The following is a 70,937-nucleotide window of genomic DNA, read 5'->3' as shown; positions in this document are numbered from 1 at the left end:
AAGTGTTTGCCCAACAACACCTGTACCACTTGAACTTGAAATTTTAAAATTAAATAATAATTTATTAAAATGTAAATACATACATTTAAGTAAAGACATACCTAGCTTCATCATCTCTGGTTTGCGAAACTTAATTATTATACTTTGATAACAGATTCTAATGATTCTTTGCTTAATTATATTGCGTCTGTCAAATAATTTGGAGTAGATCTGTGGATTTACCGTAGTAAAAAAACATTAAATAAGCTAAATTAAAATAAATCACTAAAACAAGCAATTTCATGCAAAATCAACTTATTTAAATAATAGTTTAAAATATTGATCAATAATATCATTGAAATAAATAATACAAAATATAACTTGTTTATAGGTAATAATATTGAATTGTATATTCAATCATGCTGGTGTATACAATAATAGACGGTAGTCAATAAATATTGTTAAATATGCCAATTAATATAATACTTCATTAGTATGAAGTAAGAGAAAATGTTAAACAAGCTAAAAGTCATTCTACTAAGTAGAGAAAAATACGTAAATGCTTTAAATTCACAGATCTGGTTATAATTTTAACGGATGTCTATTGTATATATTATAATAAAATCCTAAATACTGAACGAATATACCACCCCTGCACTGTTGTTTACACCAAAATCTAATAAATAAATATATAATACACATAGATTATTAAATTCAAACGTATATTGATTTAACGCTGCTAAAACATCGAAAATTGTTTTGTTTTTTTTGGCGTCGTTAAACGGTGGATTTAAGCTTATTTTTAAATGTATAACCAATCTCAACAATCATATGAATGTTTTAGGGGAAACGGTAATTGTCAGTTGGCACTAGTTAGCGTTTTAAATTCTAAATGCATTTAGAACGTATAGTGATTGTATATATTTGTTTTTTTAAAGTCTCTTCCATTAGCTTTTTCTTCTACTCAAATAACTATGTACTACACTCATACAATATGGTCTCCTCGTCTAGTTGTACGAATTACTGAGTTTTGTATTTTTGGAAAATAATTTAAAAAATTAAATTTCATTGCTTATAAAAACTACTCCCAAGCCTCATTCAATAAATAATAATATAATATATATAAACGGATACCTATATAAGGCTACATACTATCTAACTACAGTAGTAAGAATTATAGTACGTCAAACTAATAATAATAATAATATACTCATTATAATACTTATATCGCAAACAAATGTTATTAAAAGCGATTTATTATTATTTTAAAATCACACGTTTCACCTCTACGAGTATTATTTTTTTCAATATCTCCGGCAATAATTCTATGTTTGACTTCTCGATGATAAATTCAGAAGAAGATATACTTTTGTATATACATAATATAATATATATAATCTGTTTTTATAAAATATTAGCGTCTTTAAATTTAATGATAGGGTGATGAAATAATACCAACGCGCTTAAAGATTCATTTTATTTTTAATAAAAGGTTTTATGATGAAACTATATTATACGACAAAGAAAAGTCAACTGCTGCTGGTGCTTCAATGACGGGATTTCTAAATAATATTTTGTTGACAACGCACATAGCGAGCACCAAATATTTTCAATCCCACACAGTTTCTTCACGCGTAAAAATAGTTTTCAAAATTCTTTTCGTTTTCTGACTTGAAAAAAAAAATATAACCAAGTGTTGTCGAACAAAGTACAATATTTACACGCAGTTTTAGCCGTTAATGTCGATAATAATATTAACTATTGAGTATAAAATATGTTAAATGTTCGACTAAGCGAATTTGAGCCATATCGATATTATTGGCTCTATTTAATAACAAACTGTGCTAAAGTTTGCATCGCGATCGGTTTAATAAAATAAACCGAAAACAAAATAATATTCTTGTGGTCATGGCGTGGTTGTGACAGAAAACCATCGTAAATGATTGCGCCGAACGCCAATAATACTAGTAAACAGAGTTATAAATATTTCAAAAAAACGTTCGAACAATTAAAAAATAAAATATAGAAAAAAATATTATGGTAAGTAAGTCAAATGCAAAACTATGACGTAAACTTAACATTTTTATGACGACTTGCAAAAAACGCAACACCATTAAAATTATATTGCGTATTATTCGTGACGAACGACCAATACAAATGACTATTGCTGCAACTATATATTCGAAAATCGACGAAAATAAATTAAATATATTAAATTGGTGAATCTGAGGTTTGACGTACGAGGACCAAATAGTAGCTATATCTGATGTTTCACATAATAATTTATATAAGTCAGCCAACAGATGCTAAACAACTTTACAAATACAGTCCGTCATCATAAATGATAATATTACACGGTGCACGCTCTAAATGTTGGCTTGACAAACTAGTATAATATAGTATGTACCTACTTAACTGCAAAACAATATAAGTGAAACTGAGCTTTACATATTTTATTGGTATTTTTTTTCAGAGTAAATTTAAAAAAATTGGTCAGTTATCTCCACGAATCACCTGATGTTAATACACACTATCTATTTTTATTTTCTATATTTTTACATAATTTAAAATATATTATAGAGATGATAAATTAATTTTCTACAGAATATTTCAATGAAAGTAGTGTGAAATGCTCGATAATTCGATGGACAATATGCTTGATTCTATGTCATAGTATTATGCTCATTAATTTCAATTTCATAAAGGTAACCAGTGATTTTGTCTTGGAGGCAAAAAAATAAAAACGCTGTAGATATATTTTTAAATCAAAATTAAAATCAATAAAAAAAAATTAGCTTACATAAAAGTATATTTATAAAATTTGTTTTAACATTATAAGACGCTAACCTATCTTTTTGATAGTTTGGAAAATATTGGTAAATTATATATTTGATTGCATTATTTAACAAATATAGTTGCATATTAAATCTTTTACTATTTTATAGAGAATATTCCTAAAGACAAAAACCTTACTAAAAATCGGGCAGAAACAAAAAACGTGTATCCACTCTCTGAACATATTTATATATGTTAAAACTAGAAAAACACTTACCTACAGAGTCTTATTAATTTAAATATTTTAATACTACAGTCTATATTTGAACAAATAAATAGTTTAGTAACGTTTCTGTTCAAAGTAAATACGAGTTAGTAATTAAAATAGATACATACAAGCTAATATCAAAATGTAGGTTAAAAAATATAAAGGTTGTTAATATTGTGTATAAAAATTGTAGTTTATTGAGTTGTATTAAATTAAAAGAAACTTATAGAAACGCTCTCAGATTGAGGTTTCTTAACTTATATACATATATGATATAATATCATCCTGTTTTATTATGTTACCCATATCATAAAGTTTTCATCGAATTGCACAATAAATCTGACTGGTAATATGGTGGGCCAAACAATTTTAAAAACGCAGCTGAACCTAAAAAAAAATGATTAATAAGGAAACTGCAATATGGGATCAAACGTTTGCAAACATAATAATAGGTAGACTGTTAACGTTTTTCATCACTTAACCAAAATCAATGTTTATTATTCTCTTTTGAATTATAGTTTACTCGAATCAATCAAATTCAAAGCGTGTCGATCGCTGATTTAGAATACTGTAAACACACTGCAGCAGACTAACATAATAATAAATATGGTTTTTCTCTATAATATCAATAATACTTTTGTTAATATGCACTCTCATTTTCTCTCTTTATAAATCTAGTTTTTAAGTATTGACGTTTTATTGCTTTTTTTTGGAATTTATTATCCGTCAAGGCGAACATCGTATACACTATACTATGCACGATAATTGATCGCAATACGTCACACGTTACAATATTTTTCAGTGGTCCATATATATATATATATATTTTACGACGTCCTTAAACGGCTGTTAGACAAATTCGAAACATCAATTCTTTATCCCCGGCAGCGAGACCGTTTCTATTTTCAAACATATTGACTATTTCACTCTCCGCAAAACCATCTACCTACATAAAATATTCAACCCATAAAAAACGATTATAATATTATTTATCTATGATAATATTTTTTTATAACTTATAATCTCGAGTCCCAAAAAAAAAAAACGCAATAAAATTATTGACGCCTGACGTCCAGCGAAGGAATAAAAACTCAATAACTATGTCGAGTTGATCAAATTACATAGTTTATAAATAATATAATAGTGTTTGGGCCGGGCTCAGGATCAATTTAAAAAAAAAAAAAAAAAAAAAAGTCAAACAAAACAACATTCTAAAAAAAAAAAAAAAAAAAAAAAAAAAAAAAAAAATAGTGTTGAGATATTTGGATATTGTTTAATAATGACGAGTATAAAATTGAGATCCGAAAATGTACATCTTCGAGTTACGACGATGGAGCTAATACATATGGCATGTGTGTGTGTGTGTGTGAGGGGGGGGAGGTGACGAAGACAGTGTTGACTATTAAATCAAAATTAATATCACACAATGCATTTACATAATTTAATGACACATCGTACATTCTGAAGTTTCCCTTATTATAAGTGATTACTATAATAGCTAACTACCTATTATATATTCTGTGTATATAAAAGAAAATGCCACGACTGACTTATCAATGTAGAGCCAAAACTATGATAATTAGAGACTTGACATTTTCATTATCATCTCCATACACTAAAAGAAAGCATTTTTAAAAGTTCGTATTTTAAAGATGGGCTCATAGGAGGGATTTTGTCTTGGTGAACGGAAATTAAATATATTTTTGCAAAAACAGTAAATGTTTTCTATTGGTTTAAATGAAATTAAATTTTAAAAAAATATTTAATTAAAATTGAATAGTTCAATAAATAAACAGCCGCCGGTATTTAATAACATTACTTGTATTTATAAATTGTGAAAAGTAAATATTTTCAAAAAGTATTGATTATAAATGTGTATTACTGTTTACAAATACCATGTTTAAATAAACATAAAATCAATAATTTATGAAAATATTCACTTGCCTCAATTTATGAATGTGGGTCAAACTTTATTGGATAATTTAAAAATTAATATTGGTTTAAATGCTACTAGTACACTTAGCGATATGATAGTTTTATTTAATTTAATAAAATATAGAGATTGTAAACAGTAGTATTGTCAAATATTAAAATTAAATATTCATGAACATCATAATTATAATGATTACTTTTCTGATTTGCAACTTTTTAATCCTGATCATATTTTTTATGTAAACACATAAACATAGATCGACAATATTGAGTATTCATTGAGTCGGTTCCACTGTTTTTTATTTAGATCAAAATGATGTCAAGAATAAAGGTTTCGTAATGCCAAATTATAATTCAAGAAACTAATTATATAATTGTAATAATATAATTATTGTATAATTATATAATATATAATATTATAATTGTGTTAATGAGGGTTTGTATTATATATTTAAACTGATGAAAAACGGAAAACGATAAAAAGATATAGATTAATTGTAATCCATGCAAGGTTACCATACAGCTAGTATTATATAAATGAAAAGTATAATGAACAAATAAGCAGATGGAACTTCCGAATAACCCTAAATAATTATAGAAAATCAATCATTTTTGGTATCATCGAGCAACAATTTCTCAATTCAATTTTTTTTCCGGACCTGCAAGTTTGTTTTAGAATATAATATTATTCCATATTATAATGTATTAGCTATATAACCAGACTTCAACCTCGAAAAAATAAACGAACACACAATACGGCGTTATGATCACACTGATATTTGTAATTTATTCACCTAAGGTGGATTGCATATTATTTACTTTCAAATGTGATCCAAACTACTGTCTAAACTTTTCTGATGTGTCTAAAAATACTTTCTGAACATTTTTGTTAAGATTGGTCTTGTAATTTTTGTGCTCATAAGCTGCAAACACACAAACATTTATGTATATTTCAATGACAAATTATTAATTAAATATTATTTTATTTAAAAAAAAAAAAGTCAATAGCAGCTCATGGTGGGTCGTCTAGTCTATAAAAATTGTATTTCTGTATCCGGTGTCAACCTTAAAAATAAACAGAACATTTATTAGATTTTCGTGAGCCAACGCCCAACACTAAATTCATGTGTAAGCCACCCTATAAGCAACCTATATTGGTTGACAAATAATAAGCTTTAATGATACCCTCCAAAGTCCAAGTCTCAGGGAATCTATTTATACCACTTTTAAACAGAAAACAGTCCTGTAGTTTTTGGTACTAAATAGGATAAACAAAGAAACATTCATTTTAGGTTTCTAAACCTAAGTTTAGAACCCCTCTTATCCCCGTTGTTTCCATCCCTTAGTAACTATTAAGTACATAATATTATAGTTACGGTCGTTGATATAAAGATAATCATTTACTAATTTACTTATCCATATATCCATAGTTACTGTACATAGTGACAATCGTTTGTAATATGATTTAATAACGGTTCTATTCAAAATAAATTCATACTAGCCAGTGTTAAAAAATGTCAAAATATGAGAATTTAATACAGATTTATACTAGCTCATATAAAGGAATATACACCAAAACATATAGATTATCAAATTATTTTTAAATTATGCTTGGGATTTTATTGCTCTGTATTCAAATACGACATTTAGCAACATGGAGTTTTTTTACGGTCGAAGAGTGAGTTTTCCTAACTTCTTTATTCACATTCTATAAACAACACATCCATAAATATACAAATGAATGTTTCTTTCTGTGTCCTCCATAAGCTCCATGGGCTCCAAATATACCGGACTATTTTCAATAAAAGTAATATCAATAGATTCTTGAGACTCAGGAAAAGTTACGTTTCTCGACCCATATAGGTCAGTATATAGGTTACAAGCTTACCCATGAATTTTGTTTCAGCTCACGAAAACTGAATATGTTTTTGTTCAAGTATATGGTTAATATTGGTTACAAATAATAAAATAGTTATTTTAATTAGATATATTTGTCTGTATTGTGTTATATTTTGTTATTTAGACTGATGAATCAATTTCATATGAATGTAAAATTGAGTGACACCTATTATAATATGATATCAGAGTAAAAGTACATGGTTAAGGTTTATATAATACTAAAAAAATACACGACCGATGTTGACAAAAAACAATTGAAAATATATCATCTGAAGTAAAACGGAGGCGATGAATAGATGGATGGATTATGATAGATAGTCAACTAATACATACATATTATTAGTTGGGTTGTATGTAAATTACACATTTCCAAATGCACAGTTCTTGACAATTTTACATCAAATGTTGAACAGAAATTAGGATAGCGGGGACAAGTAGTAATGTATATTAGAATATATTAGAAGGGGTAACAGCCATGGGTAACAGCTATTAAACTGTATAAAAGGCAAAGTTTTTGGATGATGCTCAAAAAGAGCAAAAAAGTACTTACAAATATAATTACAAAAATACTAAAAATATTGACGACTCAAAGAAGGCAGATAGGTTTTGCTTTAGATAATAAATTGAGCCACTGAACCGCTTATTTTACTATGACTTGATCGATATCAATATTATTAAAACCGAAAGATATTTTCTGATTGCTATTGGTTATGGGTAAGTAAAATGAGTAACTATTACTTATTTCTAGGCCTAGGATTGATATGCAATACAGAATTGTAAAATATTCATTTTGATTACCAGCAGTTTTATAAATTAATATTTGTTACATCAAAATCAGGAACTAATTGAAACAGAAACTACTCGTTAATTATTATTTATACCGAATTATTATTAAATTGAATATTGCATTATTAACGCAATGATATAATATGTTCTTTCAATTTTTTTTATTGATCAATTCGCCAACAAAGGTCTAATTTATCGTACTAATGATTAACAAAAATAATGTAAAGGCAATTACATCGGTCATCTGACCTAGATAATATTAGATGGTAAATCTTCGATAGTTAAATGGATTAAATAACCCAATAATTATAAATGTTCAATAACAAAATATCATTTAAAATTTAAAATTTAAAAAATGTTCAAAAATTTAACTATGAAAATATTATACTCATAATGTTAAAAATATTCTAAGATTTCGGGAAAAAAGTTGTTCCATTTAGTCGAAGATTATCCAAATCACGGACATATCTGGCAACCTATAAATTTAGACTCAAGGAAAAAAGTAGGTATGTAACTGCTTAGAAATCCCAACCCTACTATTTATTGCCTTCCGCTGCTAGTGGATGTCCAATATCGGTGAACTAAGTTATTTTTGTTTGTCAAGGAGCTGGAAATATGCACCTCAAACACGTGTATTACTAAGTAGGTATGTAGTCTAACCTAGGTATTATATTCTCTTTCGCAGAAAACTGCCATCTCACACACTAAGACGAGGAGGTCTGCTGACGACGACGACGAGGACTCCTGACGACAAAGATGGCGGCCGAAGAAAACGGTCTGCTGTACAACAAGGCCCGGTCGGCGTCCATATGCGCATTCGGCTTCCCACCAGGTAGCACCGAATACCTGTTGGCCTGCGCTAAGGCAGCCGCGTCCACACCTCCACCGCATAGGCACGTAGGAGGCGCGGCCGCCATAGCGGCCGCCGAGGACAACAAGCGCCGTCGGCCGGCTGTACGGTCGCAGAGTGCCCGCACCAGCGGTGGCCGGTCGATCCGCAAAAAGGCGCTGGTGGCCGCGGCCGTTGGAGCCCAGCACGGTCAACATCTCAGTGACAGCAGGTCGAGCGTCCGCAGCGGTTACAGTGACCCGAGGCTGCACGAGTCTTCGAACCAAGGTAACCACGATGAGATGTAATAGTATTTTAATGACTCGACGAATTTTCATTGACGTGCACTATCCTCTGCCTACGATTTCCAACGAGTTCCTATGCCACAAATACTATTCATTCATCTTTTTAAAATGACCATTTACAACGGTATGGCCATCCAACCTACCTTCTTAACGCATAATATATCGAAATGAACCTTCAGCAGTTTCAATTTTCAAACGAGAACCCGCCTCTTTTTTACTGTAAATTATTTAGGTAGTTGATTTTTTTTTTGAAAGTGTTTATTTACCTTTATTCAAAACTCAAATAATTAGATTCTTATAGTTATTCAAGTGTTTATACTAAACTTTAAAAATGGTATCACAAAAATATCACTATAGCCCCCAAATTTTCCATACCCATTACCATGGATTTACGGTCCTTAATACACAAATCAAGTAGCTCGAAATCTACACGTTCAAATTTAGATTTCGGTACAATAATATTTTCAAAAAAAAAAAAAATTATCCACTAAATAATTTCTGAAGAATCTGAAAATATTATGGTCTTTATAAGAATAATAATAATTAATAATAAATAATTCCAAAAATCAGATTTTGAATAACTGCAGCGTTATTGAAGAAAAAGAGGGTGAGTATGCTTGCAAACATGATGAATCACCCTGTATCTTAACATTCCATATGACGATGCAATAGTCGTAAAAACTCTACGAGATTATTTTAACCACCGTCGGGTTGTCGTCGCGCGTTTATAAAATATAATATAATACACGTGTACAATAATATACGTCGTAGAAATAGAATATCGGCCGAGAGACTTTGGCAGAGTCTGTGAAATCGGTAGGTGGAAAAACGATTTTATTCATACTTATATTATAATAATGCCCCTTGTGGGTCGTAAAATATTATACTTCCGCTCACGAGAATAATCCGACGAACTCGCAACTATTAAACACATAATATAGAAGAGCATCATATAATATATAATGTTATACGACCAGAAGCGAAAAACTATCATCAGCACATGAGTAGAAGAAGAAGTCTTGCATATTTTATTGGTTTGATGTGCATTATCGTCGTCGGTGGCAAGAAAAACGTCGACAGGAAAAGTATATGATAATAATATGTCAAAGAAAATACTCGTTTTGTCAAATGCCCGTTTTGTTTGTGAAAACGCCTGTTGCTCCGGCACGTTGAAGCACGCAAATTTATACGGACTTCAGTGGAAAAGTCAGTTCTCGATCGAAACCATCCGATAAGCGCCAGCGGACTTTTTACTCCATTCTACAACACCGCACCCTTCCCTCGTTGACGTTTAAGTTTTTTTGCAGTCCAACAGACGTGAAAAACGTTCGCATATAAATTACTCGGCGTACTCGCAGTCGTCGTTGTTTTAATTTTATATGCATTCGTCCGAAAACACGTAAAAAGACGTTAAGAAAAGTCCCTCCACACGTGTAAATTCCGATTCTCGGATATGCGTTTTTTTTTTCATTTTCTCTCATAGATTCGGACGATTACTCTCGGCGGGTTTTTGGCATGCAAAACGCGATTTTTATTTCCCCGCAATGACAGAGTTTTTAAATTTTTCTCGAGTGACAATAATTATAATAGGTAAGACGTTTTATAGCATCATGTCAGTCGCATAATATATTTATGGAGTATAACACTGCAGCTACGTGTATATACGACGAACGTAAACATCGGGTTCATAAACATCGTTATTATCTTTGTAGCAACGCCAATACGAAGACTGCTACACATAAAACACTATAATGCGTGTAAGAGTTTACGATGTAGCAAATATAGTATGATAAGTAATATAATTATTTTATTTTTAAACTTTTGTATTTTTTCCTTATAATTAGACGATTATTGTTGCATAATGTATACGTGCAAACATAACATTTCGCGAAGAGTTCCATAATATTATAATATTATTATTACCTCGTGTGACCCAAAACAGGAAACTATCGTTCGTCTTGTAAAGACAACTCAGTCTGCGATGTATTAATTAACTACAACTACTGATTCCTTCGAAGGCTTGGTCATATATTATAATATCATTATTGTAATCTGTACTAGTGCCGGTCGTCGGATCTAAGTTTTTGAAAACAGGGGTATATTATTGGAGACCCCATGTAAAAATATTGCTATTTATAAGTCAACTGATACATTAATTACATTTTGGTATTTCATATAAATGAAGATGGATTTAAAAAAAAAAACTACTTGGATTATGGCAAGAAAGGAAACAACTGAGTCTATTACAGTTTAAAATAGATGGGTGTGGGTTATTCCTTAAGGTACTTTTCTTCTTGCCATGACCATGATTCAGTATGTTTAATAATTTATTTATTTATAAAGTTAGTAAATCTGGGATCCCAACCTGAAAAGCCTAAAACCAACTCAAACTTAAGAGCCTAGAACAACTCCCCCCCCCCTCTAAATCTGGCACTGATCTGTACATGTTACGTGTATTCTCGTATATTACAATGCTTATAATGTCTTGAACGATTCATCGAATACCCTTCTATAGACGTTGATGTTTAAAAATCAATAGATGATAATGGCTTAACTAACAATACCTGAAATGAGTCAAAATAAAATGTAAAAATTATATTATAAAAGCATACTAGTCCCGGTTTTTTAAATTCTACTCAATTTTAAAATTATATTTTATATTTTAGTTGCTACCTTGATTATAATACTTTTCCTAATCTACTGCCCTACTACTACTAACCTCACCTAAAAGGAAGGGGTCAATTGATGTGGTATATTATATCAACAAAAATGACTTCACGGGAAAAAGTCGCTTGCTTCTATTAATATGTCGAATTTTGATAACTTTTTTAATTGTAAGATTTTGATGACTTTTTTCAGGTCTGATCAAAGCCAGAGTTTTAATTACTTTAAATATTAATAGTAAAATAGATTTGAAAAATAATAAATATTCTGCACTATTCAAATGCATATTTTATCTTCTATAATTATAATTTTTAAAATCAAGGTTTGATCTAACATGAACTTTCTCTCTCTCTTTTTTAAATAAAAAAAAAATTAACAAAATCCGACTATTCTAAAGGGCATTAGAGTTTTTCCTGTAATACATGTTTTTGTATTAAAAACGCACCGGCTCCGACGTCCTTAATACTACAGCTTTAAAATACGATCACGCGATGAACGCTGAGCAGTAATAGCGATGGTTTTTTTTATAAAATCTCAAATGCCCCTTTATCTTATTATAAGCTCGTACAAAATAACACGTTTAATAATTATTTCTACTGCGATATTCTGAAAAGTTGTTAAATACCAGTTTTGTAAAGTAGGTGCTTGAGTAAAATACAAAAGAATTTATAGTTAGAGTATTCAAATACTTTTTAAGTACCTACTCAAATATGTATTTTAAATACTTTCTCAAAGTATCAATATTTAAAATCAAATACGAATTTTCAAATTCCTTTTCTTTTTCTTTTATAGTTTAATCTTAATCAAGTAAAAATAAATAAAAATAAGGAATTAATATAATATTAATAAAATTAATAATACAACTATACTCAACTAAAAATTTAAATAACTTGACGTAGAAAATGAATCAGCAATTTACCGTTAAACCAAAATATATCGTATAAAATGTTCCATAAAATTACGTAAGGCGTGAAAATGATAAAAAAAAAAAGTCGATTTAGTTATTTATAAAATAAATAGGTACCTAGGTAAAAGAAATTTTTTGTAAAAATCTTTAAACTATTTGAAAGTATAATAAATACAGAGATACATTTTTAAGTTTACTTTTTTTTCTGTGTATTCAAATACTTTATAAAATAAGGATCTGTACCTGTAGTTGAATACTTTTAAAAAGTATCTTTTACAAAAATGTTAAATACAATATCATATTAATAATATTTTCTGGACAGATAATCAGACATCATTCGAGCGCTTTGTAGAACGCATTCCGAAAAAAAACTTATACAAAATCTCTAAACAAAACGAGGTATTTTTTTTTTAAACACAAGCTTTATTCTTTGAAACAGTTCTCTGAGTCTTGATATACATGCACAGTAGGTAGGTGATGTTATATGGCAGTACACTAGCATTGTGCTTCAATAAAACGCAAGTCCTGTTTTCTACGTATACCGTCTATAAATACAAAGAATGAAAGAACACTGTCTTACATAAATTATATAACATTCACGTCACAATCGTTTCTCAAGACGCAACATTATTACGCACATGCACGTCTACGGTATACCTACCTACGCATTGCTGAGGTCCAACACCCGAAATCAGTCATAATGAGTTCAATTCGCTCATATTTTTTCCATATTGTGTTGCAAATTATTTCTACACACATGGAGCGGTTTCGATGAAGAAGTACGACACCTAGTAGTACAATGCATTAATATATTATGTATTTTATAAATTAGTTTTTTGGATTTTTAAATATTATAATATAATACAATTTTAAGTATTTATTTAACGGTAACCCGTGTCTTAAAAAATCTATCGCTATGCTTTATTTTTATCAAAATCGTTGTTCAAGTATTTAAAATATTGTTTGATTTTCATTCATTGCCAAAAACTGCGGAATACTTTTTTTTTAATGAAATAGTGGTATTTCCCCAAACAACGCGATTTACTACTCTGCTGTCGGTTCAAACTTAAAAACCCTAATCGTAAGGCAATCAAAAACTGTTCATTAAATTAAAATATTTCATATTTATAAATCAACGTGTACATAAAAAAAAACCAGCATCGGCTGCGACCGATTACGGATTGAAAACAAAACTAGGTTTAAATAATTTCTAATTTCTATTTGGAAAATCAATGAAGTCAAATGAACGGTTCGTCCTGTATACGTTGTACATAATATTATTATTCAACGCGCCCAGCAATTAACAGAAACACGGCCGCCCGCGGTAGGAGTGGTGATTTACAATGGGAACTTGCCAAAATCGTCGACAACGATTGTTGTTTTTTCGTCGCTGCCGAGCCAAATACGAACGACCGCGCTACTGATGTACCTCTATATACGACAGCTGCGTGTTGTGTATATCATCAGAACCTACGCGATATTATAGATCGTACACTTATCAGAGGGCGGCAACGGAAGCCAAAAGTGGTGGTGCCATGGGCGGAGACGGGGGCAAACTAGGCCCCACCAAATATATTATACTTTGCCACTCTCTCCCCTCCACCAAAAAGCTAAACATTTTGTCGGGTTTAAATGAGTCTATATTATCTTTTGGATTTATTGGGCTGTTTCCTGCTGGCCAATTCTTTTTTTTTTAACGTCGATGATTAAAATATGAGTTGAGACTTATTTGAAAGTGTCAACAATAGTATAACTATTTCCTTCTACTTCAATTGTCAGCAACATTTGGTCAAAACATCATCACATATTTTATACATTGTAACTTTGAACCACATAGTTTAAATAAAAACCGAAAAATCGAAAAGTCTTTGACAAATACAATAACGTCATTATACTATCAAAGGATTGAAATCCTAGGAATATGTTAACTAAATTTTTGTTCACGTTTCATCAAAGTTAACTCAAAGCTTTGTTCTGTCGTTTCCATGTCCACTTTTGTTTTCACCGTCATCAATTCATTTCAATGACGATCAAAATACCGATCCGTATCGATTATTACAATATAAATTCGATGTTTTGACGAATAGGAATAAAAATAATAATAATAGAGCTTATAGACTTGAAAATAGATGTATGGTTTGGCAACGACACGTTTTTTCAACGCTTTTAAAACGGATTTCCGGACGTCTCTTCAATCGCAGCAATCTCTGTGCACACACAAACGTCTACATTTTACATTGGTTATAATAAATAATATGTGAAGACGCGTATAGTAAAATGTGTCCGTCTCGCTCCGTCTCCCACCCCTCTTGCGCTCGCCGAAAGACCGAATCTTGTACATATGCGTATAATGTGATAACTCGAGCAGTGGTATATGCGCACACAACTCACAGCCCATCGCCATTGACAAAGGATCGTCGGTTCATGGTTTTATATATAGAAGCGTGTCTGGAGTGGCCCTTTGGCAAAGCGCCTTGCCATTGATCCGTTGCCGACTAGGGTTTTATTTATCATTCATATTTTTGTATACATATGCGAGTGTGCATGCGTGAGTGCGTTATGTTTCTCTTCGTTCAGTATAAATCGTTTTAAAAATAAAGTTCCCCTTTTTCAGACGGAACGGCGTTCAAACGGAAACCATCTTCCAGGAAAGTCAACTCGAACCACAGGAAATCCGGAGCGTTCTTAGACGTCCCACCGGGCGAAAACAAAAAGCTCACGGAACCCGAAGATCCCGAAAACTCGTATAGACTTAGGTCATTTAGTTTCACGTCAAAAGGTGAGCTGAACACACCTCAAAGTATGTATATAAAGTTGTGTACTACACACTGTTTGCATATTAACAAGAAAACTGTAGCTAAATTATTATAGTGTTAAGGAACTGATTGTGACGAAAAGTAAAAACTGTATCCAATTAAACTTATTTAAGGTACTACATGATATTATCCAGTTGTTGGTATATCCAAAATTAAATCAGTTATAACAATCAAAGAAAAAGTGTCTAAAACAAAAAACAATCAGTAGAAAATAATTCTTATTATCATTTTAGTGGGTGGTTTGATAGGTAGGTATTTTAAAATAATTTTTAAGAAAAAAATCAAACTAAATTGTTAAAACTTATTTTGCTTTAAACTATGAATTTATAAATATCAAAAATCAATGACGGTTTCCCCATAACCCACAAGGATGCAAAAATTAAAAAATTTAAATTGCATGGAATTTTCTGAAATTAAAATGTTGTAAAATAGTCTATGTGCTTGAGAAACAAACAATGCGTTTTATGTTAAGAAAACCTGCCTGTATATTTTTTATAATTGTATTTATATTTTTAAAAAAAGCTATCAAACGACGTTTCTGTCGCAGGTATCGTGAACAGAGGAGATTCGTTTAGGAAACGCCGGTCGAGGAGTAACAGCCTGGCTCGAGAAGACGACCCCAAAGAATGCACTCCCCCGACCACGTACGACAATAATAATCAGCAGGTGCAACAACAGCAGCAAATTCAGCATCAGCAGGAGCAGCAACACCACCAAGGCGAATGCGGCGACGACATAGCTTCGCACACAGTTTCATTGATGGGAGCGAGAGGAGTGGGCAAGACCACTCTCATAAGTCAGTTTATGACTTCAGAATACATTAACGCCTATGAGAGGCAAAGAGGTTGGTCATCGTTTTCCCTTATAATATATTAACTTACTTATATTTATTAATCATACGATATATACATATGGCTACCGGTTACCGCGGCTTCTTACGATAGCGTCCTCATCTCTCTATACTTACGCAATATTACATTAAACATTTAATAGTTACACAGAGTGATCCATTCAACGAGTGATTGTGGTTATTTTTCTTTTTGATAATTTTGAGTACTTTGAACCCTTTGTCTTTACAAAAAATCTAGTTTCTTACGGTTTTTCTTCTGAGAAATCATTTTTAAGTTTTCAATTTTGTGAATATAGAGGTCCGTCATTTTACATTTTAAAACAGAATGTAACATTTTATACTTTCAATGAAAAAGGTTGATATACCAAAGTCACAAATTTAACGAATAGTTTTTGTTATTGACATAATATTATAAGCTTAGATCAATATTCAATCTGAAGTCTTGGATTGTAGAGCGTATTGGTATTTCTATAGTTTGAAGAGTATCCTTCACTATCCACTTATCAAACTTAAAGTAAAATGAATTTATTGCTTCAATATGAGAAGAATAAAAATAAACACAATTTAGAATTTTATTTGCAAGTACCTTCGATTTCTGGAAATAATTGTTTCTCTACAATATCACACTCAATTACCGAGTAAATGCAACGTACTGCCACTACAACTGAAAAGATGCAAGATATAAGATTATTATTCAATATTGCATCAATTGTAGTAACTTTTCCCTATATTTTATTTAAAAAAAAAAATTAAAGATAGACTAATTTTAAACCGGAAACATAGCAATTTCGATTATTCTACAGCTCTTGAGTAAATTAAAAATCAATATGACAAATAAAAATGATTTCACAAAATACTTTGCTCTAGGGAATATTTCTTTGAGGGCGATTTCCTTCTTTTCCCAACCCTTTTACAAAATGTTAATACGTAAATGACAATAATATAACGATTACAACAGTCGTAGATATAATTTAATATAGGTAATTATGGTAACAATTATTATATTATTATTATCGCCTTTTATTGTTGTTATAATTGTATTATTATTTGCCCGAGTGGTGGTGACAATGCCGCCGAAGCCGAGACGACCTATTCTCCGATAAACGACATTCAAACATTTCGAACCGTTTTCCCGACCCTTCCGCATCGCCACGCAAACCCTTTGGCGATAGAGCACTGTCACCATAACTACTACAACGTACAACTAATACTTCTGTTACTAATACTACCTCAACTACTACAAATACGATAAGTATGCTGTCTACTGCTATCATAAATTATCGACGACGATAAGTTGCCAGGCTCTTTGGCGACAACCCGCATTTTGAATTTCGACATTGTATTTCCGACCAGACCAATGACGCGACATTATCATAATATTTGCATGCACTGTTTATGACCATATATTATTATTGCTGTATTATATATCATATTTTATTATAGTGGTGGCATGATTTTGGACTTTTTGAAAAAGCCAAAGATTTTTAAAAGCTGGCTGAGACAAGTATTCCCCCAGTCTAGGCTGAATTACAAACACGCATTTTAGTCCACCCACAATCATCGTTCTATATCACACCAAAGCTTTTTTAACATGATATATTAATATATCTTTGTACTTACATTATATACCATGACAAAATAGATATGTATCATCTCAGTTAGTTTTTTTTTTCAGTTTGCGCATCTCCTACACTTCCGTCAAATATCGTAGTTCCCCACTTCTGATTGGTTGATTTTTTTCTATGTTATACAATATGTATTTATATGATTGACAACCAATACGAAATGAAGAACTGCGATATAGGTGAAATAAAGAACAGAAGATGAATATCAAAAACTGTGATAATACCTATCTTATTTATTATGTAATATACTTCACTTGTGCGTCTGTTTAGTTCATGTAACTTCAGATCGACTTGACCGATTGAGGTAAAAGTTATATCAACAAAATTCCTTAAGAATTTAGGAAGTTTTTAGTGATTTTTTCAACCCCGACTGGTTGGTATAGGGTGGCTCACACGTAGATTTTCCGGTAAATTGAGCATATACCTTTCTAGCAACAAGATTGACCAGAGAATATTTTTTCCGACATTGCCACTTTCACATTACCGACATTTTGTAATTTATTAGTTTCACGTATTATTAAAACAATTATTATGACACTTAACTTAAATGAGCCGCGAGCAGTGATCCTAGCCCAACTTCATCGACAGTGTTATTGATTAATAAAATATTTCTGAAGCGATAAATATTAGTTTTATCCATAATATAAAATTAAAGGCTGGAAAATTGCCACATTAAAAAATGTATCGGGGGAAAAGACTACACCGAAAACAGTTGTGAAGGGAAATGCCCACTTATTAAATATATTAAATAATATAACATAATTGTATCACAGAATTTCATCTGGTACCATATTTTAATTATTATAATTATTTAAATAAATATTTTCTAGTATGATATAGTTGAAAATTTCAAATAGTAACATTGCAGGGTTTTTTATGCTCACTCGTGTTGTAGCCAAATTTTCTTACGTGCTCAAAAAAATATTTTTTTTTTATATATAATATTATTGCCATTGGAATGTTATATTGAAATTTAGGCTAATAAACAAATCTAGATAAATATAGTATAGAGTAACAGTTATGATATAATATAAAACTCGCAAAAATACTTGACTTGACGATGCATGAAACGTTTACAATCTACATGACTAAATCTAAACTTTGGGTAATATATAGAACCTGTTGTTATAGGGAGGCTTACCCAATGTTATTAAAAGCGTTGCCATATATTCGTTTATTTTCGATCGCAATTGGTTCAAGTAAGAATAAAAAATAACTTATTGGTTATTGTTATTACTTTACCTAACTGACACAGGTGGATTTCCTATCTTGGTTTCATTTGGCCCGGGGTTCAACGCCGGGTAATACGCTGGTATATATATATTATATAATAGTTAATAATCTATATAATATTATGTGTTATAACTTGTTCCAGATAACTATGAGTCATCAGTGCAGTCGGTTTGCATAATGTTGAATGGCGAAGAATCTGAATTGAGGTTTATCAATGACGGAGAAGTTTCGGTAAGACAATTATTATTTATTATTTAAATAAACATATTATATGAAACGTCGTATATACTCGTACTGTTGTATTGATGGTCAATTCATATTTTATGCATAGAAAACGAACTCATCCGATTTCTTATGTAAACTGTTACGCTTGGACGTTAAAAATTGTAATTCTCTCAAGATTTTTAAAAACAAAATTTCAATTTGACTACTGAGAAAAAAATGTTTTAAAAAATTAATTAAACGTTATTATATTAATAGGTGTATAGTAAAAAATAGCCCGTTGTTTATAAAATATGTTTATTTTATTGTTTTTCTAATATTATAATTTTAGTTTAATAATATGTTAAGGATAATAACTATTAAACTATATTTTACTTAGTTTATTAGTTTATGTACTTTTCTTGTAATTTTAAGGCTTGACAGGCAATTACATATTTGTTTGTAATTTTTAAGCTCGTGAACTATACATAAATTTGTTCATTGTCTTCTTAAATAAATCAAATAAATATACATGCAATAGTTTTTTCACGTTTAACTGTACGTCTGTACACGATCGACCAACAACGATGTTTAATGATGACATCCAAAGTTACTTAATATACTCAGTAGTATACTCATAGGTAAAAACTATTATCTGTGGGTAAACATCGCTGCAGCCTTACTTGAGTGACAATTTAGGGTGGGGGGGGGGGGCTTTCTTATAAATTGCCAAGAACGAATTTTGATTTAGTGCCAATCCTAATAAATCTACTTAATGCGTTTTTTTGTAGTCGATATAACCGTCAATCGTCATGCACAATATGCTATAATATGTTATATTATTTAGCCATAAGCACAACTATAATTAGTAGACAGCTGCAGTAGCTACTAATAACTTTCGGAGACAATACTATTGGCTTCATCTTATTATATTGTTATACGTAGTATAATTCGAAAAAGCTTTGTGTGCATCAGATCTTGAACTTGTTAGTCGTTAGACATTCGTTTTTGGAGAGTCTGAAGTACGTGTAACTGTGCAAATATTAAGTATATACTACATTTACTGACATTTTGGTGTCAAACAACATTAGTTATAAGTCAGCAAAAATCAAAAAACTAATAATAATGTGTATTATTAAACAATTATGAAATTATGTATGTGTATAGACGAAGGACGACCGAGCAGCCGGGAGCAAACCCGCAGACGCGTACCTGGTGATCTTCTCGGTGGTAGACAAAAACAGTTTCGAAACTGCTGAAACGATTCTGAAGAACCTCCGGGAACATGAAATGTTACGATTGAGACCGGCTATATTGGTCGGAAACAAAGTCGACATGGCCAGGAGCAGAGAAGTGACTGCTCAAGGTATACATATTATATTAAATATACCTAATAATATATTAAACAGAGTGCGCCATAATATACGGATGGATTTAGATCAGGTGTTACTCGTTTATGAGTGGGATGAGTGGGGATAGAGGGATAGGCCAGTGACAGTTGTGTTGGCAGACCAATACAGTTTCAGTTGTCATCAAATTTTGGTCCAAGGCGCATCGTTGCAATAGACATTTTTTTTCAAACCATGCTTCATTGATCCCTCCCAGTACTGTTGAATTTGATCATGCAGTCTTATCTTGTGGAATGTCACAAGATTAAAATTAAAATCACTGCATTATTGTGACATTCCACAATATATAACTCCACGATCACATTCACCCATAGCGCGAGGGACCAATGAAGCAGTGAATCTTACCCCTCCTCAATATGGATGATAAACATTATATGAACACTCAGTTCACGAATTATATGGTAGGGATAAATATTTTTTGTTGAATCCCCCTCCCTGTAACATCTTCAAGAAATATTTCTATTGGCGTCTTTGTGCATGCGTGCATGAGTGCATCAGAAAATGACTTACCGAGTATATCCAGTTGAGATGGCCACTATACGGATAATTGTGTGTTCAATACATAAACTTGTAAGTACAGTGAACATTTAATTCGATCAATTTTTAAGTTTTTTTTTTGAAATCCATCCGTTTTATAGCAAACCCTGAATTATATACCTACTTTTAAAGAATAGAGAAAAAAATTGAGACCACATAATAAATAAACATCTATAAGTGCGTTTACAGACATTCACCTAAATGAATAAAAGCATTTCAAACTATACATATTACATATAGTATGGAAACGGTTTCTTTTATAGCCACAAAAAATTGACATAAGAACGTAGTGTAGTCTCTTCAAACGTATCACCCCATATATTTCATACAGTCGTTCAAGCCATATATGTATAGTGTACAAAAGACTCTTATTGAAACCAACACTATTAAAAATGAAAATAATACTCGCAAATAAACATTATTTAAGTAGACAAAAATCGACACAGTTTCTAAGACTGGGCCTCTTAATAATAACAACAATGCAGTATATAATATGGTGCTTACAATTATTTAGTACTTGTACGCACACACAACATTCAAGTGTGCATTTCAGTGATCGAGTACTGTGTAGGTTTGTCGAGTCCCAGAGAAAGAGAGAGATTACAATAAAGTTATATTAATATGGTTTCATACCGAAAGTGTTCAGATATATAATCCTCGTTCAGTGAATAATCAATGTGGGACTTATTCTAAGTCTGAAATTATTTTAAATATTAGACAAGACCATTGTTAATAGAATAATAAAAAATAAAAAACGTTCTAAACGTCAAGTCGACGAAAGGGATTATGGCGACAGGGAGCATTCCAAGGAAATATCCTAGATTCTTTCATTACACAATTTGTGACAGTCAAACGCCTATATATGTTCTCCTATTGGAGAAACACATCGAAAATGTTTCTCAATACTACACGACGAGTCAAACAAGTTTAGTTCATATGTGTTATTTTAATTTTTACTATACACTATGACATTTTTAAACGTTTCAAACTATTGCCTATTTATATCACATACCTATTCACGCCGTTTTACTGTAAATCGCTATGATTCAAAAGTTAACAATAATAATAATATAATATACTATCATAATAATTAACAATACAATAAATGCAATGTTTTTGTCAAAAATGAGTTTAACTTAGGCACCATATTACCACTATAATACAGAAATATAAGTTTATATTAAAATATAGGCCGATATAGCGTCTATGCTCAGAATTGTTGTTCGTGTACTATGATTATTTATATGTCATCGCAATAACGATGTAGGCACACTCGACACCTACAGAGTACAGGCTACAATTGTACTGCTGCTACAGGTTACCTACCAACTTATTTAAGATTACAAATCGTGTACTGCAATCAAGTGGTAATAAATAAATAAATAAATAAATATAATGTTTATTGTATTTCATTTTATTATGAATATTTATAATCTATATATACCTTCTGTAACACAACAGGCAATATTGATGAAAGTAGGTATAATCATTGCAATGACATGAAGTGACATGGTTTGAGAAAATATCCAAGTATATTTCTCTACCTGAAAAATACCGGAAAATGGTTAATGCTTATATAAATATAATATAATATATTTTATATATACCTATATTATAAGGTGATAATTAGATCAGGAGATGATGAATTTAAAATAGTAGGATTTTAATTAAGATGAATAGGTTTTTATGGTTTTTAAGATTTATAAAGTTTAGACTTTAAATGCTTGTTTGGGGGTGGTCGAATAATAAACATTGATTTAAAAATTAAATTAATAAGAATAAGTGATCAAATCATAGGTATCCCTTCTCCTCCTCAAACACAAAAAATAGCACTTCCGAAGCTATTCACTTTTTTATAGTTTGTTTGTTTTATTTCTAAATAGTAAAGCGTGATTCGCAAATTTACTCTTGAACAGTCTGAAAAATATTCTTTACATTATTATTCAAACGGAGCAAACGTTTTAGGATTAAAAAATGATTTTTTTTTTATCGCGTATTATTGTTTACCCTTTGAAACGATCAAGATGGATACATCAAATCTTACAAGTTCCGTACAACAAGGCCGCTATAAAAACATGCAGACGATAGATAGTGCTTTTGTTTATTATTATCATTAAATATCATATTTCGTAAGACTTTTAAAATTAATATCTAATCGGAAACTTTTTTTCGCTATCCATTGCCTACCCCGTCACCGCAAACCTAGTTTTTCTAACAAATGGCTAACTGCCACATAATAGTCAATTAATAATAGGCAATGCCCACATACATATTGTGTACATCCCGCATTCACCAATGTCTAATTGTCCATCACTCAAATAATTTATATTATATGCATTTAAAGCATCAAAACTTATTTTGGCAGAGATAACTCCCTACAATCTACATCTCCTCAAAATATACCGTTTGTTTTAGACGAAAAAAACTGTCAAATGTGGTGTGCTGTATTATAGTATAGATATCGAGTGTATCTGTGTACATCTACATTGATTAAGTCACTAGTATTTTATAGTGGATGTTGTTAAAATTGAATTCAATGATAAATAATTCCCATACCTACGAAAAACGATTATAAGCGAAAGAAGTATTTTATCATAGTATATTTATATAACAGCTATAGCTAGAAGTTTATTTTTGTATTAATAATACGGTATGTTGAACCTATTTTTTTAAAAGACAAAATATATAATGATATAGTTAATACCTAATAATGATTATTATAATATTATTTCATATATTATGTATTTAATATAATATTAGTATATTACTAACTGCTATAATTAACTTATAAGTCAATACCAATGTACCTAGGTACTTTTATATAAATATGATGTTAATCTAAATATTTTAAACATAACATTGAGTTTACACGCCTAATAAATAATAATATATGCATTGTGCATTAATGAAGCTTTAATGTCCCTAAGAATAATATATGTTGAATTATAAAACAAATGACTTTTTTGACAATTTAATACAAGATTCATCGTAAGTAAATTTTAAAAAATACATCTGCACGATGTATATAGAGACATTTGATGTTTTCACAAAATCGGATATAAAAAAAAATGATTTTAGTCTATTTAAGGTAATTAGCTTTTTACCTCGGCATCGATGACCGGAGAAGGAACTGCTGTTGGCATTGCTTCTCCCCGGCCACCGCCGTTCATTGCTGCAAAAAACATATTTAATATAGTCTATTAATTATCTATTTATCCCACTGTAAATATTACATCACCTGTAATATATGATTTATTAATATACTATCTATATTATAATACATAATTAATTAATAATAAATTAGATGTTTTCGGGAAAAATAATTTTGACCTACCGTATAACTACGAGATAATCGTAAAATAAATTACTAATAGTAACATAAATATATAACAAGATAAAGTCTGACAAACAGTCTCAGTCAGGGACGGAGTGGGAACCAAATGCAGGCCGGGAGTTTAAAATTTATTCAGGCCACAAAAAAATTGTAATTTCGGTTTGTTTTGAGTTGTAAACTAATATTCCTCAAATATATTGGAAAATGTGAAATGCGCTAAAATGTGTTGTACATACACATATAATAAAGCAAATAAAACAAATTTATTTCTAAATTTAAAAAAAAAATGTTAATTGGCCATCTAGAAAATTCCCATTTCCAGATCGGACACTCCGCTCCTGGCTCTCAGCTATAAATATTTTTCGTATGCAAATGATTCATCATTGAATTCAATTGAACACATCGATTACAGATCATAGAGACTTGCTCGATTTCAGATGTAGGTAGTTACTTTTACAACTACTAAACAGCATAACAATTTCTTCAATTTTTTTATCTCGATTTTTTTTTTTAAGTACTTTATATTCTCCTTTCCTAACCCAAAAATAAAGAAAAGAAAATACCAACTTTATCAATTTGTTATCTGAAACCAACCTTTGAAGTAGAAGATCGAAACATTTACCTTCCATATAAAATCTGTACATAGCCACAAAAAATATCGGACACATACACATCATTGTAAAACTAGTACGTTCATCGCTCCACTCAGAATCTATAAAAGGTCTCTCGTTAAATCAAGAGCTAACGACGTCGAGGAGTTTCAAACAAGGTCATTACGTCACGTTCGGGGTAATCCATTCGACTAACCACACTTATTCTGTCAATTATAATAATTGTTGTGTTTTTAGTTTCGCAAGACAAAAATCTAAGCCGTTAAGTACCCATTGTACAGTGTTATTGTTAAAACTCAAAGCCGTAATCCACTGACGGACGTGGTTGTGTCGGGTTCCTTACCTTCTGTTCCCAACAGGAAAGGCCGAGTAGCTGGATTCGCATTATTTATTTACGAGAAACGTCAACGATACCGTTATGACCTAGTCGGAACAACAATATATTATCGTATATTAGATTACAATGATGGTTTAATAATAAATAATAATGATCACAAAAGTAATAATTAGAGAATATTATTAAAGGAAACCCCGGGTATATGTACCGTTAATTAATAGCCAACGCCATGAGATTTGTGGAACAATTAAAATCCGGCACAAAAGAAATTGATACGTTACCAACGGTATAATATTATATAATAATAATATAATAATATATAAATAGTTTATATTAATATATTAATATAGATTATTACTTATTAGGTAGGTACCAATAAAATCTCAAGCGCATTTAACGGGGATGTTGATGCTTATTCATGGGTAAATGGTTGAAATATACAAGATTATTGTATATGCACCCCTCCTCAATCAAATATTTAATGATAAAAACAAAAATGGCTGCGTAAAGGGAGCCAGAGTAATTTTCATGATAAATCTCGGAATAATTGATATATTTGTGATATTAATTCACTCAGCCATTTTGAATCTAATGATAACAACCCAAGTCTAAATACAATAACTTGTATATTTCGACCATGCAGCTAGGGTATATAAACTGACCTCTCACTAACCTGTCCATCCCTCTTTGATATCTAGAGCTGACGGTATTGAAAACAATGTTCGGTATTATGCTCTTGATTTAAAAACCAGAGTTAAACAAGTATACCCAAAAACCGAAATGATTCGGCATATCAAAATACCAATATGATAATAAGGTATACCGAAATGATAAATAAAATCTACGGCAGTGCGGACTGAGGGGAATCAGGGTAAGATGTATAAATTATTGAATTTTGTCTTCAAGACAGCATACGTCACTGCGAGAAGTTGTTACGCCGCTCGTAATGCTGTAGATATACACAGTTCTTGTCTAGTTACTCGTCACCTGGTCACGAAAGTCTAGTAGTATGAGGTCTATATTGTAGGAAATAATACAGATGTATAGACAGTCGATCAGACATTTTTTCTAAAATACAAATTATAAAAATATTAAATGAAATGTTTATTTTTTCATTACATTTTTAAAATTAATTTTGCTATAATATTTTGCCACCCCTAAAACATGCTGCCCTAAGGTATGTGCCCACTCGTGCTTCCCTACACACGGGTCTGATTAGGTTGAATCATGAAATATTAAAAAATAAAGTATGATACTACACTATATAAGATATTATAGTCTATCATGAAATATAGAAAATAATTATATTAGGTATTTAGCCAATATTTTCATACAAAAAAGTACAATTTCATGTGGTGGTACTTAAACTTTACTAGTTTTAATTTCCAACTATGCAGCTGTGCATTCATAGATGCACATTGCACAGTAGTTAAGTAGTAATTTAATAGTTAAGTCTTAAGGAATAGTCATAATACCTGGTCCGATGAAAATGGTTGTTAATAAAAGAGAACGAATTCCCATTAGTTATATCTATCTATACGATGTATGTACTAAGATGTCATTAATGATATTTTTGATTAACATATTATCAAATGGTAATCACACGATTATTTATTACAAATTGAAAAACTTGTTTTTAAGTTTTAATCAATTAAGATGTAAATTTTATTGGTTTTAATATTACAATCAATAAAAATGTGTTAAGTTTTTTAATTATTATTGAGAAAATTAAAATGCGCAACATCACTGATAAAGTTATACTTACGATTTCAATTTGATTAACTGCCGAGTGATGATTTCGGTTGGCATTAAACATTTACCTCTTATTCTATTAGTACGTGTCACATCAATAGTGATTAAGTACAGACATATGTGTCTAATAATAATTCGTTCATTTTTAATATTTCTTGAAAATTTCTAAATATCGCCATCCAAGTTCATTAGAAAACTGGTTCCTACTGCTTGATATACATATATGCCGTCTTTTAAATAGTATTAAGCTTATATTGACTCAATCAAATGTTACAAAAATTAACGTGCAGTACAATGTATCGATAAAATATAAATAAAACAGTAAATATTATATTAAATGGGTCGAAATTACAAATATAAATCTTTGGGATTGTCGGAATCGAGAGTTATAATAACTTAACATTTTTTCCTCTGATGTTTGAAATTTCAAATAGAAGAATTATGTTTGAAAAACTAACCTTAGCCATATAAAAAAAATATATTCGTTACATCTGAAAAGTGACATATTGTAAACGACAATACCTGATACTGCTGTCCTGCAGTGGCAAAGTCTTGTAAAATAATAGTAAATTTAAAGTTCAGAAACTGGCAAAATCAACCCAACCTAAGATTTCAAAAAATAATGACTTTCATATAGGTAAAAATTCAACAAATTTTTGAGAACAAATCCACACACACATTGACAGTTGCTTATGTATTTCTCTCGTCGAAAACCCAAATTTAGACTGACACACCTGATTGAATTCCCGAGAAGTCACCCACCCGTTAGCACCACACACCATGGTGTGATTTATGTATCGAAATGTGCTTGTCCTCAAACCTAATTTTAAAAAAAAAATTGTAAATAACCTAACCTAAAACTCCCCTGACAAAAAATTCTGATTACACCAGCGATTAGTATAGTACCTACTTATACTACTCAAAGGAAGACAAATATAAGTTAATAAAAACAATAAACTCATCTTAAGTTAAGTAAATACAACGTCAAGTTAAATTAAAAGACTGTAGTACCTAAATTATCAAATAATTAATTTAACTTTAAATTTTAAGTTAATATGAGAAAAATATCAACTTGTACCTACTTTTTAATTGCCGGGTATGAGTCGATCAATCAAGGAGTATTTTGTATTTATCTATAATATGATATAATATAATTTCATCAAGAAACGTAGTAGTAGGTATTAGATCATATCTACTTAAAACCTGTACGCAGGCACACAATATACCTATAGAGTAGGTAATTAATGTAGTAGGTAGGAAAAAAAACATCAAAACCTATAATTTAAAAGACAATTTTAATTTTAACTTGATAGGTTATTTTTAAATGAACCAAAAAAAACCAAGTTATTTCAAGTCAATCGAACTAGTTATAATATAACATTATAAACGGGTCATCGTGCGTTGTGTACATTTTACGGCAGCAAACACTCATTATTTCGAAAAGTTAAATTATTTCGTTTCTGTTATGAAATTTTCTTTCGGAAAAATGTTCAACACACATGCAACTCTAACATTTTACATTTTTTTCAAACTTAATTTTGTACGTTAACCGTCAAATTTTAAGTTTTTTAAATGATTATATTGACTTTAACGACTATATGTTTAATTTTAAGTTCTAAGTGAAAAATAACTAAGAGGCTTTTAATAAAAATATTCTCTTTAGGTCGTACTATTTATAAACTAAAAGTGTATAGGTTCCGAAACAAGAAAGTTATTTCGAAAAGTTTATTGCTTTCCTAAATAACGATGGTTCATTCAACGGACGGTTGTGCGGAACTCAATACTATATCGAAATTACGATAGCAATAATACGTTTTCTTGATTTTTTTATGCTATCAATTATTAGTTATTTTTTTTTTTACTATTTTAAAACGATTTCAAAATCGAAATCAAAACTAAAAACTTAATATTGATTATCGATAACAGTTTAATATTATATGATAATAACAATAACGTGTTTTTCGTTTTTCGTACAGAGGGTAGATACTTGGCGTGCACTTGCAGGGCCAAGTACATTGAAGTGTCGGTTGGCATCAATCACAACGTCGACGAGCTGCTGGTGGGCATCCTCACGCAGATCAGACTCAAACGGGCTGACAGTGGCGAAGCACACGACCATTGGTACAAGAACCGAAACTTCATAAAAGCCAGTCTCAAAGCCAGACAGATGTTCACGTGGGTGTTCGGCAAGGAGGACACGAAAACGAAAAACTGTGAAAACCTCCAAGTCCTCTAGCCATCGTTTCAACAATTTTATATTAGAATAATAATATGCGTATTTATTTTAGTTATACATTATAATATCACGTAATTTTGTAATTCATGGTTTTGGTTTTTTTTTTTTTAACGATTTTATACATTATTATACTTGTGAAGATAAGTTTGCTACGATGAGTGGTTATATAATATAATATAATATATCATTATTATAATAATATGTATTATATATTATGTACTACCGTCGTTGCTAGATATTCAGTACTTTCGATGATATTCTTATAAATATCGACCCCAAAATTTGGCCACGGTTAAAGAAAATTTATTATTTCACAATAATATAAACACATCTACGATACGAAATTACGAACTGCATAATACGCATATATATACATATACCTACAAGATGTCTTTATGCGTTATTCCTTCCAATTTACATCGTACTACCATTCGTCTACTATTTTATTATGGTACAACATTATGTTTAATGTTTATTGAATATATCTACTTCAGGGCATCCAAATGTTGCGTTCAAAAATATGTGGAGGTATGGGTTTATTCAAAATGTAATCCCCACTAATTTTGGATTAATGTGCCATGTGCGGACGATGGATGGAGCTATAGCCAACGAGAAAGTATTAAAATGTCTAATAAAATATAATCGATGGTTTAGACATGAAACGGATCGGTTTCTTTAGAATTTTTAAAAATAAACCTAAATACTATCCTCAATATACCTACTAATTTTTAATACTCAAGAAAATCGGATGTGAAATAAGAATAGCAATACCTACTTAATTAATAATGATTACTTTTTTAAAAATAACCTTATTTATTATTTCAAAATAATCCATGGACTATGAATAACGGATATTTATTTCCGTTATACGATATAATATCATCTAACATAGATCAAATAAGACGATATATTTTTAAAAGTACTCAGTAAAAAACAATTGGTTTTTTTGTTGTTGATTAAAATTGTTTATTGAAATCGTATTTTTTACTTTTTTGAATGTACATATTTATATGTTTTGTATTTTAGATTTTTATACAGAATTATTTTACCGTAACTACATGTGTATTTTATAGATATTGATTATTATAATATATATTTATCACAATATATATTTTGAACTAACAAAATTGTTTTTTTTTTATCTCTCCGAAATGTTAAATTCAAAACAATCCAGTGTGAATTGTAACTATTTTTACGTAATAAAATACTGCACTTAAATTATCAAAAACAGTAAACGATACAATGTTTTCAAACACTAATGCAGTGGTACAATTGGATAAAAAATATGGGATGGGATAAAATAATATATTATAATTTAAAAATTGACGTTTTTGAAAATGTTTTTCACACTTTTTCAAGTCGTTAAATACAATATTTTTCTAAAAAAGTATATTTATAACTATTTCGTATCGTCATTTAATACAAATTTTTTTTTTTAAATGACAACTTGCATTTGGAATACTTTATTGCATAAAAATCGAATTTTCGAAGAGTAGGTAGTTAAATGCATACTCATGAGTATTTAAAGATTTAATGAACGGGATGGAGTGGAGTGGTACCGAGTTACTTCGAAAAATGTTGCTTTTACTACTCTGCAGCTCATTAATAATTCGATTTCAGAATATGAAGTTAAAAATATATTTTATTGTTATCATTCAAAATATGGTATATTTTAATTACTGTATTTTTCATAAGAAACTTGAAAAACAATAGCGATAAGAAATTGTGAAAAATATTTTTTTCAAACTTGTTGTTTTGTTACGACTTAAAATTATGTAAAATAAATTAAATGAGTATCTAACGTGAATGGGATCTTCTCGTATTAAATATTATTTATATGCGTATAGCTTATTCGTATTTACAACATAACTGCAGGGCGCAAATACACTACACTTTCACAGCTTCCCTCAATAACCAGACGGCACCAAGTCTGTTTATACAGACATATTTATACAACAATATTATAGTATTATTATTATTATTATTATTATTATCATTATTATTATTATTATTATTATTAATATTATCATTATTACTACTATTACTATTATATCGACAAACGTACGCTGACCCATTTTCGTCGGAAGCCGAGAGGAGCTGCTCCTATGTAGGATAGCTACACCGTGCGCGTGTGTGTGTGCGCGTGAGTGTAACGCCAATATTGTTTTGCATCTCATTGTTTCCCCATTTAAAACGTTAAGTTTCTACAAGTTAGTCCTCGGGTCAAGAGTGTACTTGGAAAAAAAGCGCTCGACCGCGTCAAGTACTTCTATCTCCGTACACACACACACACACACACACACACACACACACACACACAATATCATGTTTGTGTAAAATTTTCGTCTGTGTGAGTTTATATTGTATAAATATAATACACTGTATAATATATACTGCATCGTGTATATTATTAAATAATATATAATGCACTTTTAGTGATTCTCTCGTTTGTGTGTGTGCGTGTACGGACGTATAGTGCACCAGACTCCCGCATTCCGATAACTGTACAATAATCACAGTAATAATATTTTATATAACGAAAGAAGTGGCTTTAAAACCGAAGAGCTATCTAGTTCACTAAAAGTTCTTTATTGTTCCATGCTTGAATGTGGAGTAGTAACTTTCAAGCCTTAACACCATGGCTCACAAGCGACGGCTACCAACTGGAACGTGTCCAACGTAAGTTTCTTAAGTGTATACATCATCATTCAGACCATCGAATATCGATTGGTTGACCGTCAAGCATGACTACAATCCGACAGTACTTACTTCGTCATCCGAATTTGGCTACGGTGGCCGATGGACGAGTTCAAGCCAACATACTGTTTTTGACCAGACTCATTGATGGCCGTATCGACATAAATGTAATTTTAGAATATCAGTTTATAATTCCAGTAGTGTTGTCCCATTTGAAATCTTTTTTGTTATTTCCAATTACAAATCTTTTTTTTGGTATGCAAATTATTTATTTGACAGTCCTACTCTACGAATGATAGCAAACGAAGATCCACCATTCTTATTTGGGTTATACTGACACGACTAATGCAGTCACTCCAATATAATGAGAACGACTGTGTGAATGTTTATGATATAATATTATGTTACAGACTAAAGTTTTTAATATTAATATTATACCAATACCAATGCAATTTAGTTTTAAGACGACTATCCAAAATTTGTATTGGGCTTGTTCCGTTTTCAAATAAATATTACAGTTTATAATTATTAATGTACTATTCTTTTAAAAAATCCAACATTTTGTTTTGTTACTAAACGTAGAGCAATGCAACTAAATACTGAGAGAAACACAGAATAAGTACACGTTGAAGACTTCAAAATTTAAAATAAAAGCTCGTCTATCTATTTAAACTGACAGTCTATCCATATACCTACCGGATGATCCATTTAACGTAAGACTACACTCATTATTTTAAAAACTACTTACGGTCAAGAATATTTTTCTTTCCACATAATGTCCAGTCGTTAAAACGAAAAATTTAAAACAAATATTTTTTACTATTATATTTTTTAATGGCAACATGCATATTTTTTAATTCCTTATTTCAAAACAAAATATTTATAGAAGTACTTCAATACATAAAAATCAAATGTTAGGAGAGAAGTTAACTCTTTAGTTATAAGCTTGTAAAGTTTTTGTAAATGGAGTGGAATGGTACACCGCATAACGTTGGTCTAACACCATTCTAATGCGCTCGTGATATTATATAATCTACTTGGCAGAAATTTGATTTTTATACATTGAAATATTCTAAATAAATAATAATGTTACGCTTCGGAATACATAATCAAAATTAATGTTTATTGACATTCAAAGGAGTATAACTTAAAAAAATATAATATAATCATCCAAAAACTGAAACTACTAAAAATTATTGAAAAGAAATATTTTCGAAAACGTTAATGTTTTCTAAAATAATGAATGTCTTGCATTAAATGGATGATCCAGTAGGTATATCATATTATTAAACACCTTATCGACGATTTTTTTTATGAATGCACATGAATGTATTCATAATAAATTATATTATTTCGAATAATCACGCAAACGTCAGCTCGAATCTTACAGTTTATATTTTTAATCAAATCAGTTTTTCCCCTCCAAATACCATATATAATAGAGCTTTTTACAGTTTTGTTCCTTATATACGTATAACGATTGATATCATAATACTTCATGCTAAATAATTTTAAATTCATTCTGGTATCGTTAGATACTTAGACCAATAATCTATTTATAGTAGAATATACAGGCATTATACGTACTTATGATATATTCATATATAATTAAACGTAACGAGGCAAGAGACTAAATCAAATTGTTTTCCCTCTAGCAGAAATAGAACCATCATCAATGTGTAAGCATATGCAAATTTAAAAAGATAAATTTCTTACAACTAAGGCAAACCGAAATAAATTCGTGTTGTAACCGGGAAAATGCACCTACAAATCATCAATTATTAATAATTATAATATGGATCGCAATGAATTATACAATATAGTCGTATCGTTTAAATAGTTTAAATCGTTTGTACAAGTTAAAATTGTTGCACATTTGTTAAAACGTTTTAATTCGTGTAACATGTACATACTCATATATATGTATAAAAACATTTTTAAGAAGCTATAAATATTTACGACCAGCTTAACGTTTTAATTTAAATAACCTCGATAAAATCTGTACGGACGGCGTTCAGGAGTTCAACACAGACGTCAATCAAATTTCCTTTACGTGTCTCTGAGAATTTCTAATTTTCGTTTCGTTAACTATTATCCTTTTTGCCAACCATTCACTCGTACAATAACATACCTAGGTATTAATTAAAAGTTTAAAAGCTGAAGATATTGAGTAAATTTCTATCAAGTATATATATATATTATATGGAAAAAAATACACCTGCTACAAAAACCATATTGGATTTTGTTTATTGCCCAGCAGATGGTAGACGTGTTAGCTGATATTATCGATGAGGCAGATAATGACGAGGTAGGAGTAATAGCTGAAATGATGCCTAAAAAATTCAAGACATTCCTGTCGGAACTGGGGAGAATCCTGAGTACAGGCAGAAAATTGTTTTGCTGCTACAGTTGACGTGTATAGGACTATGGGCTACAGTCAGAATGACATTTTAAAGGTGTATCATTTCAAAATACGACACCGTGGAAGCTTGTTGTAAATATAGACGCCACCGTAGTGTCATTCGTACGAGATTTTACGAGACTGGCGAAAGGACATCGACGATTTGGGGAAGATACGATTTATCGTAGATTTGGTGTTCACACATTACAGGTGGGGCAAATTCCGGAAGCTGTGGTCGGCTGGTGAAAATAATTTTTTTAAAAATAACCACTACTTCCGGTCAAATTTCAGTCATGAGTTTGTATACCGTTGCAATTTTTGGATACACTCTCGTGGAAGATCAGTCAAATTTAGGATGACGGAAAAGCGCCACACATTCCTGTATTGTTGTCAACCTCGCCAAAGTTTACTTATCACGATCGTCATCATCACGCACCTGCTTTGTTAAATTATTACTTATTGTTACCATATGTTTTTTTTATCACAGATGCTACTCTTTTGTAATATTGTTAATAAAATAAAAACAATATTTTTGACAAAAAAATGGTGTATTATTCTATTAAAAAAGTTTTGTATGTTTTGCTATAAATATTGCATATGAAAAGGAGAGAGATACTATATGACTGCGGAATCAAAGCCCCAAAATGGATTAAAGTGTATTTTCCCCCTCTCAGGGGATTGGTGAGGTCTTAGTATATTATAATTTTATTTCGAAATTTGAGCACTGAACGTACAACATAAATATTCGATAAGTTATAATTTTTCTTATAACATATATATATATCCTGTGATAATGATTTTTGAACTGTATATATCGCCAGATGCGATCAACGCCTAGGTTGCAGAGACGCCAAGTAGATCCAAACCGACAATACTTGATTCGGGTAAGGGTGCACGTAAACGGCTAGCGCGAACTCAACCAGTGGATTTTCATTTAGGTGCATGCCCGTCGACTGTATGGCTTCAACTAAAACTTCGGTGTTGCTGTACGGTCTGTTGATGGGAAAACCACACATCTGAAACAATATATACATACAAGCTGGACGCTATATCATAATACCTATGTACTATTAAAAATAAATAAAAATACAATATAAAATCATTGGTGCAAAAATACTAAAACAGTGAAGTCTCCACAATATTTTAGATCGATATAACAAGAAGATTTTTGAACAGCGGTATAAAAAAAATCAGAGTAGACGATGTAGAGAGTAAGTGATGTTTGAATGACTATTAGGTATGTACTATCACTATTATATACTTTTTAGTATTAATATGTGCAATCAAAATGATAATTTTAAAAAATAAAAAATAAATTGTTCATTGTTTCAACCAAACAAAATGTAACTGATAACATTTTAGCAGAACTTATAACATATTATGAGAACATATTTTTACATTTTAGATTTCATATCAACACTAATAATTACCGAAATTATAACGGTACAATTTATTTAAAAACCTACGGGTTAACACCATTTGAATACAATTTAACACAAATTAGAAATACCTGCGAACAATTAATGGTTTAAAATGAACACATAGGAACAATCATCGAATATAATATAAACCTAATGATGCTTGTATTTCATTATATATTTAATACTAACAAGATACACCCCTGATATTTAAAAAATGTTGGTTATTTTTACTTAAAACCCTCGAACCATAAGAAAAAAAAAATTGGTAACTATATGAAAATATTACCGGTACTTAATTTTTTTTTTTAAAACCTTGATTACAAATGGTTGGCACGTGACCCAAAAAAGGTTCGCCACCCCTGCACTATAAATTATAGTCTACCTGACTACCCCCAACCCCCGGCCTTGATAAATAGTTAACAAACTGCAATAGCCCGTCATTAATGTCAGTAATGTAAAACCAGTTCATATGTATAAAAAAAAGAGTGACCGCAAGTGCCACCAAAAAGGTATTGACCGCAACTGTGCCGACCCACATTACATGCCACGCGAAGGGGAGAATGGGAAAAGACCGCACCTAAATATTATTATGTTCAAATCTCTCGGTCGTAACATTTGTAAAGACGTTAAGCATTAAATTCTTAAGCCTAATTTTATTAGGGTGATACAATACTATGTCTAGATAGTTGATACTAGAAATCATTTTATACGAACAATACTATAATTTGTATTTTAAACGTAATTATAATAATTATATAAACAAAAAAAATGCAGTTAAAAAAATGAAAACAAACTTTTATTATAGGTATCTAGGTGTAATAATTATATTTTAATTTAAAATATACACATTTGTTTAGATCTGGCATAACAACTTCCAAGGAACTTTGGACTAAATTTTCAAATTTTGAGTAGGTACCTATATGAATATTGAAGATTTTTAATTAAAGAATTTTCAACTACATCAAAATTGCAAAATGTTCTCGATTTTGAAGACTTTTGTCAAAATTCTAACTTTAACTGCTTATAAAAAATATACGTATGTTCGACATATTATTATATTAATTGGTGTATTACTGTATTAACATCATATAAAGAACCTTGTATTACATTTTCAAGGATTTTGCCTAAGAAAAATGAATTATTTCTATATTTTAAGTTCTCATACGACCCTTAAATTTGCTTTATTTTCATTCAGACATACCCAAACTGTCCCATTTTAATGTTGTCTGTATTCTCTGAATTGATAACCATTAATAGTTGCTAAAGGATTACCTTCCGTTGTTTCCATTATTTCTATTTCTTGATTACTTGGTTGTGTTGCCTAACACATTTTGCCTACGACTGATATACACATAATATATCGAAAAATACTATTTGTTCGACGTAATCGCAATGTACCTAATATAATAATTATTATTATTGCATTGACATCGATAAGACGATAACGTTGTACCAAATTGTACATAAAAATAAAATAAAAAAAGAAAGTTTGGTTTTACTCTAGTATAACTACAAGATTATTATTATTATTATTGTTATTATGTCACTATTGTAAAACCAGTTCACATGTGTAAAAATGAGTGACTAAGTGCTACCAAAAAAAGGTATAACCCACCTATAGTAGGGAGTAACCGAATTGGTTCCCGTTTGGCCAAATTGGTTCCCGTTTGAAAAAAAGATATTTTATTAAGTCGAGCCGAATTGGTTCCCGTTTAAAAAGGGTATTTTATTGAATTTAGGAAAGAAAATCCCCGGAAAAAAGATCTCCGGAGAAAAATTCCCCGGAAAAAAATCCACAGGAAAAAAAACCCCAGGAAAAAAAATCCCCAAAGTTATACCTAATTGTTGGATACAGCTGTCTAAAATAATAATTAATAATAATAAAAATATATAAAATTTGAATGATAACTATTAGGTATAATATTATTTTGATCACACAGCTGCTAGATTACGCAAAAATTAAAAATAATTATGATAATAATGAACAAAGAGATGTCTAAAATAATAATTAATAATAAAAAACAATATATAAAATTTTGAATTACACTGCGCATAAAATAAAAATAATATCTATATATATAATAAAAAATTAATCGGTTCTCTTGCGTATGTTATTACTCACAGCTGTCAAAAATTAAAAACTATACGTAGATAACGTATTTATGTGTCGATAATGCGATCAACAGCTATTATGCATTCTGGACTCAAATTAATTGGTCAGTCGGTATAACATCGTAATCGCATTTATTGAGAGGACGCTACACCGACATATTTTGTTTGTCTCCGTTTAGGATGTACAATTATATTATATAAGAAAACTTTGCAAACTCGACAAAGTAAACTTTGGGGATTTTTTTTCCTGTGAATTTTTTTTCCGGGGGTTTTTATTCCGGGGATTTTTTTTCCGAATACCATTTTATTAGGTTGATCCGAATTGGTTCCCGTTTGTGTACAGGTAATTTTTAATTTTTAATAATTGGTACAAAATATAAATTAGACAGTTTAAAATATAAATGTGCCTATACGGCTACACTCTATAATCTATAGTATCTACAATAAGATGGCAATATATATTGGAAGTTTAGCAAATTATCGGTGATATCCCGATCAATTAAGGGGATCGGTGGTGGTGACGACTGTCTTTGTCTAACACACGCGTTACAAAAGAATTCAGAGGTGTTCTTTGGCAAACGTACCGATTGATAAAGTGAAGCGATAAGAATTCTGAAAACAGATTTGAATTGGTCGTCAAGTCTACTTGAGATCGGTCAGTCTACATTTTTAATTTTAGATTCTGAGTGAAACAATAAAAAATAAATAAAAAATAAAAATAAAAAAACATTCATCGTTTCACTCAGAATATAAATTCAAAAATGTAGACTGACCGGTCTCAAGTAAACTTGACGACCAATTCAAATCTGTTTCCAGAATTCTTATCGCTTCACTTTATCAATCGGTATACGTTTGCCAAAAAACACCTCTGAATTCTTATGTAACGCGTGTGTTTGACAAAGACCGTCGTCACCGCCACTGATCCCCTTAAAATAATGATTAAGATATATGTACTTTTATCGATGTATGGTATATCGTATATATCCTATTTACGAATGACAATAATGTTGGTGAGCAGTGAGCACTGTACAGTCTCGAATAACATGTCGTGTAAATTTGTAATGTGTATTTCGTATTTGAATATATATTTTTTAATTTTTCGTAATTATGGAGTTTATGAATAGTGAAAAGGGAACTAAGTTGTTGGTTATTGACAACTACAAGTTTGGATTCCAAAAGAACCTAGCAGATAACATGCAGAGGTGGACATGTACAAAACGAAAATGTAAAGCATAAGTTAAATTGAACGGAGATTGTTTATGTGAAGAAGTATTAACACATAACCACGAAAGTGAAGACGATGGTACACTTGTACGACAACAATTGACGAATTCACTAAAAAGAAAATGTGACGAACTTATTACAGAGCGACCATCTAAAATTGTACGCAAGGAGATAGCTTCAAACAGTCATAGCGAGTAAAATGATATTAACTGAGTCCGTAAAAATTTGAATGCTGCTAAATTAAAAACAATTCCCAAGTTACCTTCTAATCTTGAAGAACTGCATAAAAGTGTCGGTGAATATTCGATAATAACTAATCTCGGAGAAAACTTAATTTATGACAACGATTCTGTCAACAATATAATTACATTCACCTGCACGCAGAACTTGGAACAACTCAAGAAAGCCACTACGGTATTTGTCGATGGAACATTCAAAAGTTGTCCTAAGCAATTTTACCAATTATTTTCTATTTTTATCAAGGTACAAAATATTTATGTTTCTGTCGTATTCAGCCTACTCCCGAACAAGACTACTGACACTTACATACTTGCTTTATATAAGGTCGCAAAATATTTAACAGTTGGCACGGTTTTCGTTGATTTTGAAACAGCTATCAATAGTGCCATAACTTCACAGCTACAGCAAGTTACAGTTAGAGGTTGCAGATTCCATTTATGTCAGTCATGGTGGAGAAAAATTCAACAAATTGGTCTCCCCAATGAATTTAAAGATAATGCTTCAGAAATCAGACAACTTCTAAAACTATTTTTTGGACTACCCTTATTATCACCCGAAGACTGTTTTTATAATGATTTTATGGCCATAAAACCTTGATGTTCAAAATTGGATCAGTTTTTTGACTACGTTCATGGACTTACATAATAACAGACAGTATCTTTCCACCGAAAATTTGGGCTAGATTTGACAAAAATATTGATAGGACTACAAATTGTTGCGAATCGTTCTATTCAAAGCTGAATAAAGAATTCACAAGTGCCCATCCTAATATATTTTATTTTATGGAGACTTTAAACAGTATTCAGACATTGAATTATATTAAATTTCGAAGTAATAATACTAGAAAACTTACTAGCAAACAAGAAAAAAATAACAAATTCTTGGAAAATTGTATGACTGAGTACACTAATGAGAAGCTTATGCGAATTGAATACTTAAAGAAAGTTTGCTTCAAATTTGCAAATCAACGATTTTAAATAATTGCATTTATTATATTTTATTATTTGTATTGCGTTCCAACATCTAGTGATCACTATAGTTGACTTCCAAATCAACGATTTAAAATTGTATATATTATATCATTTTTTTAAACGGGACCAATTCGGCATGTGGAGTTGGAACTCGGGAACCAATTCGGTACCAGTAGTATAGTACTATAGCCCTATAGTGGATGTATAAAATGTACACTGCACCTTGTGAGAGACGAGCAAGTGTTGCAACTCGGCTAGGTAACTGTTCTCCGCATTGGTGACGTCCGTGCTTCCACCGTTCCAAGTCTCTCGCTCTAGGTTTGGTAGAATTTTTCGCAGCACTGATACGCAATATCTGTTCCATACGGTCTTGGACTTGACCCGCCACTTCATCAGCGAGTTTCGCAACGTCGTCTCCAGCTTGTCTTGAAGAAGACGAGCGTCTGCGATGGCTGCCGGCGTGTAGTCCACTGTATCCGGCTGCACGGAACCCGCCATGGTGGGCGCCGCCTGGTACCGACCGAAAGCCGGGTTCCAGTCCCTGGTCTGCGTTACATCCCACCGGGTCCTGGGCACCGATTTCTCGTACTGGATGTTCAGCCAGATCTATATAAGCATATATTATGCACAAGTAGGTATAGTAGCATATGTATATACGCGTAGGTAACCAATTGTAATTGAATAATACTGTATAAAGGCGAGAATTTAGTTTGTAATATAATATATGAAAGAGGACATCATCGGTGGTTGTTAATTGAAAAATATAGCTACTACAACGAGCGGAAGAAGGAATTCAGATGAATTAAATAAGAAAACTGTAACTGTATCACTCATATTCCAAAATGGGTTGGTATACATTATGAGGGTAATTCTTTGGAGATACCTAGAGATAATCAATCACGTCATATACCATTGCCAAAAACAAGCTTTTAATTCATATTATAAAAAAATGTTTATTTTTAGATTCTGATCGTAGGGCGATAAATGTATGTTTTTACAATGTTTTTATTCTGCCGTCATCAATTTTTTGAGTAGGTAATAAAAATGGTCCAATTGTCGACATCAGAACATCTTTTACGATAGAAAAGTGAATTTAGTTGGTGCATTTGGCAGGTCAAAATGAAAATTCCTAGTAGTTTTAAAAAGCGTCGGAAAAACAAACAAAAAATAATTTTTACCCAATTTTTGACAAAATCATAAAAACTTTAATTTTTTTACCAAATATTTATAAATATTTATAATAGCATTTTCCATACATGGAAAAATGTTTTGACTCTTTTTGAGTTATTTATAGCCATAATGAGACACTTTTTGAAATTAGGAAAATTTTTAAAAATTATTAACGATAAAAAATGTATCACTAGTTAAAATCCTGAAAATGTAATGCAAGGTTTCCGGTAAGTTTTTTTGATAGTCATTAGAAAACATTCAAGATAGTCACGATTATTTTTATATACATTTAAATTTCAAATTTTGACAAAAGTACATTAAAATCCCAAAAATTTGCAAATAATTTTTCAAATTCATAAAAAATTTAATTTTCATAACTAACATTAGAAATTTTAATAGGGATACCCCACGTGTTCTACCTTTACAAAATATAATATCGGAATGTTACGCTATTTATAGTCATGAGATATTTTCGATTTTTATTAATTTTTATTTTAGTTATTGTATTTAATTAGTTATACAACTATACTAAGCCAAGTACGCAGTGTCCTTTCAGAATAGTTTTTTTTTATGGAATAATTTATCATTGAATTTAAATCGAATGCATTCATTACAAAGACATACTCAACAATTCTGTTCAGCTGAGGTGTCCCCCTATTTGAACGTGCATTTTTACGTTTAAAAAAAACTAATGACTCTCTAGTTATAATAACTATAATTAGTGTATAGCACCTACATAGATACTCACATTTTCGGAGTTCATCAGACAGTACGCTTCCTGTATTGGTGAAAAGCTATCACACGTAGAGTATTTCTGACCGGTGAGAGGGTCCCAGACGTCATACACGGGGGTGGCGGACGGTTGGCAAGGCACTGCGCACGTCAGCACGTAAGCGGCCTCACCCCGGGACACGCCGGTGCCGAGAAGCAACCAAGACCGGATGTTTAGCTTGGCGAAGTAACAGCATAGCAATATACCATGGTCTACACCAGAACCGCCGCCGAACAGTAAGCCCAACAGTTGCTGAAATAGACAACGGAAAAATATTACAACTGCCTGTAGTCTGCGTATACACACGCATAATATACAATAATTATAAAATGGTCCAAACAGGTTTTTCAACCGTAAGTTTTTCCGACTGATCCGAACGTACGCTTTATCCTTTAAGAAGACTTCCACGCTGCGGAGTCGTTATTAAAACCCTTTGGTTTGGGGAAGGGTTGATCAACCCTCCCATTCCGAATCAATCGGTGAATTATTGTTAAGAATGGTCAGTATTTTTTTTTTATTTTTACGATTGGTAATTTTTTTTTTATTTCTGGCTCTGGGACAATTTATATTTATGAATATTTTTTCCCAAAAAAATAAAAAATTATGCTGACATCAGTGTTTTCCCATCATATAAAAACATAAACCAGTTAACTATTATGAAGAAACTCTTTTTGATTATTATCTGGAACACAATATCGATACTGTATAACGGCATGTCGACCACAGAACTAGTTATCCATACGGACCATAAGATTTATGTTAACTCTCGTATATTTTAACGTAAACAATTTAAATACCTATAATGTTCTATCAACATAAAACTCATTCTCCAAGGATAATTTATAACATTTTATCAAAGTATTTAAGTCTTTATATATTTAATGCAATATGTTATCGTATTATTTGAAAAATTAATATTTTTATACTGACATATTGACATTATAAGATACATCACTGCTATTTCCTTCTAACACTGATAAATGAAAATGTAAATATATTAATGATAAACAAGCAGAAATGAAAACAATAATAATTGGTATTTGTATAGGCAGTGAATTGCACATTTAATTTCACATTGAAGACCTCATAATTCATAAAGAAATTTGAAGAAATGAAACGTATTTTACCAACGGCCAATAGAATATGCAGATTAGTATTTATTACAACGTGTAGGCGTGTAGCAACAAATTAAGACTTTCGGAAAATATTAATGAATTAAGAATTATTTAAAAATAATCGTTTTAACAAGGATCAACGAACCAGACACAGTCAATGCTGTGGATAGTCTTACCCAAATTTTAAAATTTTAATTTATTTTGAAGCCACTTATACGATCAAATTGAAAGTATTTTAAAATTAAATAAATAATAATGATTTCAATGTCACGACAACATATCACATATTTCTTCTTTATCTAGCAATAACTAATATTTATAAGTAAAGAAAATTTTAATATTAAGTTAAATATCACCCAGTTAAATATTTTTTTATTTAATTAGGAATTAATCGACTGTAAATATGATCTAAAATTAAAATATATAGTTACCTATCTACATGATAATAAAACATATTAACTATCAAATATAAATAGTTCAGACGTATGGTCTTGTTTTAAAACTAGGTACAATGTAACTTGTAATAAATAATAACAAATAACTTTTCATGAAAAGTAGTTAGTGTAAAATTGTGGAGATAACTATAACAAATAATGGGAAAATCAATAAATGTAGGCCAACGTTTATACATTCAACATTTATACTGAAGTAAAAACACAATTTTTTCAATAATAGATAAAAATTCACATTTATTACTAAGTTAAATTTTTTTGGATTTTGAAACTCTGGATTTTCTATATTATTATGTTAAATAGAATAATATAAAAATGGGTAAATGGTAGTACAAGTACAGTTTTAAATATTCTGTATTAAATATTTATTTCTGTACTATTAACTATATAATATCAAGAGATTTATTTAATAAGAAATTTTTTTTTTGAATATTCATGTTTTCATCACAACAAAAAATTCGAAACAAACTTGCGGCTAATAGAATCAAAAAACATTCGACAAATTTTAACGATTCAAGGATAGTTAAAACTTTAGAAAATAGATTGAGTCTGCAGTTATTTTAGAGTGGCTTACTCACTATTAACAATATTAATCACATATATATTCGTTTATTTTAACTCGCAATTGATTACACGTAAGAAAAAACTAATTACCTACGTATTAGTGTATTACTATCCGCTTCAGGTGAACTATTACTGTTCATCGCGGTTTCATTTATCCCCGGGCCATGCCGGGTAATACACCTACTAAATTATAAATAAACGCGTTTGGAAATCGATATATCTCGATGGTTATAAATTATAAAATATAAATGTCTAGTATTAAAGATCGGTTGTGTAGTTTACGACCTTCAATATCAGCTATAAAATTATTTTATTTTTGAATACTCGTAGTAAGAGCTGCAGTCGATGCACCACGCAGCTGCAGTACGTAAAATATAATATTATTTTTCTCACAGTCTATAAAATAAGAAAAAAAACAAAACGATGACAGACGAAGGAATAGTTATATGAATAACCGATACAGATTTTTAACAGTTAATAAATAACCGACGGCGACAAATCGACAAATTAAAGAATACTAAACTTATACATTAAAATGGGACTAAAAATCTAAAATGTATCTAATAATACTGATTCTCGGAATTAGATAATGTTTACGGTATTTGGCATCGATAATGGGATGAATTTTACTTTTTAGTGAATATTGAGGAATAACGATTTTACAGATTATATAGGTACTCTCAGTCACTTTTGTTTGTTTTTCTTTGTACACTTTGTACAACAATTAATTATTAGTTATTACCTTAATACCATCATATTAAATATATGTGTAGAAAGAAAATGATATGTACATAATATAAAATTATGTTTAGTATAATACTCACGTCTCCGGTCAACCAGACATCAAATCGGCCGATGAGCAAAACATTGCTGTTTACCACTGGTATAAGAGATACGAATCTGGCGACCATTTCGGCGGTGGTGTTTAAAGTGTCCTCGGAAATCACTTAGAAAAAAAAAAGGAAACTTTGAGAGAAAAATATGTATAAAATATAAGTCATGCTTATATGCCATAAGTGATAAGTTTGTAATTTTTTGATTAAAAAAAACGGAATTAATTTTATTTTTTTATAATCATTTCAAGATAAAATGAGAGAGCACAGAAAACTATCTACTATAGTTTAATATTCTGTATCTATAATGGACTATTATACGTTGAATAACAAAATCCATAACAATACAGCATAATTATAATTATAATTTTATAATAAAACAAAATAAGCTAAAGCATAAATCACTAGAATCCGAAATCATAAAAAATTATCCTTGGGATAGTGTTGTACTTCATACATGGGATGATGTGGGGCCGCAAGGGAACTAGGTCCCACTACCTCTGACCTTGCTTAAAAAGTGTCCCTTTATCTTGTTCTTCAAAAAGTACGCTAGTAAGTTGAGGCCTTCAAGTTTAATCAAAATAATTGTTCTTTTCACTTCAAAATAGGTAGATATAAAATTGGTATTGACAACTTATTCATTACTTAATGATTTGCTGTATAGAGTATAGACCATGAGACAACTCTTCATAAAACGCTCAAAATAAAATAGAGATTACAGAACCCTTGGTCATTTTGTACTACATTAAACCCTGATTGTATAATATATATACCTACCGACTAGCTCATAAAATTATTTACTAAAGCTCAACAACAAAAATTACTACAAGGGATAACGAATATATACCATGTACCTACCAGGGAGCGGTAAAGGCCTAAAGAATCTGGTCACACAGACGGATTTACCACTGCAGTGTATCACCAAGGTTTTCACAGGCCTTCCAGGAAACTGTTTTGCCCCTTCTGCAGACCAATACTCCAAATACCTTTCAAAATTAAACGATTCACTGCAGTCCAATCTTTCCTGTAAATTTTTATAATATAATTAAATAATTAAATACATAATACAACTTTATAATCTGAAAAAAAAAGAAAATACAATTTAATTAATAAAGGTCAAACGATTACGATAATAATTACTATTAATTTCACGCTAAAAACTTTTCAATTACACTGATTAAAAAAGAAAAAAAATTAAACGGTTTAATAAAAGGGAGAGGGTACAAAATTTCTTTATGTTACTTTTCAAATAGATTGAGATTTTCAAAAGCTGTAATTAGGCAAAGAGAAAATTAAAAAAATGTGTAAAAAAATAAAAATAAAGTGATAAATATTGATACAGGAATTCATTAGAAGAATTTAACTGAATAAATCCATTCAATAACTGAATAATAAAGATGCTATTATTTACAAAAATGAAAATAATAAATACATAAGTCAGATGCTTAGGCTGCAAATTCAATATGCTTCTGACATATCTGTTTGTACTTTATATAAGATATTTCAGTGGGTATTTGGACGTTTTCTCATCCCCCCCCCTCCCAGACTGAGACATTTCCTTCTCAATCAATATATTATTTATTTTACACACTAAAATAGGTTCTTTGGTGTTACCCGAAATATATAATCATCATATAAGCATCTATCGACTATCATTATTCACGGTATGGATGTATTACCCAATTTAATGAGTAACAATTGATAAACCAGTTATGTAAAACTATTATTGAATCATACTATAATTATATTAATTTAAACATTTGTACATTTATTGATTTGTATTGGATATTATTGTTTGTGAGGTGTATGAAATAGTTGGTCCAATTAATAATACTAATAAGGAAAAAGAAATTTGAAAATGTCACAATAAGTATTGATTGATGATCAAATATAAATGTATCAAAATAATTTACTACATTATTATAGTAAGTAACTTGAGATACATAATATTTAAATATTTAAAATTAAAATTAAAAAGGAAGATAGTTGTAAGATATATCGACAAATATTTAAAAATGGAACAATTAAATAATAAATATATGCAAGTAAATATTTTATCATTCATTAGATTGAAGATTTTAAATACCTTGATAGGTTCAGGATGGTGCAGTGGTGGTTGGACCATAATGAATAAGCTCAGAAAAGTTGAGTTCCTATAATGAGAGCTTTCAGAATTCGACACAAGTCTTTCATACCCCAAAAGGTGTCTAGGTGTGTTCATTTGGAATATTCCCTCAATCTGAAAAATAAATTTAGTATAATAAACTGAATAATTATATTATATTAAGTGAATACAATTTATACACATGCATAGTTAATATTATTTTTAGAAAAAATTAAAATGGCATTAGTTATGCAGGCCCATAATCATTATTAACATTTTACATGCTAAACAACAAGTTATTACATTTCTTTAATATTATAGAAAGTGATTGAAATACTGAAATATTACTTTTAAATACAAAATCATTCTCTAATTTTAATATTTATGTTGAAATCAAAAACTATTAAAAACATAGGATAATTAGACATTATTGATTTATTAAAATGTATAACACACTTCAGCCAAACCATTAAAAGTACTCTATACTTAAATATACATTTTTATACAAAAAATTGTTTATTAAATGTTGGTTAATATTTCTCTGATTCGATTTACAAGAAATGAGCAAAAACACTCATTAAATATGATATAACTAACAACAAAGTGGTTGATAGATTTATAATTTTTCAAAAGTTTCTCATTACAATATTAATGCTCATAACAAATTTTCAGAGGATAGCCGATATTATTTTACTCAGTATAATATTGTACAGAAAACTTTAAATTTTATTTTTGTTAAATTGTTGATTTATTACACATAACCTGTTCTAATTTCCACTTAACCATAAAATAATAAACAAAATTAGTTGCCATAAAGATCTTTTAAATGTAATAATTAGGACTGGCTATCAAACAGCTATTGCTAGAAATAAAATACATCAAAATAGAATACGGTAGAACGTCGATTATCTGGATTAATTAATGTCGAGGATGACTTGGATAGACAAATATCCAGATAATTGAAATAAGACACATTAAAGGTAACGAATGTGTTATATGAATACATTTTATTTATTATATTATATAATATAATTTAACAAATGAGATAGTAAACAAATTATTAAACATTTTAAAAAATAAGAAAAAACTTGGAATGGTACATTATTTTTACAAATGTTTGGAATATTATTATAGATGTTCTAATAACATACTTTTTGGAAAATTCTCGGCCGGTTTCATTTTTTTTTTCAATCGCACAATGATATCTACTTTTTCTTTTATGTAAGCATTACAGGTTTTATATTTGACAGCATTGTGACACTGAAATTCACTAGCTTTAAGGGTTGACAAACTAAATTGTACAACGATTAGACAACAACTGATTTACTGAGGAAACACATTGCCATTAACCGATAATAAATAATAATAATCAGCGGTCAATAATTGTGAGGTGGATATCTAATTTACGATTATGTGAAATAATAAAATTGAAAATACAATAACTATTACCAAATTATTAAAAGACTAAACCTTTTTTTATCTCGTCCAGTTCATCAGCGTTCTACCGTTGCTAAATAACTAGTAACTTTTAGGGATCTTGACAACTAATCAAAACTCAATGTGACTAATGCTTTTTCACAATACAGAGATACTTTAAAATATTATAATATAATACTATTATATAAGTACAGTGAAACCTGAATATAACGGACAGTCACAGGGCTATCAAAAGTGTCTGTTATAGACAAGTGTTCATTATCCGGTTTTATTATTTAATAATAAAACTCACAAACATATATATTTAATGAAAATATTATGTTGTAATGAAAAATAACTGATGGTCAATATAATGTATTTTATATGTAGATGCATATATAATTAAACATGACACACATAATTATACAAATAAGCAATTAACATTATCTTGTTCCTCGTTGTCGAGACTAGTGTCGTTAGTTATGACATAGTATGTACAAATGGCTACAATTATATTCAAATATATACTAGTATAATATGATATTATACTAAGATTGTTGCCCGTTTTTAAGATTTCAGGAGAAAATATTACTGTCCATGTAAGACTAGAATACACATTTTTTTTTCGGGACTTTTGATCATTTTTTCCGTTGAAAAATGTGTCAGTAGATCAGGTTTTACTGTAAATTGAATACAATATAACTAACTTGAGAGCTGTTGAATAATGCGGATATGGGTATAACACAGCTTCCTAACCAATGTCTCTCCAAACGTTGATGTATGTTTGTTTCTCGGGTTCTGCCATCTTCTAATATATCAATAACTATTTCATCATACATATTTATGTGAATGCAGTCATCAATAGGTTGGACTTCATTGGGACATAAATCAACTGAATTTGATCTGAAAGAAAAACAAATTAAAAATTTGCTAAATTTGTTTTTAATTATTTGATTCAACAAACAAATAAATGGAACTTGGTATGCAACATAACATTATATATACACCAGTAGACTATAGAACATTTTAGTTTTTACTAAAAATTATCGAATAAAATAGTAATTTAAATTAAGTTGTGTATATTTTTTATGCTATAAGAGTTTTTTTAGTAATTACTTGTTTCCATGTTGATTTATCATTAGTTAATATTTAAAATATAACATCTAAGTATACCTAAAAAATATATTCAAAAAAGTGCATTACACGAATGCTATGATACATTAAAAAAACATCATAACTTGTCAATTAAAAGTATATTGAATTTGGTTTTTATAAATATGATTTTTATTTTGTTGATATTTTTTTTACGAAAATCATTATTATTCATAGGCTAATAATGTATGATTAATAATTGGTACTTAAACATAAATAATAAATTATAATTCTAGGAATAATGTAATATTTATAAACATATAAGAGTTGAATTTACATGTAAAAACATATTATATAAAAAGAAAAAATTGTATACTTAAGATTTTCTTAGCACCAGTAGTGGTATAATACCAATATCCATAATATGTGCATACATCAAAATATTATTTTCTTATTATATTTATGGTTTTGTGTGGTACTCAAAAAATCAAATTATGTATCAAAGTATTATAGGTATGAAATTGAAATAAAGTTATATTTTTAATTTAATTGGACCAATTTTTAATTTTTATAACCTTTATCATTAATAATTACAATTTTACTATAATATTATATTCATACAATGCATTTATCACTATATTGATTACATTGTATAACTTTACTATCCCCATCTTTTTATTTTTATGAATATTAAAAAAATTGAAAGACAGCTTTCAAAACTGCATACAACTGTGTGTGAGTCAGTTACAAAAATGTCAAAAATACAATTAGAAGCTAATTTTGGTAGTTATATATTATATTTTATATATAAGTATTTATAAGGTGATTTTTTAAGTATGCTCGCACTGTTTCTTATGCTTATATTATGCATATATTCAAATTCTTTTTGGCATTTTTAAGTTTAGTAAAGGACATAATTTTTAAATACATAGATTTCTTTCAACATTTAAGGAGTATCCTACGGTGATACCAACTTTGGTATTTCAAATGAGAACCTACATATATAAATATGAATTGTGACACGTATGATTTTTTTGAAAATGTTGACATACCTATTGTTATCATAGTTCGAATAAAAAGTTTCTGAATTTTTCTAATTTAAATACTATAAGGATAATAGTCTATTAAACACTTTGCAAATTGATACTACTTCGGTAATTCTAGTTAAGTATGCAGTATAAAATAGTTATTAATTATTACTACTTATACTCTATTCAGAATAAGAAAAGTGCCAGGCAGCATACTTAAAAAATCACTCTATACTCATAAATATATTGTATAATTAATATTAATTATTAAAATATATATTTGATATTATTGTATTAAATGTTCCTAACTTAAATTTAAATATGGAAGTAAAACTTAATAACAATTTGTATAGATATTTTATACATCAATAATTCTTTGGTGTGAATTAAAAATCAAACATTTATTTTCTGCGTGATTTATACACTTATGTATTAAAAAATATTTACAAATCATACTAAACAAACAGGTTTGGCATCTTATTAATAAAACGATTGTGGTAGATATAAAAAATTTATATTAGATATCAATTGCCATGAAAAATATAGATTACCATAATTAATAAGAATTGTACATTTTTCCCCTTTAAAGATGTAAGAATCATCAGAAAATCATTAGAAGTGGAGAGTTTAAAAAAAATGAGTAACCTCATGTTTACAATAATTACTATAAATTAAATTGCCTTTAGGTAATATCAACACTCAACAATCCATAAAACAATTTTATTTCTAACAAATAAACCTACTTAATAATTTTAAAAATAAGATGATAATATTATAAACAATTCTCACCTAACAATTAATTGCAAATCTTGGTTCCATGTTGGATTAGAACCTTCAGCGGTAGTTGTTCTACTCGTATGATTCTTGAAGGATATTTCAACAAATGGTTGTACTGGAACCATTGCTATGTCCCCCATCATCATATCAGAGTTTTTTCTCACGGGTACCTCAAAAGCTCTCATGACATTAATAACAACCTAGTATGAAAAATAATAGAAAAATAAGAAATAACTTTTGTAACAATAATATTTATAAAAATATTTACTTTAATTTCTTGACCCGAAAGGCTTTTAGCTGGTATTTTCTTTCTTTCTTTTCTTCTAGGACGTAATGGTCGTTTTGGCTGAAACATTTTCATAAATGTCAAGCCTAAGGTTCTGTAAATAATAACAGTTAATAGTAGCCAAGTATAATAATAATAATAATATAGTATAATCCAAATTTTTTTTTTTGTACATAACATTGCATTGTAATGAAATATAAAAAATGTTAACAGTTTAATTGCATATTTATGCGGTATTCTCTCAAATCTATTTTAAAACGTTCAATTTTTGGGAGAAACTGATGACAGCATTAAATAGAGCAAAGCACACAGCTTGTCTAATTGAAAGTTGCTAATTGTAACTTATTCAAAAAAAAAAAATTATAGTTCATAACCATCATAATATGTTTAATGCAATAAAATATATTCTGCGCATTTTAATTTTACTTAACTTTATCAAAATAATTTGTTATTCAGTTGGTTTATCAATGTTCAAACGATGAGTGTGTTTCATACATTACTATTCCTTAAAAATAATTGATATTGATATTGCAATTTAAGTAGGTAATTTTTAATTACATATATTATTGGAAATTTAATAATTGGTAATAATATTGATATTATGCTTTTAAATCTCCTATCTTAGTTAGTTTTTAAAACGTCACGTTTTACTGTAAATATACATTTTTCAGCTTCTAAACTGTATTAAAATTATTAGTCTGATTAGTCAGGTTTAAAAATATGCCTGATGTCCTTAAAATATGGCCAATGGTTGAAATTGCATTAGTGCCACCTGAGCACCAAAATTTTAAACACGGCCAGACACTATGACAAAGTTTATGGCCAAAATTAACATACCCAATGTCAGGTACGGTGTCTTCAACAATGATGTCTCGGGTTATTTTATTTCTGTTACCAAGTTTGCATTGTTTGAGGATCTTGTCATACAGTTTGATAACTGAATACCGCCCCCAGATTCTACTAGTTTCCAAAGGCCCAAGACCAGCAACTTCTAGTGCAAGCTCAGAAGTTGCCACGCGGTTTTCAAATTCCTTAATAAATAGTATTTGTTATTAGTCCAACACAATTTATTTAGCATAAGTATAATAATAAATAAAATTAGTTAAATAAACTACAGCAAACATGGACATTTTTTATATTATTTTTATTATTATAGTTACAATTCAATCATCTTTTTAACTCACAACCAAATCAAGTTTTTTTCTCCATTGAATATTGAGACTAAAAAAACTCAATAAACTTAAATTGTCCACCAAATTATAAAAAAAATTAGCTTAAACAAGTGTAAACAATTTTAAGGGAGTCTTGAAAAAAATATTCTTATTATAATAAGACATATTCACACATTTTTTGCAGCTTTAAGCAAAATAAAGTACAATGGTAATGTATTGCCATAGCTGCCAATATAATTAGATCAATTACAAAAACAAGTATTAAAACATACAAATAAGTATAAAAATATTTTTGATAAGTTAAAAAAAATATGAGAATTACCTATAAATAACTTACATTGAATATGTCTTTTGGTATAAGCCATTCTTTTAATGGTACTGCTTTGGCCATTCTAAATTCTATTTCTCCACGATCACGTAATTTTAATAATTTTAGTCTAGGATTAGAATCTAATTCTTCTTCTGAACAGAATTCCAACATTTTTTGATAAATATTAACGCTAAACTTTGACTTCATTTTAAAAACCATTTCATCATCAACACTCTAAAAAAAAAAAATAGTTACATTCAATACAGTTTGAAAAATATTGATTAAAAAATTGTATTTTACGCACTTTTAGAGCCTCAAAATATGATACATTGTTTGGATCATTAGGATCTGGATGCAAATCATTCATCCAACTCAAAATCTTCTCTGTTTTAGTTGAAAAAACATTGGTACTAGAACAATGTATACTTTATACATATATTACCTATTTACATATCACATTCTACTTATGTAAAAAAAAAAATAAATAAAATCACTTACTTATGTGAATAAATTCTGTTAAAGAAATTTTCAGGTGGGCATAAAATTTTATCATCAAATATGCCCCAACCAGCCTTGCACAAAACTTCACCAGACGTATACAAACATTGATTTTCAGAATCTTCAGGAAATATCTTAAAGTCCACACCACTTCCAACACCGGCATTTTGTAAGCTCTGATTGCCAAAACAACTGAACTCCAAGTTTTCTATGTCAACGACATCTAATGTAGTATTGCTAAAATTAAAAATATGATTGTATGCATTATATTAGTCACACAATGGTTGATCAATTATACCTTATTGGAAAAGGTATGTAAAGTTCTGCAATGGGATTTTTGGTAAACACATTTTTTGAACTCAGGTTTTCACAATGAATATTCAATGATAATGTATCAGGCCACTGATGGATTTCAACAACAAATTTCTGATTAACATCAATAGAAAAACTGTCATTGATTGGTAACGAAGTAGATTCACACACTACATGACCATTAAATATCACGTCGAACCAAATAGAATGTTTCGACAATGCCAACCTTCGTTGAAGCTCACTACAAAAAAAAAACTGTACACTATTTATACTATGACATTAATTAACATTCAATTTTTATTACTCTTTTGCAGTAATAGAATCTTCAGGGGTAGGCTCAATTTTAGCCATAACAAATGTAATAATTGGCTCTCCTGGCGATCTCAATGAATCTGAGAGGATACTAAATACCTGATCTCGGACTTTAGAAATATTGGTTTCAATATTGTTTTCTCCCATTTCTTCAAGAGTCTCTGCTACTAACCTAAATTATGAAAATATTAAATTCAATCACTATAATAGTATTTTTTACCCATACCTGTTAAACTCTGTTTCCCATTCTTCAGTATTATCATGGTCATCAACAATTATTTCCAACTTTGTACTAGTGACAATATACCCTTGCCTTTCTCTCAATTTTTTCAAGTCTCTCCAGGTCTCCAAAATATTGGATACTAAAGATCGATCTGATTTACCTTCCAGCAATCTCTGAGATCGAGTTTCTTTAATTTCTGTTTTATATCTAAAAGGGAAAGTAAAATTATTAAAACAAAATCACTACATTTGAAAAATGTTTGAACCTATGTAAACGATTTTCATGGTTTTCCAGCAAATCTTTATTGTTTTCTTCTGACATGACCTTAACTAAAGTATCTTTAGCATTACGTAAGGCCTCTAATCTTCCAGACAACATTTTTGTTCTTGCAATATCTTGACGACACTTATACTTATAATACAGTTGTAACAATTGCTTATCTAAAACATGCTGTCGGCTGAAAAGAGCATGATGACTAAACTGAATTTTTGAAATTTCTAGTTCTAAAAGAAATTTTATTTCTTTAGAATCTTGTGAATCGTTGTTGAAACTATATGGGTTCTTAAACGGTATTGCCTGAAAGCACAATAAATTATTATAAGAGAAAATACAATCAGTATAAACAGTGTACTGTCGTTGAATATTGGACATAAATAATAATGTACTTACTTTTGTGTACTTAATATCTAAAAACCCATTATTTTCAGAAGTGTCTAATAAATTACAGCAAGATGGACTAGTCAAAGGATCAGGTAATCTGATTGGTTCACCATCTTCGCCAAACCAATGGCTAACAACAAAATTGAATTATTATTAGTTAATAACAAATTTCAAAATATTTCTATCCATAACACTTCTTACAATTCATTAGCTTTAAGAAGTCTTTGTTGAAGTTTATTTAAACATTTTTCATAGATAGGAGGATATGTACCAACATAAAGTCCTTCTCTCTCAAGGTATCGAGGTTGTCTCGAATTCAGTCGTTTTGCTAGATCCACTAAAATCATATATTTATTAATCGAAATACATGATTTATTCCACTGTTAATTTTTTTTAATGTTCAGCTACAATTGTTCACTAACAGTCAAAAAAAATTCAATAAGAAAATCAAATTAAAAGCATAACAAAAAAATGAAAATTTAAAATAACGACGACTTGGGAAAACATATAATAATAAAATAAATTTTGATGTTTGAACTCATAAAATATTGTTTAGCAAATATATTAATTAATCAAGGTTTTTAGTGTTTTTACCTTGAGATCCATCTGGAATAAAATAAATATTTTCGGCTGCTTCTTTTATTTTTATGGATGTATTCAAAAATGGAACCAAGGAATGATCTAAAACATCGCCTTCCTCTCCATCTGTTAGTCCTAAATAATCTTCTGTAACCAGTTTTTTATCTTCTTCATTAGAAAAACCAACTTCTGCGTCTATACAAATAATGAAACTCGTTTCAAGTGAAAAATTAACAACATGAAATTAACAATTAAATCAATATAAAATAAAAATGTATAATATATAACTGGCCTGCACCTTTCAAAAACTAATTTTAAGATGCCTACTATTATTATAAAATTTGTTTATACTAAGACAAGAGTCTTCTAGATTCTCAATAGATGTTATACAATATTAGTGCAATCATTTCCTCGTTTTGAAGTAAATAATGTCCTAAAATAAATATTAATGGGTAAGATTAAAATAAAAATAATTTAAATATTTACCGCTGGATTCAGCTGATTTCTCATGGATTTCATCAGGTTTAGAAGGAGGGTCCCATACTTTAGTGAAAAAATTGTAACTCTCAATTTCATGGTCTACCTTCAAAAAATAAAATCATATGTTATGTCACCTTTTCAAATTAACAAATTAGTATTTATTTTTTAATAAAAATGTTAGTGCTTAAAATTTCAATTAATTTAAAATGTGATAAAAAATAAAAGCAGATGCAAAAGCTTAATGCATATGTTCATGATGTGATTCAGTTAAGTCCATGCTTCGTAAAGTACACCTGTCCAAGACAGGTGAGGAAATGCAGGTGCAGTATTGCAGGAACTATGGTTGGTAGATAAGGATGAAACAGCCCGTGAAAGAAACTTAACTTAATGGTAAAACTAACAATAGAATAAAATTTAAATGCAATAATTAAAGGGAATCATTAAAATAATTTTTATTTTTACCCCATAAAAATATGTTTAAAGTAATAATTCTTACTCATTTGTGTATTGGCTATTTGTGCATATTAACAAAATCAGTGCAAGTGTTGAAGTTACCTGTGTAAATAATTTATTAAACTTCATTAAAGTGAGTATATAATATTATTATATTTATAGGTACCTCATGCACACTATTAATGACCACGTTTTTTCTGATTTTATCCTTTTCATGTTTCTCTAAGGCAGCTGCAACTGCCTGATTTTCTGAACTCATCTGAAACACAAAATTTAAATTTAAATATAAAATAAATAGGTGATAGCTGATAAATTATATCAAAAAAACGAAAACAATTAATTTCTATCAAATAAAAATAACATATTATACTAACACATAAAAACTATAAACATTATTATCATTGATCAAATAGTTTACTGATGTATAACGTTAACCAATCAAAAATACAATAATTATAAAGAATATTTTTTTAATTGTATATACTACAATTTTAAAAATAAGTACCTATATATTTTGGTTTATAACAAAATAAATACAATTATGTTCTAAAAAATCAAGTGTAAATTCATTATATTGATCATGAATTGCTTTAGTTAATTAGCTGTATGTTTTATAATTTAATGTGCCCACTTTACTTTTACAGTAAAAATGTTATAATAGTTTCGATTTTGTATGGATACTTTTCAGTTTTTCACAGAATGGCATTGCTACGCTGTTTTTAATCCCTTTGTTAATAGTATAATTTATAACCTTCAAGTTGTACTTAAGATAATTTATTAACCTAGGTCCTAGAGATGCAAATAACATACAAATATGAACTGAAGTCCCTTAAAATTGTTTAAATGTTGAACTATAGTAAATTTAATGGATTTTAAAAGAACTATGGAAACCGTTAAAACAACTGCAAATAATGAAACACTAATATAAAATAAAACAAAGTAAAAGTTATTTTTATTTTGTTATTACTATAAGATGAAAGAGATATAAATATTAAAAAGAATGTGTGCATCTATGTATATAAATCAATAACAATGCAACTAAATGCAATATTAACAATGAATCATAAAATCATCTGACAAGGAAAAGATAATACATTTTCTTAACTATTTATTTGTATTATTTTATTATAATGTATGGATTACGATTATTACTGTAGCTCATTCATTTTATTTACAGGTCTAAGAGCAGTTATACTAACAAATTTATACTGAACAGATTCTATAGAAACCACCTTATAGTTTGTATATAGTCTATTTTACATAAGCTTAACTCAAAATAACAAAATTTGATTATCCTAAAATATGTAAGAAATGTAAAATAGATTAGTCAAATAAAAGATGATATACAAATGCAAAATGGTAATGGAGTCAGTTTATATAAATAAATCAACAACATATTTTACAATAAGAAAATGGTCAAACATACCAATTGGGCTAGACGTTCAGCAGGCTGTTTGACATTTTGTTGAACCTTGGTCTTAGTTTGTTCAACTACTACAGTGTTTGAGGCTCTTTCCTAGGAAAAGTAACTGTCAAAAACCATGTACAAAATAAAGTATATCCAACATAATTGGGATATTATATCCAATATACCTTGACTTGATTAACATGTTCTCTGAGACGATCTTTAAATGAGCGTACTTCTGACTGTGATGTACACGTGCTGGACATACCATCAATCGATGGTCTACGACTGCCCAATACACTGGCAGGGCTCAAAGCCTAAAAGAAAAACAATCCACACTAACATTAATTTAACATATTACAATATTAAATAAATACATATTATGATTAGTATAGGATTTTAATGTAGGCATATAACTGTAAGGTGTAGTTATAATGTAAGCTACCAAGTCTACAGCAATATTTGACGTCCGTTCAGATGGCTCTGGTGTTTCACGGGGTGTTTCGGGGCAATCAAGTACTTCCAAATCGTTTTCGTCCATTTTCATAAAAGAAAAAAACCTGTATATGTATTCAACGTCAATATGATACTAATATAATATTGTGTACTGCTTAAGCAGTACTAAAAAACAATACACAATTTTTTTTATAACTTTTCCATAACTTTAAAATTGGTAGATAGTCATAGTAGACACTAATAATTACTGGTTTTTGTTTTCTAAAATAATCTCCATGGATACAGTTGATAACACATTAACACATTTATAATGTACATTGATAATATTTTCCAAATGATAACACATTGCTTATCAAATATAATATATTCTTATCACGAGACATTAACATTGAATCTTAGATCATATTTTATATATATTTTATCCTTTATTTTATATATGATCTAAGCATTGAATACATTAAAAATTTTTTTAACAAACAGTAACCTCTAAGGAAAATAGGTAACCATAGAGTAACATAGTACTCTAATACTGAAAACAACCTTTTTTTTTTCTCTCGTTTTGAACCGACGGCGCCGCGGGGACTGCTTGCGCAAATACTGAAAACAACCTTTATAGGTATAACCTAACCTTATTAATTTTACTATGAATCACCTAACAAGTTGAAGTTGTGAAGAAGAAGAACGAAGGTTACCTACAAGACTAGCTAGAACTTGCTCAACACAGTTTTCAAAATCCTGTGGTCAGCGAACTTCAGATTTAGATTTTAGAATATAAATTACCTTTAAATTAAATTCCCTAGACTTAAACCCCCTAACGTCTGAGCCGGAACTTCGGGTAACATCGGCTGGCATCCTGAAGACAAGCAAATTCGGTGGCTGCATAGATAAAAGATTAATGGGTGGCTGTCGGTTGACGGTTGTCCTCAGCACCGAACATCCTTCTACGTTGTTCACTGATGGACCAACCAGAACCCGAAACGCATGACAAATGTAGTGACGTCACTTGTCAGGAGTTGTTGGCCAGCGAGCCTATACATCCCAAACGGCGTCGCACAATTTGGAGCCGGACGAAGAAATTCGCCCGGCGCATGTTGTGCTGCGCCGTTTAGGGTTAGGTTAAAAGTACGTGAGCAAAAAAAAAAAAATGTTACAGTTGCATATACAGTTGTATATACAATTGAATAAGTTATACAGACAAAAGAATATATTTTTCTTGTTTAATAAAATTATTTAATACAAAGACAATTATCAAACTTTATTTATTTATATTAAAATTGATATTTAAATAGTTCCTAAATTAGGTTCTTAACAATCATATCTTATATTACTTAAAAATTAAAATATATCTTAAATAAAGTAAAAACTAATAAAAGTAAAAGTGAAGTGCTCGAGTTGATGGACTTCAAAGATAATCTTACTTACAAAATTGATATCACTACCTACATAAACTATTAATAGGTACACATTTACATACTATTTTTATTTATTCTTTCAACAATATCCTTAATTTCAGTTGGCCCCAGAAATAATATTATGGTCTCTGCGTAGTATGAATCCCACGGACTATGAGATTTATCGTTAGTCCATGATTGCAGCCCAGACCCTTGCTCACCAGATTGCCAGTAGGCAGGCCGTAGGCGCCTTGCAGGGCAGTCTATATTATTATAATTTGGAAATTAACAAATATTGGTGGGTTAGATATAGTGTTTTTATTTGTGGTCACTTCGGTAAGTATATTTTGATTTGAATGAAAGCCTACATAATATTTCAAATATTAATATTATATAAATAGGCCATAACATTTTAATTTAAAATTTAAAAATACACAGTAACTCTTGGTTTCAAATGAGAATAGCCCTTTGTCATTAATTGGATGACTTTTTTAAAAATGTTAATGTATCTAAATCGAAATATGAACGAGTACCTACCTAGGTTTTAACTTTTAAGTTGCTTAACTTTGTGAATGAAGAGCGAAGGTTAATATACATAATATACATTCATACCAAAAATAATAATCGATTTGGGAGATATGGGGAGTGGGGACTATGATGATTTGAACATATTAGTAGTTAGTTAATATTAATATCCATTAATATTTTATGACTTGTAAAATTTGTCTGAGTATAGTTAATATGGATACTATAAACAAAAATATACTAAATACCAGATCCAAATAGACAATATTACACAATATTTTTTTAGGACTTGATATTATTAGTATTAATTCAGAAACAACTCTTTTGTGTTTTAATTTAAATACTTATAGATACATCAACATCATTTTTAAAAACAAAATTGTCTGCATGCTTAACAGTTTACACTGTTTACAGTAAAAAAAGAGAGTTCTCAATTAAAAAGGTTATCCCTGAAAACGTTTTCACAACTATGTCAAACAATGAGAAAACCACGAAGTAATTCCTCATCAGGAACCAGACAACCAGTACTCGGCCCAGTAATCGGACGGCGAGTAAAATGAGCGAAGGAGTGAATAAAAACCGTTTCTATTGTTTCTAATAATATTATATAGGTACCTACTGTTTGTAATGGTCACTATTGTCGGTCTGTACTCTGTATGATGGGAAAGGAAATAATATTGTTTACATTGTACACAATTTGTGTGTACCGCTGGGACACAATTCATATGCAGTGAATAAAACTGAATATCATAATATAATATTGTTATTATTTATCGTTGGAGCCGCAATATCATATTATAAGTTTAAATCGTTGGATGGCATCGCGTAGGCCCGGGACGGACGTCCGCCTACCTGGGCTACCTAGGAATAAGAAACAACATCAACGACCTAAAGCAAATACGTTCGTTCCGTTTGAAAAATCGACGGTAGGTAGACCTCGACGTGTACAATAATAATATGTATTATAGAAATCGTTTTTTATAAATCAACAAGGGCGCGATCGGCTTCCTTTCATAACAATATTATCGACTCATGCAGCTCTACCCATAATATATTATATTATAATTTACACGATTTACGATCGCCGTTCGTCCGAGGGACCTGTTCCCATCATCATCGTGTATGCCCGCGTCACACTACAGCGATTTCTATTCCGTCCGGATGAATGAAACACGTTAGCTACGAACTAATACTAGTAATAGTACGAAGAATAAAAAATAGGTAATAAATAAGATAAAAAAACAAAAATAATTACTTCTACCTGCTTACAATACACATCGTGTATAGGTATATAAAATATAGCATTTTTCCTTGTACCTGTACTGTATAGTATATCTACTCAATATATAAGACCATATTTTCACATGTTTAAATTATTTTGTTGTTTTAATTAAGGGGAGTCGTTTAGGACTCTCAATTATTTTGGATAATTGTTTTGAACATTTAGATGTACTTAATCCAAAATACGAACAAGCCATTTCTCAAATATTAAAATGTTTATACTAAAAATAATAGTCTTAATAAATTGTTTTGTAAAAATATAAAGCAAATATAATATAATCTAGTGTTCTTGATCTAGTGTTTATTATACTTGGATCATTTTTCAAATTATAAATTTTGAGAGTGTAATATTAATTAATAAAATGTTCAAATCACCATTGCTCTCAATCTTCTAAACCCATCTGAAATACCATGATAGTACCTGCATAAATTTAAATAAACTTAAAAACTAATAGTTTGAAATTTTATTTTGATAAACGTCAACATTTTCAGAAAAATTTTCCAATAAATAATTTACAGCAGAAAAGGTAAGTTGTTGTCTTTGAAAAAGAAAAGTGTTTACCTATCTACACAGGATACTCCTTAAGTAACAAATAATTCAAATTTTCATCTTATTCAAGTACCTATATCTGTTTAAAAATTCCAAAAATCAGCTTTTGGAAAACTGAGTAATTAAAGTAAAATATGATCCAGTATGCTTAGTGAATCACTCAATACCTATATTTGCCTAAAATAACAATAGTCGATGAGAGTATGAGACGATGGCTATATTATGTATTGTTGAATACTAATATACTGAGTGATCCATTTAAACAACCACTCGTCTAATTTTGGAAATTAAATGCTGTATTTTTGATAATATTAGGTACATATTATAATGATGTTACACAAGTATTTAAGCCAGTAACCACTCTTATAGTTGTAGGTGTCGAGAGTATATCTCGTAATTGATGGGTCACTATAATTGTTGTGTTAAATTTAAATTCAATGATAAATCATTACCTGCTACATACGAAAAAAGATTTTGAAGGATGATGATCTACCAGTCTATATAATATGTTATACTAAGAATATTTTATTACATATTTATATTGGTATATATTAATTATTTATTCATAATTGGATATTATATTATTGATAATTTATTTACATAAAAAAAAAATAATCACTTCGAACAGAATCTAAAACTTAATTTTTTATAGGTATACTAATGTATATAGGTACCTAATACCTATAGTGTACAACTGTCAATTATTTAATATTGGTTCGATGACAAATAACAACTGATAATTTTTATATTTTTGTAGATTTCCCAATCAAAAACTGCAGCGTTGTACTTACTTTTCTAAAATTAATAGACATCGAATAGGTAATATTATAGTTTTTTTTTTTAAATTAAAAGTTGGTTTAAAGTTACCACAACTTCTATAGTGCAGGACAACTGAATCATGACCATAGGCGCCAGGTTTTAAAAAACTTTATATGGGTGTCTTGCCCGGCCTTGGTATCATGGGCATAAATGCACAATTTGGGGGATGGGGCTTAGCCCCTGGTCAATAACAATGTCCCCGTAAAATTAAAAAATGCATGAAATCGCCTTGGGGGCTAGTAACAATTTAACCTTTTAAAATTTTAATTTGGTTTTCCAAATTGCACCTATATTGGTGTCACGATCAAAATCGTGCTATCTTATATTTTCTTATCAATACAATTTTTTTTCGTTTACATTTTGAAATTTTAATTTTTATCACAGCTAGAATTTTATTGCAATAGTCGTTCGCTAAAATTGTTGAAACTTAGATATGTTTGGATATTAATACTCGTTATAATTTATAATAACTTATAAATATCCAATATTCTAATGCAGAGGTTCCCAAACTGTGGGTCGCGACCCAAAAGTGGGTCGCGATTATACTTTTGGTGGGTCGCACTATTTTTTTAAATAATACAAAAATATAATCATCTATTACTTTTCGTATTATACTTATTATACATTTTTTTCGTAATTACATAAAATGTAATAAAATAGTTTAATTTTCTGTTGTATGGTAAAAAAAAAAAGGTCATTCATTGATATTGTGGGTCGCTATATTTAAAAAAAAATTCAAAATGGGTCGCACAATAAGAAGTTTGGGAACCTCTGTTCTAATGGGTGCCAAGCCCCCCCCTCCATAATAATTTCAATGCGTGCCTTAGCCCTCGGGCACCCATGTATACATGGCGCCTATGATCATGACATCACTCATTAACCTATAAAATGTAACCATAAAATATGCTTTTAATACAAAAAACTACCCGCATGCAGAAATGTATTCTACTGGCTGGAATAAAATTATTGAAAAAAAAATTGCTTTCATAAGTGGCAAATCATTGTATTTTATGTAAAAAGTAGTGTAGTAAACTTATAAACACTATATATATATTAAAACCGTACTTTTCATATAACCACGAAAATTTTCACAGAGATTTAACAGTTTTAAGTATACTATGCTATTTAGTTCACCCATTCACCCTGTAAAAATGATATAAATATATATATATATATGTGTGTGTATTTTGTATATGTATATTGTATGTATGTTAACTGCCATCTAAAGGAGTTTACATGTATACATATTATGTAGCCATATACATTATACATATATATGTAGCTGTATTACAAGCGCCCAGCCTGTTACATACCTAAATATATAATAATAATAATATCGATGTGGACACGCATGCACACTTAGGTACTGTGTATACCCGATGAACTCAAAAGCAAAGTGAAGAAGGGAAAAACTAAAGTCACACTCGGCCGAGCGTGACGGACGAGGCGGCTCAGCAATTGCAACACAATAACGATACAATATTTATTATTATTAAAACTTATAAGAATGGAAATCATCGCACAGGGCGGCGCGGCGTGCTTAGTTTCTGTGTCCGCACTTACCCATGTCGTGATTTCCAGTTTTTTCCCCTTACAAATGGGCACTATAGGTATTAGGTTTACAATGTATACTTGATATAGAAAAAAATAATTCACCATATAATAATACTTACAACGCACACCGACACACCTGCAGCGCAATATATACCTATAATTTATTTAAATAAATGTGCCATTAAAGTCGAGCTTCATTTTAAACATCGATAAAAATCCTCTAAAGATCAAAATTAAAATTATTTTTTTATGATATTCTATACTTATGTTAAATTTGAAAAAAATTTACATCTATATTAAATCTGTATGTTTCATATCAAAATGATAATATTTCTATAATTTTTATGTATTGATAAAAAAAAAATTATTAACATTTAAAATTCAACAATAGCACTAATAGCAGTTACAATTAAAGCGGATATCCATTGAAAATTTTACAGGGGGCTACAATTATTTAAATAAATCTAAAAAGTGGGGGCTCTGCCCCAACACCCATTTTAGTGTTCAATTATTTACAAATTACAAACATTAATATTCAAATTTTATTTTATCCAAAAAATCTAGTCTGTCTGTTTTTATTAGTAGTGACGACATCAGTGGAGCCAGACGTTTCTGCCTCGACGGCTGCAGCTATACTTTCCTGGGCATTTGGGTTATCACATTTTTTTTTTATATTAAAAATACTAAACATATTTTATGGTTGGATATTTAACAGTAAAAACTAAATAAGGCAATAGCCGAACTACCGAACTAACCAACACTATTGCCATAAAAGACGACAGTTTTGGATTTTCTTAATATTTATTTTTATACGATAGAGTTAAGAACTCAGCTGTGTCACGGTACCTCAATAAACTGATGCTAATAACAATTTCACGGAAATCTTATCACTAGTGAAAAGTGCTATGTATGTGTTCTGAATCATTTATATACCAAGTGATCTAACGAGTGTCTAATATTATTATTAGGGCTTAAAAATAAAATAATTAGTTATTCCCACCATCGCAATTGCCCTATAATGGTAAATACTAAATACCTAGAATAGAATATAGCAGGGGTAGCATGCGGCTCTTAAATCAATTTCGTGAAGCTCTTGAACCAAACTTAAGACTAAAATTAATAAATATATAATTTCATTAGAACCTTAAAATAGTGGTTTTTATTGCCGTCGGTTTCGTTATCATTTCCGTCGTTATTAGGTATAGATCTGCACTAGCAGCAGAGGAGTAGTAGTGTTCACACAGATCCTCCTCTGCTGTCGGTTCAAACGGAAAAAAAAAAAAGGTATAGATCTGCACGGCAGCGGCGGTGACGGAGCTTTTAATATGTGTAGCCAAAAATAGTCACTGTGTGTTTCGACCGCGCCAGAGTTCCTTCATTTTATAAACATCGCTTTATAATGTGGCTCACCTCCAATTAACTTTATAAATTTGCGGCTCTCAAAGTTAAGGTTAGTGGCCACCCCTGGAATATATAGCAATTCAAATTATCTGATAACTATATGCTATACATCGACCGTTAATGGTCAAATTAATTTTTATTCGAGATCGACTGGTTGGCGACCCCTGTTGTATAAGTATATAATGTACATATAATATTATAAGGAAAATGCTCTCAACCTTTGAAATGTACGATATATGTATATTTGAAAAAAAATGTTTCTTAACATTTTTTCTCTGAACTCTACTGTAATTCTATAATTTGGCAAACATTTTTGAGGGGGCTTAGTGGCTATAAGGGGGGCTAAGCCCCCCCCCCAAGCACTTCCGAATATCCGCCAATGAGTTACAATTAAGTTAATAATAAGGTAGGTATTGTTCATTGACATAGGTAACTTCGTTTTCTTAGTGTTGTCACCTTTTCACAGCAGTGTTTAATGACACTTATATAATAAATAATAATGTATCTAGATTATGATGTCATATGATAGACTATCCCTGACTCCTGAGTCCTGAGGGATGGGACTTTGCAGTCTACAGTATACTCTAAACGTTGACATTATAATTGAAATCCTAAAAATGTAAAAGTGATATTAAAAAATGTTAAGTAAAAAAAATAAAAATTATGTTTGAGATCCAATTGCATACCGAATGAAAAAGATCAAATTGATATTGTGGATTTGACAACAAACTGACTGTTAAAATAACGTAGGGGACAAAAAATTATTAAGAATTTTTAACAGTCATTCATGTAGTAAATGGTAAACTATATAAATTGGTAAAAAAAAATCCTAAATTGTTAATTTTTTTCTAATTTATTTAAGCGATGCTAACACTTGCAAATTGATATTTCGACAAATATTTTACATGTTGTTGAATTTTACAGAAGAAATATTTCCGATTGAACTTCAGATCTAATTTAGATAGTTTACGGCATCGTTAAGCTACATTTTTGAAAAAAAAACTTCGAAAAAATTAATTTTAACCAATATATACCACTGTACAATTAAGTTGTTAAACATTCTCATAATGTTAATTTTAAGTCATAATAATAATGCAATTGTATTGTATTACGTGTACCTACTTTACATAATAGATTTGTTATAAACAAACATAAATATTTATAACCCAAAATAAACGTTTGAAAAATATTATACATTTATAATTATAAATACATAAATTAAAAATAAAAATAGTATTGACACGTTGTAAAAATATATCATAATAATACAATATAGTATAACATTATAACGCCACCCATTTTCTTCAATTATAATTTATAGCTTATAATCTAAAAATATATTAAATTTATCAATTGTAATCAATAGGCGAGTTAGGTATGGGTTTTATTTTAAATTTATTAAATCTCTAAAACTGCTGAAAATAGTCTTATTATAATAAATTATCATGAATATACAGAAGCACCGATAACCGTCATCCGTCCACCACCGACATTTTATTATTGAACTGCTCTTCTGTACTATTGTAGCAGATATAAGATATAACACTATAATTGTGTCTTGTGTTTCTGGACGAATATCCACGTGACTATATTATCATTCTCTTGCAATAGTACAAGTACATCAGTACAGCACGTATCCATCTGGTTAGCGTCATGCCATCGTAATATTGTTTTTAGATTGAATTTACTAAGACTTCGAGTTTATCATGACCACTATAAAGGTAAGATTCATTATTGTATACACCAATACATACATAGTATAACATAATATTATAACAATTATTAAAGTTAACACCAACAATTTTGCAGGTAACATTATTAAACTTTAAATCAAATACGATGTTAAAAAAAATCATTTTAATATTTCTGTTCATAAATAATTATTATTGGATTAGGGTTTTATGAGGAAAAATTTGATACATTAAACAATGAATATTTATGAGGCACTACCTGTCCATCAAAATTTAAAAAATGATTTAAGACAATTAAACTAGGGTTTAATTATAGAAAAAAAATTTTAAAAATCGACGGCAAATATATTTTGAAAATTAAAAAAAAAAATCATAAAAAAATAACATAAAATTCAATTCAAAAAATAAAAATGGGAAGGGGGGCATGGGCGCCCGCAGGCAAATGCATTTTGAGAATCAAAAAAGAAAAATATATAAAAAATAACATAAAATTCAATTCAAAAAATAAAAATTGGAAGGGGGACATGGGCGCCCGCAGGCAAATACGTTTTGAGAATCAAAAAAGAAAAAAATATAAAAAAATAACAAAATTCAATTCTAAAAATAAAAATGGGAAGGGGGACATGGGCGCCCGCGGGCAAATGCGTTTGAGAATCAAAAAAAACTAAAATATGAAAAAATAATGAGCATTAAAAACAAACATTATAGACTGCAGTCTACAAGATCAGTATTCCTAACTCAAAGTATTTTTTACAATACCTACTTAAATGCTGGTTATCAAAATTTAAAAATGGTCTTCAAGTCGTCAAGAATTCAATTTTAAAAACAAAAATGGGAAGGGGGACATGGGCGCCCGCAGGCAAATGCGTTTTGAGAATCAAAAAAGAAAAATACATAAAAAAAATAACATAAAATTCAATTCAAAAAATAAAAATGGGAAGGGGGACATGGGCGCCCGCGGGCAAATGCGTTTGAGAATCAAAAAAAACTAAAATATGAAAAAATAATGAGCATTAAAAACAAACATTATAGACTGCAGTCTACAAGATCAGTATTCCTAACTCAAAGTATTTTTTACAATACCTACTTAAATGCTGGTTATCAAAATTTAAAAATGGTCTTTAAGTCGTCAAGAATTCAATTTTAAAAACAAAAATGGGAAGGGGGACATGGGCGCCCGCAGGCAAATGCGTTTTGAGAATCAAAATAAAAAAAAAATGAAAAAATTCAGATATTATTTAATTTTCAATATAAAAATGAGAAGAGGGACATGGGCGCCCGCAGGCAAATACGTTTTGAGAATCAAAAAAAATAAAAATATGAAAAAATTTGCATTAAAATTGAAATTTAAGATTGCAGCCCATAATATCAGTATTCTTAAACTCATAGATTTATTTATATTATTTATACCATGAGAAAATGAATATTTTAAGGAATCAGCTGGTTATCAAAATTTAACAAATGTGAATAAAAAGTTGAATAATATAGTTTGATTGTAGAAAAAAAAATTTGATGGGGGGGCATAGGAGCCCGCAGGCAAATGGGGTTAAGGAATGAAAAAAAAAATGAAAAATGAAATATGATTCAATTTTAAAAATAAAAATGGGAAGGGGGACATGGGCGCCCACGGGCAAATTCATTTTGAGAGTCAAAAAAAAAAAAAATAGATGATAATATGTGCATTAAAAACAAACATTAAAGACTGCAGTCTAAATACCAGAACGCCTAAACTCATAGCTTTATTTACAATAATTAAATGCTGTTTATCAAAAATTAAAAATGGTATATAAGTCATTGAGAATTCAATTTTAAAAATAAAAATGGGAAGGGAAGCATGGGCGCCCGCAAGTAAATGAGTTTAAGCAATGAAATAAAAAAAATTAAACAAAAATTTGATAATATTTTAAATTTAAAAATAAAAATGGGAAGGGGGGCATGGGTGCCCGCGGGCAAATGAATTATAAGAATCAAAGTAAAAAAAAATATCAAAAAATGTGTTTTAAAAATAAATATTAAAGTCTGCAGTCTACAATAACACTATTCCTAAACTCATAGATTTATTTACAATAATAAGCTAATGAAATAATGAATATTTATGAGGCACTAAATCAGAATCAAAAATTAAAAAATTGTTTAGAAATAATTGAACTAGTGTTATTATATAGAAAAAAAAATGTGAAGGGGGGCATGGGCTATCGTAGGCAAATGATTTTTCAGAATCAAAATAAAAAAAAAATATTTAAAAATAAATTTGGGAAGGGAGGCATGGGCACCCGCGGGCAAATGAATTTTAAGAATCAAAGTAAAAAAAAAAATATCAAAAAATGTGTATTAAAAATAAATATTAAAGTCTGCAGTCTACAATATCACTATTCCTAAACTCATAAATTTATTGTCAATAATTAGATAATGAAACAATGAATTTTTAAAAGGTACTAACTTGATTTCAAAATTTAAAAAATGGGTTTAAAATATTGAACTATAGTTAAATAATAAAAAAAAATTGAATGGAGGCATGGGCACCCACCCGCAGGCAAATGAATTTTAAGAATCAAATTTAAAAAATGTATAAAAAATGTACATTATAAACAAATATTAAAGACTGCAGTCTACAATATCAATATTCCTAAACCCATGGCTTTATTTATAATAACTAGAACATAAAACAACGAACTTGAGTTAAATTATTGAAAAAAAATTTGAAGTAGATTATGGGTGCCCGCAGTCATATAAATTGTAAGAATCAAAATAAAAAAAAATATATAAAAATATTATAAAGTATAAATTTAAAAATGAAAATGGGAAGGGGTGCATGGGCGCCCGCAGGCAAATGAGTTTTAATAATCAAAAAGAAAAAAATGTATAAAATTATGTGCATTAAAAACAAATATTAAAGACTGCAGTC

At 29.6% G+C, this 70,937-nt stretch overlaps 2 protein-coding genes across 4 annotated transcripts; one reads left to right on the top strand and one right to left on the bottom strand.

The window, feature by feature from the left end:
• Nucleotides 1-8,395: 8,395 nt before the first annotated feature.
• Nucleotides 8,396-29,484, top strand: LOC111041309. The gene is made up of 6 exons (XM_022325528.1): nucleotides 8,396-8,756; nucleotides 14,959-15,123; nucleotides 15,708-16,004; nucleotides 19,011-19,099; nucleotides 20,237-20,435; nucleotides 29,026-29,484. Exons 1-6 carry the CDS (start codon nucleotides 8,396-8,398, stop codon nucleotides 29,283-29,285), a joined length of 1,371 nt encoding a protein of 456 aa, XP_022181220.1. The 3' UTR covers nucleotides 29,286-29,484.
• A 5,588-nt stretch (nucleotides 29,485-35,072) lies between these two features.
• LOC111041308 (coiled-coil and C2 domain-containing protein 2A) lies at nucleotides 35,073-59,089 on the bottom strand. Of its 3 annotated transcripts, none has more exons than XM_022325525.1 (25): nucleotides 58,810-59,089; nucleotides 58,553-58,681; nucleotides 58,386-58,475; nucleotides 57,126-57,218; nucleotides 56,513-56,609; nucleotides 56,042-56,221; nucleotides 55,649-55,784; nucleotides 55,457-55,577; nucleotides 55,053-55,363; nucleotides 54,791-54,994; nucleotides 54,557-54,736; nucleotides 54,239-54,493; nucleotides 53,941-54,177; nucleotides 53,747-53,867; nucleotides 53,470-53,676; nucleotides 52,798-52,991; nucleotides 51,943-52,054; nucleotides 51,687-51,874; nucleotides 49,485-49,680; nucleotides 47,344-47,496; nucleotides 46,116-46,281; nucleotides 45,249-45,370; nucleotides 42,270-42,545; nucleotides 40,574-40,957; nucleotides 35,073-35,399 (listed from the first exon to the last, which is right to left on the bottom strand). In XM_022325525.1, exons 1-25 carry the CDS (start codon nucleotides 58,909-58,911, stop codon nucleotides 35,211-35,213), a joined length of 4,443 nt encoding a protein of 1,480 aa, XP_022181217.1. In that variant the 5' UTR covers nucleotides 58,912-59,089; the 3' UTR covers nucleotides 35,073-35,210. The 3 variants fall into 3 exon arrangements, with proteins under 3 accessions (XP_022181217.1, XP_022181219.1, XP_022181218.1); XM_022325527.1 differs by having other exon boundaries at nucleotides 58,742-58,834; XM_022325526.1 differs by having other exon boundaries at nucleotides 35,211-35,399; nucleotides 53,747-53,852.
• Nucleotides 59,090-70,937: the final 11,848 nt, after the last annotated feature.

This window comes from Myzus persicae, unplaced genomic scaffold, assembly GCF_001856785.1.
Source record: "Myzus persicae strain clone G006 unplaced genomic scaffold, MPER_G0061.0, whole genome shotgun sequence".
NCBI lineage: Eukaryota > Metazoa > Arthropoda > Insecta > Hemiptera > Aphididae > Myzus > Myzus persicae.
This window is presented reverse-complemented; position numbering and strand designations above follow the sequence as displayed.

Bases quoted from the DNA above. Each gene is read 5' to 3' on its own strand.
- LOC111041309 (XM_022325528.1), top strand. From the start codon at position 8,396: ATGGCGGCCGAAGAAAACGGTCTGCTGTACAACAAGGCCCGGTCGGCG. The intron at 8,757-14,958 runs GTAACCACGATG...CCCCTTTTTCAG, and splicing joins GCACGAGTCTTCGAACCAAG to ACGGAACGGCGTTCAAACGG. The intron at 19,100-20,236 runs GTAAGACAATTA...GTATGTGTATAG, and splicing joins TCAATGACGGAGAAGTTTCG to ACGAAGGACGACCGAGCAGC.
- LOC111041308 (XM_022325525.1), bottom strand. From the start codon at position 58,911: ATGAAAATGGACGAAAACGATTTGGAAGTACTTGATTGCCCCGAAACA. The intron at 58,682-58,809 runs GTAGCTTACATT...TTTTTCTTTTAG, and splicing joins CAAATATTGCTGTAGACTTG to GCTTTGAGCCCTGCCAGTGT. The intron at 49,681-51,686 runs GTGAGAATTGTT...TTTTTCTTTCAG, and splicing joins GATTTGCAATTAATTGTTAG to ATCAAATTCAGTTGATTTAT.